Genomic DNA, 60,948 nt, shown 5'->3' with positions numbered 1-60,948 from the left:
GCGATAGATCATAGGCCGGACTCGATGATCTCGGAGGACTTTTCCAACCTAATTGATTCCGGGATTAGCCCCGGTACGACTGTAGACTGCACGGCTCCCCTCCCGCCCGAGGGAAGACGCGCCCAGCTCCGAGCCGAGTCGCAGACGGGCGGGAGGAGGAGCCGGCGCCGTCCCTGGCTCCGAGGCGCTGCGGGCGGGGGCGCTGAGGGGAGGTGGGGCCGCCGCCTCCCCGCCCGCTCGCTCGCCGCCATTTTGGCTGGTTCGCGTCGCTTCCGCCGCTGGAAGTAAACAGAGAGCGAGGCTAGGGAAGGAGCAGAGCAGCGACGCGGGCGGGACGGGACGGACCGGACCGGACGGTCGGGCGGCGGAGGCGGCGCTGGGGTCGGCTTTGGCGGAGAGAGCTGATGTGGCCGGAGCGGAGGCGCCAGCGCGGCCCGAGCCCCGGTTAATGCGAAGCGCAGCAGGGAGTCGCCAGGTGATGGGGCGGGAAGGGGCGAGCGGCGGCGCAGCGGCACCATCCGCGGGGTCCCAGGCCCCAGGAGCGGGCTCCGAGCAGCGGGGACCGCGGAGCTCGGGGCCTCCCGGGCTGTCGGAACCCCCTCCCCCGGGCCGGGGCTGGGCCGGAAGGAGCCGACCCTGAGGGGAGCCTTCCCCGGGAGTAGCGAGGGATCCTTAAATGCTAGTCCGCCGTGTTTGGGGGTCGCTGCCTCGCGGCTTTCCCGTGATAGCGGTAGTCAGTCGTGGAGCCCTCGCTGTGTCCAGCAGAACAGGCTGTTTGCGGCAGGGAGGGGTTGGGTTTGTGTGCGGGTCGCCCCCTCTTCCAGCCCGTGCTCCCCTTCAGCGCATTCCTGGTGTTCCATGAACAGTGGGGTTGAGGCACAGCGAGCTCGGTCGGACAGGCTCTTGGGAAAGCGTTATCAGTCGGGTGCAAACAGCTCCGCACAGTTTGTTTTGTTTGTTTTTGGCTGTGGGGTTTTTTTTTGTTGGTTTTATTTTTTTTTTAACTGCCGTTGTGTTCTGGCTGCACCTTACTCGGCAATAAAAACAATGTCAAGCACGTGCTTTGCTCCTCCTCCTCCTGCTCCGTGACTGAACTGTGTGATTAGGGTTGGACATGACTATTGCAAACAAGATAGCGTGGGTTGCGCCCAGGTGCGGAGTTCAGAAACGAGTCCTTATAATAGGTGGAGAAATTTCCTTGGAAGATTTTAAGGAGTCAGGCACGCCACCCGGGTTTTACCCATCTCTCTGCCTCGACAGAGTTGGGTATTTTTGTTGGTTTGGGTTTTTTTGGGTTTATTTTCCTTACTGACAAAATCTTAGCTGCTAAAGCAAAGTAGGTTATAGCAACAGTTTGAAAAACAGTGATATGTGTGTATCCTGAGTGTGCCAGAGAGAGTTAAAAGCAAGGTTGATGGTTCATGCATTTCTAAGAAGTGATAAGCAATCATTCCTTGAAAAGTAGGTTTTACTTATACAGTAATTTGCTAGTCTGGAATTTTGCATCCACATCATCCTTTTGAAAAGTTGGCCTTGGATTTCAAATGGTCAGATCTTTTAATTACTGGATACATAAAGCAAAGTGAATTGAACTTCTAATTGCATTGCCTTTTTCTTATGTTAAATGTCCAGAAAGGTTTAATCTCTTAAGCGGCCTTTTAAAAGTAGATATATTTTCAGATAGCTCTTTAAACTTCTGTGGCAAATACGCATTCTTTAAATTTCATACTTTTTATTGTTGGCATGTGAAGAGGTTGAAAAGCAGTTACATTTAAAAAAACCTATTCTGATACTTTAAGTTCTGAAATGAGAACCCAAAAATTAGATGAACAAATTTGTGAAAAATTAGATGACAAAACAGTCACTCAGTTCTTAAAATAATATTTTTTAGTCTTGAGCTTAAGCACTTTTTTCCTTTGGAAAAGAGGTTTGGAAAAAGTTTGGCAAGGAAATACGTTTGAATGTTTCAAAAATCTTGATCTCAATGTCTTTAATTACAAGATCAGTAACAGAAAAAGTTGTCTGGAATGTCCCCATCCCTTGCTTTAAGTCATGACATTTAGAACCTGTGACTTCTTATTTTCTTGGAAGAAGAAAACATCAGTATACCTCTAAGTAATGGCTGTGTTGTCTTTTTGTTTTTTAAGTTGGCTGTTTACAAAAATTTGGGATGCTATCCCACAACTTCCATGAGTGGGTTTTGGTCTGTAACCAGCACATATTAACTACTTAGAGCTCATCCCACTTATCTCAGAGGTGCACAGTGAGAGCTGTCAGTGACTGGTCTACTCCTATCAACACATTCCAGAGGCTTTTTTTCCAGAAGAAAAATTAATACAGTTTTGTCAGTGGCAGCTCCCTCCTCGTCTTCTCTGAAAGGGAGACAAAAAAGAGGGGAAAAAAAAACCACAAACCTTACCTTAATGCAGTGGTAAAAGTAGCCTACCTAACTGGAATGTTTATGCAGACTTACTACCTTGCTAGCAAAAGACCAGACAGGATCTCTGTAAAGGAGGACTCAGAGAGCCCAGTCTAACAGTACCTTCTGTAGCTTTTTTACAGATGGCTTTGGAAAGACTTGGACATCAAACAGGCAAGCCTGAATTTGCCAAGTTAATAGCTTGCCTGTGGTGAATGCTCCTTATAACCTAGTTGTTTGGAATTTCTGTTTTGCCTAATGCTTAAACTAATGTTGCATTTCAGACTAGCTTATTATAAATATTGTTCTTGCACTATGCTGAGTTATTATCTCTGACAGAAACACAACAGGCTTGCAGTGGATTTGCCAATTAATTCTTGATTAATTTTAAGTTGAATTCCATTTTCACGGTTGCAAACTCCAATTCCTTTATATTTTTGTTAGTTGCAGATGGTTCTGAGTCACTGTTCAGTTTTCTTCCTTTTCTTCACTGATGAAGTGGCTCAGCAGCAGAGCTCTGTTTCAGGCAGAAAGCTTGTTCCAGCACAGGAATTGTGTTCTGCATAGTCCCATAGACAGGAACTGAATCACGGAAAACAGTTCTTAGGAGCAAGTAGAGATTTTTTGCCCAGTACTGTTTTCATCCTCTGCTTGCCTCCAAGTGTGCTGGGAGTAAAAATAGGAGTTGAAAAAAGTCAAGACAAATTTTTTTCACCAGTCTTTCGTGACACTATGTTCAGGTTTGTCTGCATCATCTTATGAGTAGCTTTAGACCTTAAGTGATAGCTTGCTTCTGTCATGTGAGTAGCTAGGATTAAAGCCTTTTAAAGATAGGGAGGTGCTGCCTTTGAGAAAGTAATCTGTGATGCATTGGATTATGAACAGAATAATTTTTATGTGACATCTTGTTTCAGGAAGTACTTCCAGGACTTAGTTGCAGTACATAGCAGGGAAATGTAACTTTTCAGATCCCAGGAGGGATCTGGGCATATGATAATCCTGGACATGCAATTGTACTTGAATGTTAAACCAGGATGATTTTGCTGTGTATGAAGTCCTTGTTTATCTTCTAGAAATCAGGGAGGCTGGGGGTGCTTTATGTGTCAGGCTCACCCTGTCCCTGGATTCTCTCAGCTCTTTAGAGACTGGAATTGAGCACATTGTAGTTGAGTATGAGGCAGCAGAGCCCTTTAGGACATGATGTGCATCACACTGAGGCTTTTAAAAATAAATGATCAGATGCCAAGTTCACTTGTAAGATGGCATGTACCAAAGAACATATTTGGATTAAAACCCAGTGAGCCCTGGATGTATTTCAGATATATGTAGTGGTAAGGGTATTTTTCTCTCCAATAATGTAATATAAGGTAGAAGTTGTTTAAGTGATGTAATTATGGAAAGAGCATATACTACAACTTTTTGCTGCAGGCTTGCTGAATTTAATACAACTTTGAAGAGTTTTTTCTGGCCCTTCTCTAAATTTTTTTTGGTGGGTTGAAACTTCCAGACTGTTACTGAAAATCTTCTGGAAAAATGAAAGCACACCAATGGACTTGATGAAATATATTTTCAAGGATATTTAAAACAGATGCCTATTAAAGCAATGTATTTTAAATAAATAAATTTTAAAAGAAAATATTCCTCTTCTCTGAGAAAAAAATTATTTGGTCTGATACAACATCTGCAATATGCAGTGCTTGCAAGCATGTATACAGTAATTATTTTCTTCCTTGCCTGATTTTTATCTCCACAGTTTCAAGTGTAGTTCCTAATAAATAGGACTGGGCCAAGAATATTTATGTCCGTGTTCAAAAAAATTGTTTAGAAGATTATCCTTCCATTAGTAGAACAGTAGAGTAATAGTCAACAACACAGTAAAACAAATTAGGTTCAAAGTGTTCTCAAACACTCAAATGAAACACTAAAAGGAGAGTGACTGTTATAAATGGGTTGGCAATGTTAATGATTAAAGAAGTAATAGTAAAGATATCAGTTTAGATGATAATGTTATTTCTGGACTGCCATTTTGGTTTGTAACTTGGGATTTTTTTCCTTTATATATGGCAGAAAAAAAACCCCTGCCAAGGTGTTGATGCATAAAATACTCCTTTTCAACTCCATGCTTTCTATTAATACTGTTTTCAGCTCTTTTACATTTACAAAATAAATAATTTTTTTTTATTACTTCTGTAGAATGAAACGAGGAAGGAAATCTAATGAGGCCAACAGCAGTTCATCTGAAGACACAACTGAGAAGGAATCCAAGAGACACAAGATTGTAGAGAGGAAAACCACAGTTGTGCAGAGTCCTGACTGGGCAAACCTTCTCCAAGACATTATCCTGCAGGTGTTCCAGTACTTGCCACTTCTGGATCGTGCTCATGCATCCCAGGTCTGCAGGAGCTGGAACCAGGTGTTTCATATGCCTGATCTCTGGAGGTGCTTTGAGTTTGAGCTGAATCAACCAGCCACGTCAAACCTGAGGACTACACACCCCGAACTAATCAAGCAAATAATAAAGAGGCATTCCAATCACCTGCAGTATGTTAGCTTCAAGGTAGTGTATTTTATAGGCTTTTTTAAAGTGACTTTTATTCTAAAAGGAATAGGGCAGCTCTCAGTGTGGTAGGTGGCCTTGTTTTCAGGCTTAATATATGGAGGAAATGGATTCTCTAAATGAATGTGTAGACATGGAAGTTACCTCCCAATTAATTTGTTTTGGTATATTTTCAGGACCAAAACTTGGAATAACAGTATTGAACATACTTTTTCATTGTCTTATTTCTGTTAAGTGGGAATTTTTTTGGCTAGTGGTGTGGTTTGTGGTTTTTTGTTTGTTTTTCTGGGTCCTTTTTTGGTTCATTGTTTGGGGTTTTTTGTGAGCTTTTTGGTTGGTTTCAGCTTTTTTGGTTTTTTGAGGTTTTTTTGTAGCAGTTCAGCTGCTTAAAATTTTGCTTCATGAAGTGGACAGAAATAGTTCTGATCTGGCTGCGTGTGTGGGTTATTGCCTCGGAATTAAGTTCAGTCAGGATGCCTAAGTTGAGCCTTTCTCCATTTCACATCCTGTAGGTACTTGGCTCTAACATTCATGGTTAGAAAACATTTAATGCACAGAAAGTGGCTTCAGTACTGCTAGGCATCAACTAGCAGTTCTAGTATTAAATTGTATGGGATTGTCTGTACTCAGTACAACTGCATTTCAGGGACTGAAAAAGGAGGTGTGGTTTGCATAGGATGGTGCATGTATTCATGTTGTGGAATTATTTTCAGCACATGAAAACTTTTAATGTGGGCTTACATAGCAGTGTGTTTTGGAAGGCTGCTGTGAATCTCCTGGCTGCATATGCATCAGCTATGTGAGAAATTTGGAAAGGAAATGTGCTCTGCAGTAAGTTCAGCATACTTATTTCTGAGATCAGGCAGTTCTAATACTGGAATCATCAGCATGTGAGGAGCTGAGTCACCTCTGCCTGATGACATGTATTGCTACTGCTTGCTTGCAGTACCAGATACAAGCTGTTACCACATGGTTTGCAGGGCTTTTATCAGCGTCCAAATAAAGAAAACCTAGTGCTGTAGTGAAGATACTTCCCAGTGTTTTATCTCCTGTCTGTGTTGCTTTATGCCCAAGGAATTTTGGGTGCCCTTTGCTCATAGGGTGATCCATCATTTCTTTCATGTGTCACTTCAGTTGTCCTCAGTGCTGCAGAATACACAAGGAAGTGGCTGTAACACTCACCAGTCCTCTGTAAAGGCTGAAAACAAGAGGGGTGTTTTCTGTAGGCAAAGAAGGATGAGATTGTTGAAAATCAAGGTTTTTCAGCTTGTGTTTGAGCAAAAAATGAATACTCATTTTACTTAATCTGTTGCTGCCAAGGTAGAGTTAAATTTGATCCTATGATCAAGCTTTATACTGTTCTGTAGGTTTGTGAAGCTGTCATGGCTGCTGTACATAAGGGATTATTCAGAAAGCACATCTGAGTGTCAGGGGAAGTCCCCTGGAGACACTCTAAGTGATTTGGTTGGGCAGCAGGCTGACTAATGAAGGTTTTGGGATTTGTGTTAGTTTGCTTGGTTTGGTTCGGTTTTTTTTTTAGAGTATCCATTGCATCTGTTGTAGTTTTAACAGTGAAGGGCCAGTCACTTGTGTACATAGATAATGCACTTAGCTCTCCAGCAGCTCAGTTTTATTAACTGAGCCACTGTAAAAGGAAGTGGCTTTTGCACATGGTAAAGGATTTATAGAATTCCTGCATTTTGGTAAGGAGGAATGTAATGAGGAAGTGGAATAGGCTCTAGACCCTCCATTTGCTTGTTATTTCGTGTGGAATGAGTATCTTGGAACACACTGTTTAGCTAACCCCTCACCATGCTATATTTTACCAAAGTGTTTAGAAATGTAGTAAATTTATAGCAAATAGTCTCGGATTTTTGATTCATACTATTTTGGGGAATAAAGAATAACACTGATGTATTCACAAGGAGAGGGGTTTTTTTACATCACATTTCAGAAGGTAAAGTTAAAAAAAAAAAAGTTAAAGAGTGTATTTGCAGTGCATTCTGAACACAAAATTCATTTTGTTTTAAGGTGGACAGTAGCAAGGAATCTGCAGAAGCAGCTTGTGATATTTTATCACAGCTTGTGAATTGCTCTCTGAAAACACTTGGGCTAATTTCAACTGCCCGGCCAAGCTTCATGGATTTACCAAAGGTATTTTATTATGTATATTTTCTATTGCAAAGTATTGCAGTGTTTCATACAGTACTTCTGTAACTTTATGAAAAGTTCTATTGTAAGAATATGAATCTTGGATAAAGAAAGGTTTATTAGTGGTCTGGCCTGTCATAAAGGGAGGAGCTGACATGTACAGTGATGGATATATGAAGTTCCATTCAGACTCTGAATCATATGAGAGTGTAGGCCTGACCTTGTTCTTTCAAGTCCTCCTGTCTGTTGACCTCAATGTAGTGCTGAGCAGCGTGGTGCAGGTTAAGAGGCTAGACAGTTCAGGTCTGTGTAATTGTGTTGTGGGGTTTGTTTAGGAGACAATTACAATCAAATGAGTGGTAGAGTTTTATCCATGTGGACTTGCTATAGGGCTTACGCAATCTCTTCAGAAAGAAATAGGATCATGATTTGCAGGGCTTCACATCAGGCAGTCAAGCATTAACATCCTTTGTGAAGTGCACCGTATTTCTGAAATTTTCAGTCAAGATTTTTGCCTTGCATGTTTACCAAAAATCAGATCTTGTTAGAAAGCATTTAATCTGGATGACAAATCTCTTACTTGTGCTTCTAGAGAAGCATTCCTGCTAGTGAGGTGGAAGTGTACTATTGCTAAGGAGCGGGGAAGTGGTTGTGAAGGGCCAGATACAAGTAGACAATTAGCTAGAGCTCAGTGATGTCATGGCTGGTGGTGGCAGTAAGGACAAAGGAAAAATAGAGACGGCCTTGGGAAAGGAAGTACGCTGCAGGTGAGGTTAGATACAGAAAGGTTATCAATTATTATCTTTGCAGTGGTCACTGCCACATCATGTAGCTCTCTTGAATATGTATTTTTAATTCATAATTTTCAAGGAGGCTTTTCAGATATTTAACTAGTTTTGTTCTGATTTATTTTCCTTTTCTGATGTTTTTCGAGGTGTGATGATAAGAAAACCTGAATATAGTGAAAGCAATCCGCAGTGTGTTAAAAATACTTTGTCCTTTCAGTTCTATCTTACTGTTTTCTTTATTAATCTGAATGCTGCTTTAGATCTAGTAGTTTTCACTGGAGGGATATATTAGAGTCGTGTCCAGCTTGCTGAGTAATTACTTGTAATTGTTCATGCTATGTTCTTATTTAGCTTCAAGGCTTATAAAGCACAGGCTTCCTTTTTTTGTTCTCAATAAGTTCACATTTGGCTTTTAAAAAAATGAATTCAAAATAGCCAAAATTAGCTCTAAGGATTATTTGCCTTTTGGTGCTTACAACTTCAATAGTTTTGTCACTTGCATAAGGAACAACTAGTGAAACTAAAGAATTTAATTTGGCCGTGACTTGTGGGAAGCTGTTAGTGACCGGTCCATTAGATAAAAAGCAGACAAAGATGAATTAACTTGGAAAATGGTTAATACTTTGCTGTGGGTTTGGATTTTTTTGGGGTGGTGGTGGCTTTTATTTTTATCAAGCCTGCATAGGAAGTCTGAACTGCTTGGCATAATCTTCATCAGTGCTCTCTTGTTGTCAAGTGACCTGACATGTGGCAAATATTTCTAACTCATATTTAGAGTTGTGTTGCCTGTCTTTTCACTAAGTACGTTCTAGATGAGTAGAATCTTCTAAAGAATCATACTGCAGACTACAGATGTGACAATACTGAAAAGACCAGCTTTTACATGTTAGGATATTGCCTGTTTCCTGTTAGTTCTTCAAACTAGAAGGCTCAAGTTACCTTTTTAATAAGTGTGGTTAACTTTCTTTGCCCTTCTATTTAACAGCCTTCCTTTTCTAAATACAGAGAATAAAAACACAGTACTAACATTCTCATAATACAGAGTTGAAATAATATTAAAGCATCTTTTCTTCTGTACATAACACATATAAGCATACTGTCAGGGTAGTTGGAATGGTCCCTAAAGCCAAAGTGCGTAAAGATGCTGAGTTGAACTTCTTATTTCCATTTGCATGAACTTACTCTGAAAGTTTGTGTAAACGTGAAAGCAGTAAGTCCTACTCTAAATCTAATTGTGTGGCAGTTTTATCAAAAATCACAAATATATCACCTAAGAACAAACAAATATTGTTGCCAGGCCTTCTCTCATATAACTGTATTCAGAATATGTTCCTGCGGCTCAGAGTGAAACAGGTTTGAAATCCAAGCAGCACCTCAGTTTTTTAAAGATGTAGTGTGTAGAAAAAATACTTTTAAAAGTCTTCTATTTGCTCAGTCTGATAAGAAATCATGAAGATGAACTACTCACTTCATACCGCTAGTGGATTTTACAATCACTGCTCTATCTGCTCCTTACCCTGTGTTTCTCAAGTTCAGGTTCCCAGGGCTCTGTCTTTAATGATAAGTTTCAGTGGTTATGCAAAAATGCTGAGCACTTGCTCTACCTTATTTATGCTGTTTATTCAGTAATTAATAGATTTCCTGCTCTGTGGCTCTGTTTGAACCACTCCAGTTAGCTTTCCAAGAAATCTGTCCAAACCCTAAATACTCCGATGTGGGTGGTAGGCAGGCAGTACAGTCATTTTGCTTTGGATACAAACTCTCCTGACTATGTTTACATCTCACCAATGCAGCACAACTTGCCGTGAGGGAATTCCTCTTCTAGAAGATGCTTCTTTTAGAGTGTGACTTTTCTCGTCTGTTCAAAGGACATAAAAAACCAAAAACCCTCAAAATGAGGGCCTTAAGGCTTTCCCTTTGCCTGTAGTCTTTCTGTAGATTTAAATTTGTGCACTGGCTTTCCCAGGGTCAGGTTCGTGATTAACATCTAATGTTATGTGTTCTGATTTGCCCAGTTAACAAACAGATAGCAAAAAATGATTATACTTCCTCTACTAAAAATGTCAGTTTTAGTATAATTTCTTAATTATGCAATATCAAAAGAATGCTCTTTCAACAAATGCTGTCAGGAAGTAACACCTAGGACTGCTGTGCACAGTGTGAAACCATTGAGATTTTTACTTCACATACTACTCTTTCATTTAAACTTCCCTTTTTTTTTCAGTCTCACTTTATTTCTGCACTGACAGTGGTGTTTGTGAACTCCAAATCCCTCTCTTCACTTAAGATTGATGACACACCCGTAGATGATCCATCTCTCAAGGTTCTGGTGGCTAACAACAGCGACACGCTCAAACTGTTGAAAATGAGCAGCTGTCCTCATGTTTCTCCAGCTGGTAAGCTACTGTGGTTTTGGGGTTAGCCTCTTCGGGATTTTTTGATTGGTTGGTTGGTTGGTTGGTTGGTTGGGATTTTTTAATGCGTGCATTAAATTCTGTCTGAAACCAGTACACCTCTGAAAACAGAGGGGTGGGGTAAGAGGGAAGATGAGTATAGTATTATCAGCAACTGTCCCTGAATAAAGTACTTTCAGCTAGTGGTCAATCCATCTATCTTACCACTTCACAGTGACTACTGGGCTAATGATAAAATAGTCCATGTCTGTTGTGGGCAAATAGTTAATCTCATGTGGTATTAAATGAGAACTTATCAAATTGATTGTGCTCTATTTGTGCAATAACAGAGTATTCCAATATAATTAAGCTTTTTTGGAATACAAGTTTCTTTTCCATACTTTATGTGTGGGTTTTGACTGTTGCCATGACACGGATTAGGTAGATGCTTGTTTAGTAATTCTGAAAGAAAGTCATTACTGGAGAAAAACTTCAGACAGCATCAAAAAGGGGAGATGAGACTGAGCTGTGCAAAACTTCTACAGTCACCAAATGTACTTCTCTAACACTCTTAAGTGTGTCTGTAACAAGAATGAAGCCAGCTCATACATGAACAAAATAATTCAAGATTGTTGAAGTTCACAGAATTAACATTTCCGGTAGACTTACACAACACTCAGCAAGTTTAAGATTTATTTACAGACCATCAGCTTAATACAGTTTTCCACTGAGAAAGGGAAGAGGAATTGTAAATGAAATGGTGGCAACTTAGTATGATTCCTCTTCTGAGGATGAGTGGAAACTATAGAAACCATAACACCATAACTTTCTCCATGCAAATACATTGTAGCTGTAAATGCTAGATTTATTATCTGTCAAATTCACCAGCAGGATTCCTACAAGGGGAAAGCAGTACTGTTGCAGAGGGCGTGTTATTGTAGTGAAAACAAACAAAACAAACTTAATACCTTTTGTAAGTGTAGCTCTCAGACAAGGCCTTGTGTTTGGCTTTGTCTAAACAAGTCCTGAAAATGCAGGACTGGTGTTTTGCAGCAGCCTGGTCTAGCAAAGTGTTCACAGAATTAACTGCAGTATTGCTTCCTCCAAAGCTGTCTGGTCATAGATGGGGTTTGTTTAAATTTGCTTGAGGGACTGGCTTTTCCAGCCTAAAATTGTTTTTTGAGAATCCTTGTGTCTGAGAACAGGAAGAGCCATAACAGCTGTGTCTGTTAAGGGGAAAAGGCTTCAACAATAATTTGTAGTTAGGCAGAGACAGTAATTTCCTTGGACTTGAATCGAAGAGTAACCTGTCAGCTCTAGCAGACTTTGCTGGTTTGTGGATAGTCCTTGCTAGAAGGCTTCATTGGAACATCATACGCTTGATAATTTGGGAGGAGACATGGGTGTGTTCTGATGGATGTATCTTGCATGGTTGTAAATTGAAGGAACAATGGGTAAGAAATGGTCGTGCCTGTTAAAGGAGCACAAGTACTATTGTCCTTCATGGAGGATGAATAGAATGGGGTAAGATGCATTAGTAACAAAACCAGGAAGTGCTGAGCAAACAGTAGGGGAGTTTAATAGCCTGATTCAGCAATGGGTGTGCCTTGAGATGGAGAAAAAAGTGGATGCACTGGGTTTGCATGGCACTTGTTTTGTGGGGCAGTGAGGGGGCTACAGGAGTGGTTTCTGTGAAAACTGCTAGAAGCTTCCCCATGTCCAACAGAGCCAAGGCCAAGCCCATCAGTGACAATGGTAGTGCCTCTAGGATAACCTGTTTAAGAAGGGGGAAAAGGTACTGCAGGAGAGCAGCTGCAGCTGGAGACAGGAGTGAGAATACATAAGAGAAACAACTCTGCAGACACCAAGGTCAGTGAAGAAGGAGGGGCAGGAGCTGACCAGGTGCCAGAACTGAGATGCCCCTGCAGCCTGTGGTGCAAACCATGGTGAGGCAGCTGTGCCCCTGCAGCCCATGGAGGGCCATGGTGGAGCAGAGGTCCACCTGCAGCTGTTGGAACAGGTGGATGCCAGAAGGAGGCTGTGACCCTGTGGGAAGCCCATGCTGGAAGAGTCTCTTAGAAGCAAGTGTTGAGAGGAGCTCATGCTGGAGCGGGTTTGATGGCAGAACTTGACCCTTTGTGGAACACTGGAGTCTGTTCCTGAAGGACTGCATGGTATGGAAGAGACACACACTGGAGCAATTTGTGAAGAACTGCAGTCTGAGAAGGACTCCCACTGGAGAAGTTCATGGGGGACTGCTCCCATGTGAGGGACTCCGTGCTAGAGTTGGGAAAGAGAGTGAGGGGTGGTCTCCCCCTGAGGAGGAAGGAGTGGCAGAGACAATGTCTGAAGAACTGACTACAGCCCCCATTCCCTGTACCCCTGTGCTGCTGGGAGGGAAGGAGGTAGAGGAAATCATGAGGAAGTTAAGCCTGGAAAGAACAAAGGAGTGAGAGGAAGGTGAATTAAGATTCAGTTTTATTTCTCATTACCCTACTTTGATTCAATTGATGATATATTGATTTCCCCAAGTTGAGTCTGTCTTACCCATGATGGTAATTGGTGAGTGATCTCTCCCTGTCACCCTTATCTTCATTCTTGAGTTTTTAGCTGTATTCTCTCTCCCCTGCCCAGCTGGGGAGGGAAGTGATTGCACAGCTTTTGTGGGCACCTGGTGTCCAGGGAGGGACATCCTGCCAAGTGCAACAAAGAAAGAAGCTGGTATGTGAATAGTTGGCTTCAGGAGCAGGCCGGCTGCAAAAATGAGACTCCTGAAGGAAAATGTGACCTGGATTTTTTTTGTAATGGGGATATTATAATTAGCAGGCTGCTATAAATGTAGAAAAACTTTATGGAAACAAAAGGGCTATGAGTTACAAAGCTAATTACTTATAGATGCAATTAAACTGTCTTCAGATTGGAGGAGGGGGGAATGTTCATTACTAGGTCAGTTCTCAAGAAATTTTTTAGTGAAGGACAGAAAAGAATAATGAAAGTAGAGCAAGAGAGACTCTACTACTGCAGGGATAAAGGAAAAAGATTGATATAAAGCAGTGAATTGCTCTAAGTTACTGTACAAAGATAAAGAGGCACGTTTGAGTTTGGGCTGGAGAAACAAAGGCAGTGATGTATTTCTGATCTTTGTGAACTTATCTGAAGTTACTTCTCTTTGTTGTTCCCGCTCTGAAATACTAACTGTTGGAACAGAGGGAATGGAAAGTGTTCTGTAAAGGTGATATTTGTGCTGTGGCATGGGGTAGGAGGGCTGCTTCTCTTGGGGTGGGAGTTGGAAAGCAGAGCAGTGTCAGGTGTGCCTTCATTAGGAATATCAGGAGTTAGGGGATTTTTTTAATGCAACTCTGCAGTAAGATCAGAGAGCAGAACTGTTTACCTCTCAGTGACACAAAGGTGTAGGCAGTGCCTAGGGGTGTTCTGTGAAGTACATGGGCTCCAGGCAAGCACTGGAGTAGCTGTCTACACTGTATATATACATTGTCAGCTCTTTATATAGGATGCATAATTGCATTGACAGACCATGCATATCCAGTTCTAGACCCATAAAAATCACAGTAAGTTGTACCCCAGCTCTTCCCCTTTTGCATTGCACTGGTCCATAGTGTACCCTTAAAGTTAACAGAGATTTGTGGAAGGATGGCAGCCCGGACAACAAGCTTTGTTTAGATGAGAAAATGTATATGGATCTTGAAACTGCTTAAAATACTTTATATCTCAACAGACCTAGGTATTCTGAAGCAGCGAGTCTGAGTTTCCTTAGAGAGTGATCATAGTGACCCTTCTGATTCATGCAATGCTTTTGCAGTGATTTTAAAAAAGTGTTTTTATGTTCAATATAGGCTTCTCTTAAATTTAATAGCTGCACTTGAAAATAACTGCAGTTTTCTGAATTTCTTCCTATTGCTTCAGAACTACAGTGTATTTAGCTCAGGTTTTTCAGTTCCATGTTAAATGCTATGTTCTCATCCCTTCTCTTAATGGAAAGGCTGTATCCTACATTTCTTGCAGTTTTCTGGGTCACATGAAATGCAGAGGACTGAATGCTGTTCTTAGTGCTTTTCATTTTTTTCAGTACTGTTACCAGTATAATACCATCGCTTGTATCTACAAATAGTGTGAGTGGAAACCTTAGACTGACCCGGATTCTCTTTTTAATATTTTTGTCTTCTATGAGCTGCAGATTGTATTGAATCATTAATCTGAAAGTTGCTGGTTTAGAAATTACTGCTCCTAATTTCTACTGTTTTGCCTCTTTTTTGCTGTAGCTTTTCCAAATTTAAGCATTTATACTTTCCTAGAAAAAACAAATACTGACAGTAGCAGCCTCTCTGTTGAATTAAACATTGAATCTAACATTCATTTTACTTTTGCTTTACATTTGCTTTCTTCAGATGACAAATGTCATTCACAGTTGCTTTGTCAGCCACAGGGCACTCAGCAGTTCTTCCAGAGCTGGCTAAGGAAATACTTTTATCATGAGTAAGCACCTTTTACAAAAATGAGGTTGAGTATATGTGGTCTTACAACAGAACAGTCAGAATATGCTATTTATATATTTGTCACTTCTGTTTATGTGTTTGTTCACTTCTTTATGATTCCCAACAAAACAGAGATGTAGTCACATTGTGTGTGTCTGTCTCACATGTAGGTACAAAGAAGTCACAGGATCCTGCTTGTGAAAAACATTAATGTTCTGGTTGTCCAGTTTGATTTGGTCTCGGTTGCACATCTGAAATAGGTGCCCATAGCACCCCTCCTGCCACACATAAACAATTCCCTCATTTTATGTTCAGTCTTAGCTGTGTAACCCCTTGCATCGTGTTGTCTTCTCACAGGTATCCTTTGTGTGGCTGACCAGTGCCATGGCTTGCGTGAGCTGGCGCTGAACTACCACCTGCTGAGCGATGAGCTGCTGCTTGCTCTGTCTTCGGAGAAACACGTCAGGTTAGAACACTTGCGCATCGACGTGGTCAGTGAGAATCCCGGACAGACTCAGTTCCACACGATTCAGAAGAGCAGCTGGGACGCTTTCATCAAGCATTCTCCTAAAGTAAATTTAGTCATGTACTTTTTCTTGTATGAGGAGGAGTTTGACCCGTTCTTTCGTTACGAGATCCCCGTCACTCACCTGTACTTCGGACGGTCGGTCAGCAAGGACGTGCTCGGCCGCGTTGGGATGACGTGCCCGCGCTTGGTTGAACTGGTGGTGTGTGCCAATGGATTGCGGCCACTGGACGAGGAGCTGATCTGCATCGCCGAGCGGTGCAAGTACCTGTCGGCCGTGGGCCTCGGAGAATGTGAAGTCTCTTGCAGTGCCTTTGTGGAGTTCGTGAAGATGTGTGGCGGTCGCCTCTCTCAGCTCTCTATTATGGAGGAAGTTTTGATTCCTGATCAGAAATACAGCTTAGAGCAGATTCATTGGGAGGTCTCAAAGCATCTTGGTAGAGTCTGGTTCCCAGACATGATGCCCACTTGGTAAAGTCCTTAAAAGACTCCAGGGCGAATGGAGTAGCACCTTAAACCCAAGCTTACCATATTGCAATTTCCTGTATAAGCTTATTTAATAATATAGATTTTGCTGCAAGTTAATTAATGGTTTGATTAGAAAATTAATTTTTCTTTCAAAAATTGTTTTGGAACTTGAGAACCAAAAGAGTTCACAGTCCAGAACCTGTTTTCATCCAAACAAAATTCAGTTTTCTGTTTTATAGTCCTTGTCATTAAAGGTGACCTTAGATATTTTTGGAAATAAAAATTATTTAAAATATTGAAATGCACTTACAAAATACCAGTTTTAATATGGTGTTTTTCTTTGATTTAGATTAGTAGTATTGGACACAATCATATTTGATCTTAAAAAGCCAAGCAAAACCCCACCAAAATTGCATGTTTTGTTGCAGACTGTAGTATTCTAAATCCAGTCACCTCGATGGCAAGATGATGATTATGAGGAGTGTTTAGTGGCCTGTGAAATACACACGTTCTGTTAAGTCATAAAGGCAAGAGCAATACACAATAATAAATTTAGACAACTAAAGTAGTAAGTTTACCACCTTATTCAACAGATTATTATATCCATCTAAAATGTATTTAGAGCGCTAACAGCCGGTAGTGTGAGCTACCAAAAGCAGTGTGGGGTTTTTTCCATGCTCTATGCATTTTAATGTAGTTTGCTTATGGGATCTCAGATCTGCGTCTAAACCTGTTTTAAGGTATTTTATGTCTAGCTCAGGAAGCGAAAGCATTCTGGGGGAAAATGTAGATACATTGTATTTAAAACCACACTGGAGTTAATGAGCTTTTCTTGCACATTACCCGGTTTGGCAGCATACGGTGAGATGGAATAATGCATGGTTTGTGAAATGAACCCAGCAATGTTATTCTGATGACGTGGGTGTGAGCAGTGTGAGGTGAGAAAGGTAAAATTTGAATGTTGACCAAGAACCTTTTCACAAAACCTTAGACTTTTTGGCTGCTTTCAGTTTGACAGAAATGACATTGGAACAGTTGCTTAAGCTGTATAAACTAACTGTATACTGTAAATCTGTTTCAGAAATGTTTATGTATAAAGTGGATGTTTAATAGATGATAATTTTTGTATAACTTTAATTCAGCTACTTCTGTCATTTCATAATATTTAACAATTCAAAAGGAGTAGATTTGGTGAAGTAGAGCAATAGGCAAAAATTTGTTTCGAACATTTGATAAATCAGTTTTATTAAAGAAAGTTTTTAGTTTTTAAGTGGTGTAGGCAAGACACTGCCTGTGATCTGGATGTGGCTTGTGACTTAATTTCTTACTGCCAACAGTTATTTTCTCTTTGAGGTTGCTGATGGTAACACTGAAGTGTTGCCTGGACAGCTGCATGTTTGAGAGATGTGGTCAGCCCTCAGCAAGGCAGAGCTGCCCCCGCTGGCTGGGTTGAGCTTAGCTGGTGGCTGCTGCTCACTTGAGCTCTACAGCTCCTTCTTGTAGTAAGTAGATTTCCTTCATCTCTGATTTCAGTCATGTTTATCCGAATGTATAATTTAGTGTAATACACTTAAGAGTGTATTAAAGTTCATAACTATATTTTGAGCAAACAATGCTCAGCAGACTGGACATCTTTATAGGGGAGTTGTATGTTTCTGTAGAGCTTTGATTTAAAAATTGCATTTTATGAAATATGCGGTTTTTGTATTAGAATTTGTTAAATTAATGTAATACTATAATTTGCTTTTATTTGTACAAAAGGTGTCAATGTATTTAGTCCGTAAAAGTAAAAAGGCTCTGTGTCTTTTATAACCTGACTCTCAGAACTGCCTGTATGAGAAAGGCGGAATATCACTTGTAGTCTAGGGAACAGGATTTAGTTTTCACAATTCGTGTGAAATAATACCATTGGTAATGGAGCCAAAAGCTCTTTGGACCTTGACTGCAGGTGTCCCAATGCTGCAAGGTAAGTCACCAACATGTTGGTAGGGGAATAACTGAAAGGTGAGGCACACAACCTCAGTACCAGATCCCACTCCTGGAAGTCACACCTTGGAAACACAGCGTTCTGCTGCTCACAGAGAGGCCTCTGTCCGACCCCTGTGTGAGGAACATATTAGAAGCTGAAGGTGGCAGGGTTAGCTGTGGCAGAACTGCTTCCCCAGCAAGGTAGCTGGCTGGCTTTGAGAAGCCTGTGTTGTTGCATTGACTTCAAAAAGTCCTTACTGAATGCAACACCACATTATAGTGGTTATTAAGATGTTCAGCACAGGAAAACTGCTTAAAAGCAGTTGTCTCCCTCTTCCTTGGGAGGTCAGCAGTTTTTATACATCCTTCGTTCAAATAATTCAGCTATGACATAAACTTGCCAGGCAAGCCTACAGTGCTTTTTGAGCAAATTCTGTATATTTTCTTTTGCCTTCTAGATGTTGAAACAATTCAAATACATAAAAATCATGGCACAAGTAGTAAAGAGTACCACAGACTCACAAAGTTCACTAGAAACAGGAACGTGAGTGTCATAGATATATCATTTTCCCCGAGCTCACCTTTATTTCTTATCAGAAAAACAAAACTCAAGTGTTGGCTCAGTTGTCCAGTTTTGGGTAGGAGTGTTAATGTGTGCAGTGACAAATCTTACCTCTGAATCCAAGTAGTTACAAGTTAAGATATTGAAGGCAGCAGCTCTCCTGATCCAGGACATCTGGGGGTGGGTTTGTGAGGGGGAAGGCAGAGAGCATTGGTACAGTGACTTTCATTGCACGGTGCTTTGAGAAACAGGAGCAGCACACTCTGTTTGACCTTGATGGATGATCAGCCAGGATCTGCTTTGCTGGAGAACCCTCATGGAATGAAATGTGGCTTACAACCCCGAGCAGCCCACAAGTGTGGCAATGCAGCAGTTTTGTGCAAGACAACTGTGCAGACTACGAAATCATTGTAATACAGAATGATTGTATATTTTTGCCCTCAAGTGTAATGTGCATGAGAGCAGGGAGCAGAACGAAGCACAGTCTGAAGTGATGAGCAAGTCCTGTATTCAAAATGTGAGTAAATACGGAGTGACAGTGACATAATGTCAGGCTTATCTTTCAGCCTGTCAGTTTGGACAGTGCCCTGGTTCCTACTGCTGGGCAAGTGCTAATACCACCTGGCTGTGAGTGAGATGAGGTGAGATCCTACCTACTGGTGACTTTCAGGAGGAGGCCATCCTTAAGTGTTTCAGGTGAATAGGTGGTTTTTCAGTCACAAGCAAATCATCAGGTTCACAGAAGCTGTGACATCTAATGCTTCCTTTTTAAGTTTTAAAAGTTTCATTTTTTTTGGATGTATTCTCGGCTTGTCTAAACTTTGCAGAATTAGCCTATTCATAATCTCTCTGTTTTTTTTGGATCTAACTCTGTAGGCCTAACTCAAGGATTGTGGATTCTACCTACAAAACAGCACTGCACTCAACAACTTCAGCTCATTCCAGTGCAGTGATTCCAGTTTAGCTGCAACAACAGCACCTCCTTCAGGACTGCATTTTGTACTGGTGGAGTTTATTCCCACCCAGTTGTGCATTCAGTCTGAGCAACTAATTAACACACAAACCCCCACAGGAGAGAGAAGCAAAAAAAGTGAGAGCTCTCATAAATACTGGCCTCAGAGGGAACTCATGTATGTTATACAAAGGGCAACTGCTGCATTGACAATTGGTACTTTTAAACTGAGGCTAGTGTTCAAAGTGTGAAACAGACACATATGACTGCATAGAGGCATCCCCACATCACTGGCAGTGTGATCTATAAGCTTGGTTCGGTGATCCTATTTCCCCTTCAGAGCTTTAAACAGTGGTTTGTGATGTTCCTGGGAAGACAAAAGTGGGTTTAACAACATTGAGGGTTTCAGAGACATAAATGAGAATGTAACTTCTGTTGATGGGCTTGGTGTAGCCCCTTTGACTTCCCTAGAGCCTCCTGGATTACCTTCCTGGCGGTGCTGTGTGATGCTTGATTGCTGGGTGGGGTGAAACCATGACAGTGTCTTAATCGAAAGCTGAGCTCAGTCACAAGGGCCTGTGACTTTGGCTAAAAAGACTTAAGTCTTTCAGTCTGTGGTAAAAGATGAAGTTTCACCTAACAGTGGAGGCAGCAACTTAAAGAGAGGTGTGCTCATCCTCTCATTCTTCTCCCATTACCTCTCATGCTCATCCCATTACATGATAATGCAATTCAACTAATTAATTTTAGTGACTTTCTGAATACAAGGGTAATTTTCTGTCATTCTTATTGTTTGAATCCAAGCACTGTGTAACTCTGCTCTCTGACTGCAGCAGGCATTAGCTTGGCTCAAGCCAAATGAAACTGCAGAGTTGCGTTCCTGTGCTTCTACTTGGCCACAAGGCAGCAATAACCTCTGCAGGAGCACAATTCATCCCATAGCTACCTTAAAAAAAAAAATCCAAGCAAGCAGTGAACACTTTGAGATGATTTCATTGCTGCAGCTGTGCTTGTTCAGTGTGCAGGCACCTCAGTAGTTTCCAGAAAGCCAGCATTCCTCTGGCTTTGGTCCCTTGGCTTTAAAGGAAAGTAAGTAGTTACCAAAGTACTCTAAGCTGAGCCTGGAACAGGACTCAAGGACAGCACAACTAGCACAGCACCACTACTGCAAAAATCACGGCTAGCACTGTCATTACTTCTTTCATATTAAGATTTCTATGGGTTTTTTTTAAATTTGAAAGGAATATACACAAGATCTATGAAACTGACCCAACTGAAGTCTCAAGTAGACTTCAAGATAGTAGATTGGAGAGTAGAACACTGCAATTATGCATGAGTTGACATCAAGGTAGGCAGTTTGGCTTTTATCTGTGGCACAGAACACACATGAAACTGAAGAAGAGCCATCTTGTACACATGTATAGTGTTTACAGTGCAGCTGAAGGAAGCAAAGTGGTGAAAAAAACACGCCTGCCATCCTCCAGAATACCAGAGAATAGTTCACAGGCCACAGCCGAACAGACCAAAGAACTACAGGAACATCAGTGTAAGGCACATGTTGAAGGAACTGGACACATCTAGACACTCATGTTGAGCGAGTTAATCCTTGTAACTTGTGTCCCACCTCTGCTGGTGGCCAGGTGCCATCTGCTGCCACGTGGCCATGCATGTGAAGAGCAGCTGAGCCAAGAGCAGGCAGCTGCCTCCCCATTCCCCCTCTGGCACTGCAGAGCTCAGCCAGAGGAGCCACTGCAGTCTCCCCTCAGGAAGCAGGGGGCCATGCTTACACAGAAGCTGGCCAGGTCAGAGATGCTGAAGCGTTCATTAATGTGTTATACAAGTAGTAAGAAAAAAAATGCAGTCTTTCACCTGGTACAGCAAAGCCTGTCTGACACAATTTTTTACAGTCAGCAGTGAAACGTACAACCCGTTCACAACATCATTGTGCCCCAAAATCCTTAAGAATATTTTGCCATAAAGGCAAGTTTTGTTCTTCAGTAGGCAGTCATACACCAAAGGATGCTTTGCTTCCAACAGGCAAAGGGACCTCTTCATAAATTATTTTGAGATAAGGGGACTTCATAGGTAAAAACCAGTATTCCAAGTTGTAGAAGAGGTAAAACTGATGATTCAAGATAACACGATCAATTATTTTGAAAAGATCCACGAAAAACTCCCTGACACTCTGATGAGGTTTAAATGGATTGTAAAAGTCTCTTATAGCTGCTGCAAGTGTCTTGTTTCCTTGTGGTCCAAAAATAGATGTTTCATTCCCCAAATATATAGGTTCTCCACTGAATAAAATTATGCTTGTGTAGTTTGTTTGCATCTTCTTAAATACAGCTCCTAAGTCAGCTAGCTTCTGGTAGGTTCTCAGTATAAACTTGGAGCACTCATAAGAGTCAAACCACACTGTTGACTTTTTGTCAGGACTTGCTTGAACTGTCCAGGTCTCGTAGTAAATGCCAGTCTCATTGTCGTATTTTACCCATTGTGCCATTTCATTAAACATGGTTCCTGTAAGAGATGAAAGTATTGCAGAGATGAGGTAACAAATGCAGGATTCAAAATATTTTCCATCTCTTTAAAGGTTCACCTGCCTCCCCTGAAAAAGTTTACCTACACTACCTCACCATACACAGACGCAAGGCTTAGGTCAGAGGGGCAAGGGATAACCCACTGAATACACTACATTTACATGCAGGTTATTTAAACTGTAATTCCTTTTCCTGCTATTATGCCAGAACATTCAAACACCAGAGAACTGTGACACTTCCCATTTGGCATTATCCATGCAGATCAACAGGACAGAGGCAGTACAGTCTACAAGAGATGCTGGCAAAATGCTCACCAGCCCAACAGACATTTCTGCACTTCAAGTTTTAAGTAAATTCAAAAATTCAGAACAGAAATTTTCATGTTTCTTCACAAAAGAGACACAGACTGAGACACCCTGCTGATTTAGCAGCTCCACAGCTGGCAAAGCTGAATTGAGCGAAATTATGAATGGGGTGTAAGACCACTAAGATGGGATGCTTTTTGCCAGGTCTCTGAAGGGAGCAAGTTCAGCTCATTATGCTGTTCATCTGTGCTCGCATCCACTCACCCTCTATGACTAGAAATCTGACAGTTATTGTGAAATTCAGACAACTGAAAACTTTCAGAGATGCTACTGCCTTATTCATGGAAATGGAAAGCGAGAAAGGTGAGGAAGACTGTAACTATGCCTCCATGAGGCACCAGTGTAGCCTCACCTTTCTTGGGCATCAAGTAATCCACAGAGTAAGGAAGCATGACAAGTTCCCCAGCTGCATGAAAAATCCTAACTTGGTATTCGTACAAAAGAATTCAACTGTATCAGGCATCAAATACTTCAGTTACAAACTACAAACACAGGAAAGCAGCTCCACTTTACTTCCTTGTTTAAAGAACTGCCTAGAATTTCTTAGCAGCACTGGATAGATTATGCAGAGACTGAGGCCAGCAAAGCACTAAGGGTGGAACTGGGCACGCACAAAGCACCACATCACAAGAGCTGTAAGCTGACTCTCCACTGTGTCTTGCACACTGCACCAACTTCAGAAACTAAGAAGTTTTCATCACTCAAACTGTAACTCTCCAAGTCCTCAGTGAACTTTTTTTTGGAAGTCATTCACTCTATTGCTAGAGCAATCAATCAGATTTATTTGAATGACCTTTTTATTTTAGGACTGCAGTGATCAGTATACAGCAGGAAACTCTTCTGGTGATCACCTATGTATTTTGAAGTGTAAGGCCTAGGTTTGTTCTACAACATATAACAGAGACCTATTACTGGGGACATTTTCACAGTTTTTAGGACACATAATGAGGGGGACAGAAATAGAGATTAATATTTTTATATCTTTGAGATTGTTTCTAAATATGCCTTATTTGTTTGCTCAATAATGAACATGTTTTTCAACAGTTTTTCTATCTCAGCAGTCATCTGCCACTTCACAATAGAAGATTTTGTTTTGGTGAAGCCATACGAAAAGAGCCCATAATGACTCTGTTTAAGCTGTTTTGCTATTTTTACACTCAAGAGACTCAAGTGTTTTTGTACAGCAACACCAAATGACTCTCACTTAACAACTCTCCAGTGTGAAATGTTCAAAAGGCAGCAGCCTCATGCCACTTTCTGTATTCAATAGAGTGTTTGAAATTAGCACCATTGACTAATGCTGCTAATAACCTACAGAATATAAATTAAAAGATACTGCTTTACAGAAGACAAGGCTGACTCTATATTTTGTATTAACATTATCCATCTAAAAATCTACCTGTTATTGTGGTCACAAGAACTAAAGTTCCATTTGCCTTCCAGTGTGCATCATCTATTCCTTCATAAAAGCAGGCAGCTCCCTGGTTACACCAGAACGGTGCATCCATGCCAGGCCGCAGATGTGGAAATGTGCAGTTGCCAAGTTGGAAGAGCTCATACCACTCCATTGTGTAGTTTTTGCCTGTTAGAGAGCTCTTGAAACCCACAGCATCATGCATAATTTTCTGGAAAACAAAAAAAACAAAGAACCAAACCACCAAAACATTTATTTCATAACTTTAGCTTGACCTGAACAGAAGGTAAGATGCTCAGGAGCTGTTCTGTAACAGGGTGAGAAGACGGGAGGGAGTTTCTGTAACATCTTGGATTCAGTAACACTGAAGCACAACACACCAGATTGCATGACACACAGACTTCTATTCAGAGTATCATGCTGTCTCAGTGGTTGTCTATCCATCCATTGTAAATTCTGTCACTTGGAAGCAGACACTCAGTGGGAGCTCATAATCAAGACTCAAGCTGTCTTTTGAATCCTTAACTTCATGGGGGTATTAGAGAAATAAAGAGCAGAACCAAGTTACCAAAAATAGATCTTTCTAATAAATGCCATAAAACTAATTATATATATACTTCATTTAAAAGCTGTAGAGTAAAACATAAATCCAAACTTAGTTAACAACTGAGATAACAATATTTGAATCTATTTAATTTTTAACTCTTTGTGCTTGGTTTTGATTCACTAACATTTCTTTATTAATTAGGAATCACGGTTTGAAGATTAATTTTGCTACTGCTATAACTATAAATATTCCTAAAGCTGAGACTTCATGTTTGCATGATTCCATGAATGGAGACTTCAATTCCATACTCATCATAACACTCAAGAAAGAACTGCAAAAGCAACCAATTTCTCATGATCCACCATTCTGACCAGCTGGCTGTCTGCTCCTGACAGATACCAATGTCCAAGCAAATATGTGAGTTTTTAAGAAGAGAAAAATTAATACACTAAGCAACTATTTTACCTGATATAAGGTGACAAATAAAAGTATTTTCTTAATATAGGGATAGCACAGAAGAAAAGACATCCAAGACATAATGGTGTGTGTATACAAAGCACTTATTATGCAGCTACAGAGGGGAATGTGTTCAAACCCACCAACGATGCTGGTCATGCTCTTGTCTTTAGCTGAGCTGAATCCTGTACATTTTGTTTCAAACTTAGTGTTCTTTGAGTATCCTCTCTACAGATAGCCTAGCTCTAATTGTGTGGTCTAATATTCTTCCATACAAGCATATCCCTTAACTTAAGGGGATAACACCTTAACACCTGCTATTAAACTTAACACCTGCTATTAAATTCAGCTGAATTTGTCACTCTAACTTTGTTAAAAACGTCACCTTACCAAATGTCCTAGTAGGTCCCCGTACTTGAATTCCCATACTGGAGCCTGTAATCGATACACTTCAATGACATCCTCTTCTTTCATAAGAGGGATGGCAGAGCCAGTGGGACAGAAGGTGTAGCGAGCTTGGCAGTAAGGATCAGTTTTTGGACGGTAATCAAAGCGCCTGTGTTGAGAAAGAGAAGCACACAGAATGACACGCACAGCTTTGCAGCTGGGTAACTGTCACGGCTTCCTGAGGGGGACAGCTTACATGTCCAGCACCCCATGACACAGATTCTGTGACCCAGACACTGCAACACTTGGAGTACACAAGTTCATAAGGCTGCTGGGGTGCACAGAAACAGGACTTAAGGCTCACAAATGGAAGTCACGTTGTACTGATCGTGAAGGAGTGGAAATAATGTGGATTACAAAGGGTGACATACAAAGATCAGAGACACACAAATGCTGAGTAAAGCATAGTTTGAGATCTGCCTCAAAAACATTCTCCAGGCAATTTATTTACATGGGGATTGACCAATTTGTTCTTACTATTTTATAGTAAGAGGTCCCCAGATGCAGCTATTTTGACTCTACAACATTGCCAAGTTCAGAAAAATAATTAATTTGTCTACACTAATTTAGATAAAGAGTTCTAAGTACATAGCTGGGATCATTGTTTCTATTTCATTCCAGTTAAACTTCAAAAACTGAAGACCCAATCCACTTCCTTATCACACTATATTCAAACAGCAAAGACCATTTTTGACAAGTGGGGGGGGGCAGGTCTTGGTAGCAGGGTGGCTACAGGAGTGGCTTCTGTCAGAAGGTGCCAGAAGCTTGCTCCATGTCAGGCAAGGCCAATGCCAGCCAGCTTTAGGATGGATCCTGCACTGGGCAGGGCTGAGACAATCAGGAATGACAGCAACACTTCTGTGATAACAGATTTAAGAAGTAAAAAAAGTTACTGCACCAATGTAATCGTGGCCGGAGAAGAGCAGGGTTAGAATACGTACAAGACACAGCCCTGCAGACACCATGGTCAGTGAAGAAGGAGGAGCAGGAGCTGCTCCAAGAGCTGGAGCTGAGATTCCCCTGCAGCCTGTGGAACAAACCCACACTGGGGCAGGTGGATCCCTTAAAGGATGCTCTGACCCCACAGAGCAGGCTGCAGACCTATAGAGAGAGGAGCCCATGCTGCAGCAGGCTTCCTGGAAGGACTTGTGACCTTCTAGGGGACCCATGTTGGAGCACACTGTGCCTGAAGGATTGCATGGAAGAGTGACCCATGCTGGAGCAGTTAATGAAGAACTGTTGCCTGTGGGATGGACTCAGGCTGGAGAAGTTCATGGAAAACTGTCTCCTGGGGAAACAACCCCACGCTGGAGTAGGGGAAGGACTCCTCTCCCTGAGCAGTGGCAGAACAGCATCTGATGAAATGAGCCTGAACCCCACTCCGCATCTCCCTGCACCGCTAGGGGGAGGAGGCAGAACCTGCGAAGGAGAGAGGGGTGGAGCAAAGGTGTTTTTAAGATTTATTCTACTTCTTATTATTCTGCTCTGATTTTGTTAGCAATATATTCAATTAATACCCCAAAGCTGAGCATAATTTGCCTTGTGACGGTATCTGGTTAGTGATCTCTCCCTGTCCTTAACTTGTGATCCCTCAAAATACCTTGCTGTATTTTTCTTCCCCTGTCCACTTGTGGAAGGGAGCAAGGGAGTGACTTTGGTGGGCACCTGGCATCCAGCCAGGATCAACCCACTGCAAAAAGTCTTCCTGTTCCAAGTTCCTTTAGAGTCACTCCTGTATTTCACTTAAAACAGCACTCCTATATTCCTGATACCACAACAAACTGGCACACACAGCTTGTCCAGACCTTGTCTGGTTAGCTGGGGTGGGGCAGGGGGTAAAGAAAGGAAAAAGAAGGGAAAAACAATCCCAAAATGCTAACGAGTATATCTGAAAAAAACATACAGAAAACAAAAACTTAGGCCAACCACACATTCAAGTCCTATTTCTAGGTTACACACCTTACATTTTCAATAACCCCTTGCCCTTAATGTGACAAGAAGGTAACAAGCATGTTAAGAAACACTGAAACCCCACATTTCTGAGCATCTCACACTGAAAGGATTGTTCTCCAAATCTGACTATCCCAAGGTCCAGTCTTGTAACTCCAGAACTTGCTGGAAAATCCCAACAACTCATGACTGCAAGACCAGCTCCTTCAGGCATCACCTGACAGAAACGGAACAGCTGGGAATTGTGCAACAGCCTCTCAAAATTTCACGTGTGCATTATTAAGCTGCAGTTAAACATTGATAACTACTCCCTTTACAAACAGCAAACCCGCACAAAATGCACAATCAAGCATAGTGCTTCTTCTGAAGGGGCTCATTTCCTCGGCACGGCCAAATCTATCGCTATTTTCATGCCACAATGTGCAGGTGTGGCCCAACACCACCAGGAATTCTGGAGGTCAGGCAGCTCTGGAGCAGCGAACAGGATTTTGTACCGTATCAATTGTCACGAAGCATGACGTTAAGTTAAATTTAAAAAGTAAAAAAACTCGTATCCCGATTTCCCCACCACCACCTTTTCTGCGGGCATTAAGGAGCGTGTTTAACTGTGGGCAGTCATTCCCGGGGAACCCATCCCTCCCGTTGCTGAGACCAAGCGCAGCTCTCGGCCTGGCATGGCACTACGGCTCCCTCGGCGAGCCAAACACGCCAAACCCTTGTCAATGATCACCACCCCGAGATTAGAAAGGTGAAGCTTCCCACGGCCTCTCCAGGCTAATACACAGAGAAGCAGGAGCAGCGCGGCGCTGGTGGGCCGGCCGAGGCCCTCCTGCGGCACTCACCTGTAGGGCACCGGCCAGCGCCGCCGCGGCGAGCGGAGCTCCCCCGACACACGCGGCCCCCACGGCGCCAGCAGCAGCAGCAGTAGCAACAGCAGCGGCGGCAGCAGCCGGGAGCTGCGAGCGGCGCCCATGTCGGAGCCGGGCAGAAGCGGGGGAAGCGGCGGGGCCGGAGGAAGCCGGGCGGGAAGGGGCCGCCCCCGCGCCCGCCCACGGGGCCGGGGAGGCCGGCGGTGCCCGCCGAGGCCGGGCTCCTGGCCGGGCCTGACCGAGCGGGGGTGCTTTTCCTCCTCCTCCTCCCGAGGGAAACCAGCCGTGTGCAGAATCATCCCTGAGAAAAGTCACCCGGCCGAACTGCGACTGAGTTTTCTGGAGGTCCAAGGAACTACACGTCGTTACCGTTTAGCTGGAGCAGGGATCGTCTGCGTTTCACACATTGCTTTGGAGACGCGTCAAGGCTGGTGGAGGGTCTGGAGCACAAGTCCTGCGAGGAGCAGCTGAGGGAAGTGGGGGCGGTTCGCCTAAAAAAAAAAGGAGGCTCATGGGGAACCTTATCACTTTCTACAGCTCCCTGAAGTTGTAGGTCGGGGTCGGTCTCTTGTCTCAGATAATCAGTGACAAGATGAGAGGACATAATTTTAAGCAGCACTAGGGGAGATTTAGGAAGAATTTCTTGACAGAAGTGGTGATTGGATATTGGAATGGAGTGCCCAGAGAGGTGGTGGAGTTACTGTCCCTGAAGGTATTTGAGACGGGATGCAGCACTGAGGAGGCACTGAGTGCCATGGTGTAGTTGACATGGGGACTCAATCATAGGTTGGACTCGATGATGTCAGAGGTCTTTTCCAACCTAATTGATTCTGTGATTCTGTAAAAGGCACATCAAGTGCCCATCCTCACACCCAGAATCTACTGAGTGGGTGACCTCTGGGCCTGGCCCCAGGATGATGACTTGAGGCTTCACCAAATGGCAGAGAGGCTTTTGCTGTGATAAACCCTGTAACCCTGAGCCACTGCAGACTGCCCAGTAGTCTTGTCTGAAACTTTTCAGGTCTTCAAGATAAGTTTGTATATCCGTCACCCGTTTCAGAACACTTTTTAAAATTGTAACACTTACATTACAGGAATCATGTAGCAGTTTATTCTCTCATCTTTATGGTAACGGTGAGAGCCATCTTGCAGATGAACTAAGAGAAACTGTGAAGACAGGTTTGTCAGCAGGATCCCTGCAGAAAACACAGGTTCTTCCAGCTCAGTAGAGTTCAAAACTGGCTATTCTGGCATTAGAGTCCAGGAGGCTAAGTTTAGTAGTTGGCATCCAGATGAAAACACTGGTGTATGCTACTCACTGGGTAAATAATAACTGTCCTGTGGACTTTTGACCATCAGGAGACAGAAAAATATCCCTGCTCATTTCTTATGAGCCCCTAAAGAACAATCAGTTCTCTAGTCAGCACTGTGCTAGGCTATATATATTCAAAGAAAATTGCAGGTGAAAAACCCTGCATCCTTCATAAAAATGCAGGATAGGCTGCTGAGTATCAGTTTCAGAAATGCTGAGAGATCTTCGTAAAATGCAATGGAGCTGATCCCTGGCGTGGCATTTGTGTGCAGAGTCCTAAGGAGGAGACATGGGATGTATTCTTTCCCTTTTAGTTCACTAAAGCAATGCCCTAAGGGACTAAGCTGGGAGTGGATCAAGGAAGAAAGTTTCGTTTGCTGAAATTCCTCAGTTTTCCCTGATAAAATGGAGCAGTTCCCTGAAACCCGGCATGAGGCTGAGGGACTAGGTGGAATCACTGAAACAGCATCAGGGCCGAGCAGTACCGCAGGCCTCTTACCAAATTCCACTTTTTTTCTTTGGCTTTCAAAGCAATTTGGAAGCCGATTTTCATTACCCAATTATATCCCTAGGCGCAAAACAAACCCACCAAACAAAACCCAGCTCACAGGCACCCCCTGAGGCTCTGCGAGGCCCTTTGGGACCAGCGACAGGGCCCACGCCTTCTGCAGCACACCGAGGGTCACCGTGCGGCACCCGCCCGTCACAACCCCGCCGCGGGGCGCAGGCCAGGCCAGCCGGGAGGCCGAAAATACGTCTGAGCCCCTTTTGTTTACAACTAGAGACACATGCCCTTTGCTTTCCAGACTTCCTCATTTATTTCCCGCCCCGTCCGCCCGTACGCTGGCGAAAGATGGAGACGGCGGCGGAGCCTGGCGGCGCAGGCGCGGTAGGAGGAGGAGGAGCAGCAGGGACTGGGACAGTGGTGGCAGGCCTGGGCCCGCACCTCTTTGCCGGGCCTGAGGGTCGGCTGCCATGGGCAAGCGGGTGGCGCTGGTACTCGCCGGCTGTGGCGTCTTTGATGGCAGCGAGATTCACGAGGCGTCGGCGGCGCTGGTGCACCTGAGCCGCGGCGGCGCGGAGGTAGCGGGAGGTGTGGGTGTGTGTGTGTATGTATATGTATGTGTCTGTGTGTCTGTCTGTCTCTGTGTGTGTGCGTGCGGCCCGGTGTGCGACACAGCAGCCGAGCCGAGAGTCCCCCTCTCCGTGGGACCGGAGTCCCTCCCGGTTTGCGGTGCTCCCTGCGCCGCCACTGCACCCTACGAAGCCCGTTCAGCCGTAACCTCTGTATGCTGTCCCCCCGCCCCGTTTTATTCATCCCCCTCTGTGAAAAACGCCAGTCACTTGTTTTGAAAACTTTAAAAGTTTAATAATAATAAAATGGTTATAAAAATGGCAATATAATTAGAGTAATAATAATTTGGACAGTTTAGATTAGGACAATATGAGACTATAAAAACAAACAGTTACGGACGTCCGGGTACCTATTTTTCTGGGAAAAATAAGCCCGAAAAAGGACACCCGTTAACAGAGGATTAACCCTTAAAAACAATAGCCTATTGCATATTCATACACTTCATACATGATGCATAAATTCCATTCAAACGAAGGATTCTGTCTGGTCAGTGTCAGTTTCTTCTTAATCCTAAAGGCGTCTTCATGGCTGAATGAGGCGGGAAGAAGTTAATTTCTTCTGATAAGGGAGCAATAAATCCTTTTCCTTTGAAAGATTTAGGTGTCTTGTGGCTGCTATCTCAGTGCGAGTCCTTTCTTGGAAAAAAGTATCTTACATAGCATAGTTTCTATTTTAACATTATGTTATAACCTAAAACTATATTTAACACACTAATTAAGAAATTAACACAGCATAACTTTTTAACATAACACAGATGGTATTCATTTTAATATTTGCGAAAAGCCAATCATAAAATACGCATTTTTCACACCCTTCAAAGACCTGCCTGGCACTCTGACAGGAGTTCAGGTTGCACAGGCAGCTGGACACAAAACTGAAAAGGGGTCTCGTTAATACAACTAAGCTGTTATACTAAGAGTCATGCCTGCAGGTCAGAAACAGCCCTGCCCAGGTGAGGACTGTTCCCCTGAGCCTGTGTAGAAGTTAACTGGGGATACAAAACTTGTATGGCAATGACCAGCCAACTGGAACAGAGGAGCTGCACCTGGAGAGTTCTCTGAATTTCCCTGTACAGGCAGTGGCACAAAAGCTCCAGTGGGTGTGCTTGATTTGTGGAATACCACCAAACACCCAGGTTTGCATGACTGAAATAAATAATCTATGTCTCTCTGGAGTGTGTAGTTATTTGCTTGTCACACACCAGGAAATGAATCTAATTTTTGGGGCAATAGTGCCAGACTCTTTAGTGGTGCCCAGTGACTGGATGAGGAGCAATGGCCATAAACTAAAACACAAGGAGTTTCATCTCAACATGAGGAGGAACTTCTTTACGTTGAGGGTGACAGAGCATGGGAACAGGCTGCCCAGGGAGGTTGTGCAGTCTCCATCTGTGGAAATATCCAAAACCCACCTGGATGCATTCTTGTGTAGCCTTTTCTAGGTAACCCTGCCTGGTCAGGGGGGTTGGACTGGATGACCTCCAGAAGTCCCTTCCAGCCCTTACAATTCTGTGATCCTGTGAAGCCAGGAGCAAGGAGAAGCTGAAGACCTGTCCCTTCTCCTCTGGCCACGGGGAGCTGAGGATGGGTTAGAATTCTTTATCTTCCTTCTGATTTCTTTTGCAGCCCTCACTGGGGTTCACCTGCTTGTTTTCTGCTCATTCTTTCTGGGCTCTCTTCGGTAAGCTGGGACTTGTCAGAGAAGCCTGGGCCAGGATGTAGTGGTGTACTTTGGTCCCATCTGTGGCTTCAAATGGCAGAAGCTGGTCACTGTCTGTGTGTAGCCACACTCAGGTGTCTGATGGTAACAACAGCACCCTCATATTTAGCACAAAATTGTCATCTCTGAGAAGTTTGCAAAGGAGGCTTCAAAACAGACGGAGTGGTACAGCCCTTGTGGTATGCCTGTCGCAGAGCTTTATGTTCTGATGCACTGTCCTCCTTTTGTGTCTAACCAAAATCTGTTCTCCTGTATTTTGGTCTTCCTTTCTGCTGCTGGTGTTTTAGGACAGCTGGTAACTCCAGTATTTGCTCTGGAAATGCTAATAAAATTAGCATCTTTAACTTTTTTTATGTCAAACTTTTTTAGCACTTTCATCCCGTAACAGTTAAGAGCAACCTTTCTTCAAAGTCAGCTGCATGTTCACTTGGGCTGCTGGTATAAATTGTGGTGTCCTGTTTGTCCTTGGGCTTATCTGCCATAGCAAAATCGGTAAGCTTGATGTTGGCATAAGAATACTCTCCTGTCAAAATGCTGTAGGAATAGGTTGGGAAGAATGCCTGTGTTTATCTATCCTAATATATCATATGTTGCATTAGATATTTAATGTGCTAGATTCATCCTGTGGAATATGCTTAACTTAGATAAGAGGCTTCAGGGGCAAAACCTGTTTTCATTAAATGATCTTTATTGTGACAAATACATATTAATTTTGTTTATATTCACAAAATTGCTTCATCTCTCTTCCTAGGTGAAGATATTTGCCCCCAATATTGAGCAGAGGGATGTAGTCAATCACCTTAAAGGAAGTCCAGCAGAAGAGAAGAGAAATGTGTTAGTTGAAAGTGCCAGGTTGGCAAGGGGAAACATTCAGGATTTGGCTGAACTGAAAGCTAGTGAATTTGATGCTGTCATTTTCCCTGGTAGGTATCAAAAAATACTGTGTTGTAAGGCCGACAAGGATCATTGAGTTCAACTCTTAAGTGAATGGCCCACACAGGGGTTAAGCCCACATTAGGACCATGCTCTGACCAGCTGAGCTCATCTTTCAAAAGAAAACTGTGATTTTTTAACTCAGTATATTTATTGATTCATAGTTCACTAAGTTAAAATGCCAGAGTGTTCTTTTGGTATTAAGTTATGCATCCCACCATTCCTTCTTACTGAATGTTGTGAAAACTTCACTACTTACGTGTGGACAAGAGCCCTGACCAGAGTGCAAAAATAAGGTCATAACTCAGTTACATGGCAGTGCCTTGATTTCAGGGCCTCTGAAAGTGTTGGCAGAATAGCAGGTTTCCAAATAGATGATGTTCCATGTCAGATGGGAGTACATTCTGTTTTAATCATGTATCCACTCAGCTGCTGATCAAGTTGTACTAAATAGGATTATGGATAATTTTTCATTTAGAGACCACAAAATTTCATTCCAGACAGAGGTAATTGTAAGCATTTTTAGAAATGAGGAAGCTGGAGCGTCACGAGGAAATCATTACTTGCTGAAGATCTGTTTCCAGAATATTCATAGTGCTGTTAAATACTGCCTTCATGATTGGGCCTCAGTGTTAATTTTGAAGTTTTCACACTGTTGTAAGGCCAGCAGAGGGAGTGTGTGTATAACACAGAGAAACAATTCTGCCTGCACTGTGAGTAGTTGATGTCAGGGCTGATCAGGAGCGAGTAGAGGCTCACAGATGTTTTCCACATTAATTTCATGCTGTTATAACCCAGGCTCGAGGGGATTGCTGTAATAACTGTTAGAGGGAAATAAACCCTATTTAGTTTGAAAATTAAAATCTTACCTCAGAGATTTCAGATAACACTTGAAAGTGAGCAAACTGGGAAAGGAAAAATATTAAAATGCAAAGCTTCTTGATGTTGTCTGTTGAAGTACTTGTGGAAATTTCCTTATGCTTATTGGAGAAAAGTTGATGCTGTGCACATTCCCTGTGGAATAACTTTACTTTGATTATTCTGATGGTTATAAATCCAGCAGACAAAGGAGCTGTAAAATACAATCTGCTTATACAATTAAATGAAGATTAAATGTACCTAAAGAATTGTTAAAACTAATTTATATAAAGACAGATCAGCACTATTTTTAATAGGAAATTATATTATCATTTACAATTTTTTTTGTCTTAGAATACCATATGTTATAATGTCCATTTTATCCATAGTGTTTTTTTATTGTATTAATGGCTTTTTTTAAAGTTGAAAAGTAGTTCTAGGGAAGAAGAAAAACTCTTCTGTAATTGCTTAAGCATTAAAGTAAAACTTCAGAGTTAATTACTGTAGAGGGTCAAATCACTGTTTGCATTACTCCCATGAATTCCATACTTGTGGTTTTAACTAGTAGTTGTCTTCTAGTCCCTCTTCCTTATTGAGTGCACAACAGATGGTACAGCTGTTCTAGTGACTAGCAGAGGAATGTGAGGTTTCCTCTTTGTCTATTTGTTACTTTTTGAAACAAGGTTAAGCTTTCTGGCCTATATATAACCTACACAGTATAAAAAACGTGCGCAGTTAAAATTTTAACATTGTAAACCCATTATTTACAGGTTACAGTGACATTGTAAGGCTTTCAGTACAGTCACTTAACAGTCCCACTGATACCAAGATTATGTTGTAAAAAAGAGCTTCTGTTTGGTGTGTGCTATTACCAAATTTAATGCTTTTAGCAGTGCCTTATATTTGAGCTTTTTGGTTTTGGTTTGATTTTTTTCTTAGGTGGTTTTGGTGTAGCAAAGAATCTGTGTTCCTGGGCTGTAGATGGCAAGAACTGTACTGTCAATGAGCACGTGAACTCCACACTCCAGGCCTTCCACAGTGCTAAAAAGCCCATTGGTTTGTGCTGCATATCACCAGTTCTGGCAGCCAAAGTCTTTCCTGGTTGTGAGGTTACGGTCGGTCAGGATAAAAACGTAGATGGAAGGTAAGAAGGAAATGGATGGAGAGGATTTTCCTTAAGAATTAAGATTAGGAAATGGACAGGCTTCTATGCAAAAGTTTGGTAGCAGTAAACCTAGGGGAACTTAGTTACTTTTAAGAAAAATTAGTGACAGTTTTCACTATAATAATAGTAGTAGGTACAGAACTCTCAGGGCAGACAGAGTGAATCCATGAGTTCGGGTGACTTGTGATGCTACAACCAGATATATACTCATCTGTGATATCATAGAATTGTTTAGGTTGGAAAAGTCCTTTAGGATGGGTGAGTCCAACTGCTAACTCAGGGATTTTAAATAAAAGTTTTTCTTGTGGTAGTAGTTTGGGGCCACTTTAGGGCGGGGAGATGAGAACAGGACCTGGCAGAAATCAGTACTGCTTCAAGAACTATCAACTCCCAATAAAACTTCTGAATTAAATTTATCAGCAGCTGTAGTGGGGGATTCTGTTCAGAACAGATTGCAATCTGTTCCTTCTTTATCAGAAAGGGAAAAAAAAAATCAAAATCTCTAGAGATCCCAGAGGAACACCTTACATGGAGGTGTTGGAGAAGGTTGCAAGTTCAGTGGCTTCTCTCAAGCTTTTAAAGATCAGTTATGGCTGCACTAGGTATCATCTTCCAAACTTATGGAAAGATTGTTAAAAACTATTGTACCTTTTGACATATTGTGGCTCCATATTTCAGACCTTGTTTTCAAAGGTATTAGATCACTTGATGTGTCTGTAGGGGATAAGAAAATCAGATAGTAGCAGCCTCCAACTCCCTTGTCATCATCAGTTAAAGACTCACGTAGATATTATTGTAGTTCTCTCATTCAAGTTATGTGTGCAGAATTTTATGGCTGTATCATTACTTTATGTTAATTAAAGTATTTTTATTGACAGATTTCCTGATGCTGAAACGGCATCTGCTATAGCAGAGCTTGGATGTAAGCACATTTGCAAAAATGTAAATGAATCCCACGTGGATAAAGCCAATAAAATAGTTACTACCTGTGCTTTCATGTGCAAAGCTCCTCTGCATGAAATCTTTGATGGAATTGGAACAATGGTACAAGAAGTCCTGAAGCTTGCCTGACTAGAAGTATACAGACTTCTCCAAGGAAATCAGTGTAGCTAAGCATAAACATTTAGCTTCCTTAGATTGAATTAATAAAATAATGCAACTGCTAAACTTCACTTATTTGGTGTGATAGGGGTGTTTTTTAATGTTTAATACATCAGATGGTCACTGCTGAATTTAACCTATTTATTTCTTTTCTAAAATAGAAACCATATATTGAAGGTGATGGGGGGAGTTCCTTTCCTTCGTGGGTGGTTTTTTTTTTTTTGTTGTTGTTTTTTTTTGGGTTTTTTTTTTTTTAATGAATCCGAATGTATTCAGTCTTAAAATTACTGAATGGGTAATGGGGTTTTATCACATCATTAATGGTTATCAGTAATTCATATCTGCTGTTACCCAGCTGCAATTACAAGTGAAGTAGCTGTAAATGAGTCTGTTTACCATCAGTATAGGTGAATAATTCAATTCTGATTTCTAATCAGAGGGGAAAAATAAAAGAATGTGGTTATTTGGGTTCTTTTTTCCCCTTGCAAGTCTTTAAGCAAGTATTACTAAGGGACTTCCGAAATTTTTGCAGAGCCCCTAGGTAAGGCAACTTTATAAACCAAGATGCAGCACAAATGAATGCATTGCATGTGGAAAATGCACCAGTTTTTTGCTAATAAATGAAGTAACTTCAGATTTCTTTAGTAAAATTAATTAGATTTATTTTGTATTTTTTTTTTGCATACATTGTTTATTGCCCTGAGGAAGACAATTTTTTATGTATTAAAAACCATGCTTAGATCTTATAAATGTGAACAAAGGGTTGGCAGCTTCCCTTAGAAGCTCACTCTGGCAAGGCTTTGTACTCCTGGAGGAACAAGAATTTCCCAGAATTCATGATCTGGGTTCACTGTGGACACTGAGCTGTCTCTGGTAAGAAGTGCTCTGGTGCTCACAGGTCTCTGTCATTCCTGCCCAGTGTAGTGTAGCCCACACTCTGCTGGGACTGAAGCAACCTACACTGACATCTCCTGCTCTGTGTCTCATGTAACTGAGGCAGGAATAAAACAGGAGCAGACCTGTACCACAGAGGAGCCAACAGGTGGAACTGGGCAATAATGCCTTTCTGATGAGGAGTGTGCAGCTGTCCCTCATGCTCAGTACTCTGTGATCAGGTTGGGCCCAGGCCTTTGCTGCCTCAGTGCAAGAGCAATGGCTACAGTGACACCTGACATGCTGCAAGTATCGAGTGCTACCCCTCCCTACATCTGCTGTGTTTATTTTAGCGCAAATGTCAACGCTCAGAGGTAACAGTTTCCCTCTTCAAGGAAGTTGTAGAGATAAATCTACAGAAATAATTATGAAAAGGTTTTCATTCTCTGTACTTCTGACTATGATGATTTTCAAGGACACAGCACATCCATACTCTTCCAGAATTCAGGTTTCCTGTATGGAGTTACTTAGGAGAAGCAGAACACAGATTTTTGGCAGAGGAGCAGGGAGATTTTTGTGCCGTGAGCAAGCAGTGAGTCCTCTGCCTCTAGAAGTACAAAGATAGCTGGGGTCGGCTGTGTCAACAGAGGATCTTCTGTTCAGCCTGGCTAAGCTGGGCACATAAACACCAAATTATTTTCCTAGTCAAAACCTGCAATATTGGACTGAATATGGTTCTTGTGTTACAGGAATGTTATTTAAAAATGCTTGAGTCACTGAGGAAGAGTTTGTCCTGAATTTTGCTTTGGCTTTGTGAAGAGCACGTAGCTGTTGGCTGGAACACTCAAAGGAAGCGCAGCTTCTCTGGAAGCACTCTAGCAGACTGTCCTGATAGAAATGTACTTAATACAGAACAGTCCTCTACTTTTTCCAGGTTGTACACGGTCTCTATAATGCCTTTTATGGCTTCTGCAGGCAGGATGCTGAGCGCATTGGATTGAAACTTTTTCTCCAAGTCTTCCTTTTTCAGAGGTTTCCTCCAGTGCCCGTAGAAGGTAGTGCAGCGGTCGCTGATGGTGCTGCCGTCCCGAAGCGTGGCGCTCACTTCACAGTAAAGGCTGTCAAAGCTGGGCGTGTTGTCAGGAGGGTGCTCCAGCTGTGTTTTGCAGAGGAGCTCCCGCAAGGCCGGCCGGTGAACTTTCTCACTGGCGAAGGACTGGACTGACATGCTGCCATCCAGCAAAGCCGAGCACGCAACAAACTGGAAGGAGTGCCGTGCTTCATGCTCTGAGGCTGGGCTGGGTCTGTTCACGTATTTGACTTCAGGGACTTTGAGAATGACTTTCTCAATTTTATCAAGGGGGAGCAAGCTCTCACTGCCCTCCATGAGCTTCCTCCTAACTGAAGATGCTGCATCAGCCACCCAGTGTGTTGCAAGATGAGCAGGAAAGCGTTTGATGGCCACATCTTGCTGGTCCAAGAGCCAGGGGTAGGACTGCAAGGTTGGCAGAGTCTCTGGGTTGTAATCTGTATAAAAGGCACCCATCCCTGACTCCATGTCTAAGATCTGTTTGTTTCCTTGAAGGCCCTGTAAAGCTAAGCACGCTGCTTCCAGTCCATGTTTGGCAGCATTCCCAACGTGGAGGGGCTTTATTTGGGTTGCTGCATTAGCCAGAGGGGCACCTGCATAGGAGGCAGCAATAGCCAAGGCATTTTTACATTCCAGCTGGTCAAGAGCTAGCAGTTTAGCACAAGCTGCTGCACTCCCCATCGTACCAACAACAGCCGGTGGGTGAAACCTGAGAAAACAAAAGTATCTTCATTACCAGATTTCAAAAATTCACCCAAATTCACTATCTACAAAAGCTTTTCATTCACTGTTATGGGAAATGGATTGGACCATAAAGAAACATACATTCAGCATTCTCGTGTGGGCCTGAGAGTTGTCACTTTTCCCCAGGAAAAAGTAGAACTGGAATAGTGCTGCTTGCAGTAAGTCCTTCCCAGAAAGCAACTGAAACTTTAGTGCTGCTTATAGTTTAAAGCAAATTTAGAGTCAAATATAAAGTTATATTTAGTATTTATTATTATTTAAATTTATATATTATTATAAATCTATAAACATTCAAAGTAGGGAGATCATTGCCTCATTGTGAATTAGTCAATGCTTAAAAAAAAAAAAATCTATTCGTTACAGAGTTAGGAATCAAATGTATTTATGTGTAAGATAAGCCTTCCCAAAATTTCCAGACAAACAGTTTAGGAATATGAATAACTGTGCCACCTGTATGTTAACTGACATCTAAATATGTATATTAGCACTGATTAAAAACCACCTCCACTCCACTTTCTACTTTAAAATTTCTGTGTACCTTCTTGGAATATTCCTGGCTTCTCTGGAGAAATGCAGCAACCTGCCTTGCACTTCTATTCCCACATTGAAAGCTAAGAGCAGATCAAGACCCGAGATTTTTTTCTTCTGAGGGAAGGCCTCTGAGAGTGCAATCAATGCAGGGAGCACAGCCCCAGATGGGTGTGTGGCTGGATGCCAGGTGTCATCAAAGTCCATTGAGTGCACCTAAAGGAAAGAGGAGCATTGGTATATTAGAAATAAACTCTGACTTTGCAAGGTTGCCTCAGTCAAATGAAACTAGTGTAACTCATATGAAAAAGAACCAAAGAACTAGGTCTTCCTTAGAAAGCAAAAATTTCAAAAGTCTTTTAAAGAGCTTTACTCCCCACATGGCTGTCTGAGAAGTGGCAATGCAGCAGAGATCTTTCCTCAAAAGAGAATAATTCTAATTCAACTTGTACCAGCCTGAAACCAGTATGACAGTGTTTCTTTTTTTCTGCAGTTGGCTTTTGCTGCTTTCATTAGACTGGTATAATTAAAGCAGCTGTTCTAGGTCCACTGTGTGAACAGTGAATTTTCTCTTCCCCCAAAACATAATGAAATATAAACACAATGAAATTACATCACTAGTGCTGCAACTGATGCTGCCATTAGGACTGGCATCATAAAACTGTAGCAGTTAAATACTGGTAAATGGAATTTATATCATCAGAGCTACTTCTCTGCTGCAACCATCCACTGTCAACAAGCACGAGCCTGCAAATGTACAGGAGGCTTTAGCCTGAATTTTCAGCACATTGACACAAGACCTGTCACACAAGAAAACAGGTTCCCTGGAGCTGCTGGGAGTAGGAGAAAGCTACAGTCTGAATGTGGAATGAGCTGCTTGGCTCAACAGAGTATCTCAAGTGGTGCCTTCTCTTTCTCATGCCCAGAGCCCAGCTGCTCAGGAAGGTTTTAGGTGTTCCCAGCATGGCACATGGCTGCTGATCTGGCAGCAGATCGTCCCCAAAAGTGCAGTCAGTGTCTGTAAAGCATTGCTTATCACACACATTCCTTCCTCCTGCAAAGTTTTGAGAACCCCCAAAGTCCTCTCGCATCAGGGACAGCATTTTTTTTTATAGTTGCATAGTAAAACACCTCAAAAACATGAACTTTCACATCTCTTCACCCATGTCTTAACTTCAGAGCAAAATGGGAAGGTGGTCAGGCCCTAACAGTCAGGTTTTGCCCTGTTATATGTGACTGTGCATTTTTGAGGACTGTTTCTAAACAGATAGAAGAAAATACAGTGTCTGCCTTGAAAGCCTTTGATGCCATCTGGGAAGATGGCCTGCAGTGCAGGATAAGGAAAGTTGTGGCCAATACCCTGTAACCTGTGTTTCTGGTGTCTTCAGTAAGTGCTTAAATTGACCTGTGACCAAGATATAAACTGATCATATATATGCTAACAGCCAGATCTGAGTATCACAAGGGCTGCTAGGAGCTGAGTGGTACCAGATCTCATTTCCAAGGTAATTTTCTCTACATTGGAAATGAGCTGTTAAATTTGACCTCTGATATTGTTGTCACACTAATTTAAATAGGCTTAATATTACTATTTCCTTGGTTGGTCACCTTTCCTAGTTTTGCATAATTGCCAAATTTGTCTACCCCACCTCTTGTGCATCTTTCAATTTCAAACGGTTTCAGCCTCAATCTGACTTTAGACAAATGTCTGGGGAGTCAGTTATTGCTTTAATGACAAAGTGCATGTTCAAAATACATTGCTGGCTTTTGGAAACTGTGACTGAAGATTAAGTTGCCTTGTGATATTATGTCTGGATGTATCTATATGTGCATCCGTGTTTTTCTGTAACTGTACTTTGCCAGTTGGCACAAAATTCGGATCCCAGTGCAATAAGCTAGAACTAGAGAGTGCATTTTTGAGCAGCTACAGCAAGGTTGTAGCCTTCCTACAAGGTTGCCAGATTGTAAGCTGTAGAGTTCTGACACTTGACAACAGCCGCAGGTCCCATATTAAATGTAAGGGATGCTGTTGAGTTGGATCATACATATATTATACCTTAAGTTCAGACTCACTGGAAGGGAGTTGAAGCACATTAGGAGAATAGTCTAGAAAAGTTTTGTAGCAGGCTTCAGAATAAGCTATGATTTTTGGGACATTCTGTTCTCTATAGAGCAAGAATGGCATCAATTGGTATGATTTCAGAGCAAATAAAAGAGCATCCCTTACAGCCACTCCATTCACAAAAGCTGCATACAGAGGAGGCAGTCGGAAATCCAAGTGGCCCCAGATGGTACTGGATAAATCTGAGCTGTAGATCTGAAACAAATTGACATAAATTAATTCTAAGTCATGAACCTAAGGATAAATGTGCCTTGTATCTCTGATGTAACTGAGAACAGACCATGTCCTCTGGGGACCTAACTGCTCCCTTTTATGAGAAAAGTATTGTTCTTTCGGAAAGTCTGAAAAGGAAGTCAGTTTCCTGTTGGCTTATGTCCTATTCCACCCAAACGGAGCTGGGGGCAGACCATCACCACCCACCTGGCCACTCAATACCTTCACACCACCTCTGGCCACTGTGCCCCTTCTCACCACCCATTGACAGAATCACAGAATCACCTGGGTTGGAAAGAACCTCAGAGATCATCAAGCCCAACCTAAATGATGATGGGACTGTCATATCTTGTTGGGGAAGATGTCTCATTAAAGGGTTTTGTTTTCTGTGTTTTAGTAAGAGCCTGAGTAAACGATAGATGGACCCCTGGTGCTGCAAACTGAATAAAAGTGCATAAACAACCCTGGTTTGGAAAGGGGAATTCCCTGTGGGAAGGGACTAACTGGCACACAGAGCTCTGGAGCACAAGTCCACTCAGGAGGTCTGAATCATAAAACAGTGGGCTGAACTCCTCATTGTTGCACTCCTGTGCTGGGAAGGCTTGTTTTCAGGGTCAATTACTCTGCTAGTCTGAGGAGAGCAAGGCTGGAGGAGAAGCATGGCTAATGCACCTCAGACAATTATGTTTTATGGACTGCAAGTAACCCACTGCTAATTCCCCGTCTCTTTTACAGTTCCTTGATTTGAAAGGCTGGTGATAAGTGATGCTTACTTTGTTGATGTTTTTAATAAGATATCATAGATGAAAGAAAGGAAGGGGTTCTTAGTTGACTGTGTTTGTAGAGGGGGATCTTAACATACAGACTGATACAGAGACTTTTGCCCATCCAGAGTGAAAAGTAATTTAAGCACTGAAGTTTCACTGTCTCCAGTGGGAAGAACACAATTTCTCTCTTTCCATCCGTGAAATAATTTCACCATGGCAAAATTTCCTTTTCATTGCCCAAGTTTTCCCTTGCTTTCTTAAAGCTAAACCTTAGGGTGTACTATGAATGCCAGGCAGCTTACCTTGCTGTATTGTGCCACTTTGTGGCAGACCTCAGTGCTGGTACCCAGAAGCCCCACTCCAAGAGTATCCAGAATCATTCGCTTACTTCTCTGAATTACTTGATCTGTCAACTGATTTGCATTCAAACCATGAATCACCTTGGCAAAATTTCCTGTAACTGTCTGGGAAGGGAAAAAATAAAGAAGAAGAAGTAGATATTTCTCTATATTTATAGTAAACACTATTTTCTTTCCTCTTTTTTTTATCCTTTCAGTTTTTGGGCTACTGTCTAGCACACTGGCCATTTCTGCCCCTGCTTACATGAATTGCATCAGCAAAGCCAAGGTTTGAATTCTTCCTCTTTTTATTCCCAGAAATGTCATTGTGTTATTTATATTTTACTTAAGCTTTCATCATTATCCTTTTCTGTTTGGTATTTCTTCTGCTTTCTCCCTGTGCCCTTGAGAGTATGCACTGCAGGTGCTATAACTATGCAAGATTATTATCTCTATCTCATCCCCATCTCATCTCCATCTCTAATGACTATTCACACACACACATCCCCCAAACAGAAGTAAAAACATCTGTCTTTCCCATGGCACCTACTTGTTGGTATTGAAATCAGTGGGAGAGTAGCATTTCAAGCCAGTGCACCCACTACCACACAAGGCAGCAAGATTTAATCTCCCTGACTGGCAGCCTTACTATCCCAAATCTTGCTGAGTTTGGAGCTCAGAAGGAGGCAGGAGTTGGCAGCCCTACCTTGCACATACTGCTCATAGCTCCCACTGAATTCACTCTCAGCTGGAGTCCCATCTTTTCTCCAAGACAAGATCTTGCCTCTTTGAAAAGCAGTGGCTCCTTGTTCCTGGATCTTGCTGGTCTGGGAATTATATGTATTTATTTTCCTCTCCTGTTGAGCAATGACCCATTATGCAAATTCAACCTGCTTCTTGGCTGTGAGCTGCTGGTAGTATCTGTATCAGAAAATGATCTAAAACTTCCCTTCCTGGACCATTAGAAATGTCCCAGTTCCTGGACCATTAGAAATAACGTGTAGAGGTACCCATTATTTACAACCTAAAAAAGAAACAACAGTTTCTTTTTTATACTGGCAGTAGTGAATATTTATCTTCTCTCTCTTTGGAAATTATCTCCTTTTGTTTCCTCTCTTCATTGCCCTTCCTTTACTCCCCTGCACATATCCCCAGAGAGTGTTGGTATTGCGTTTTGGCCTTCATTGAGCTGAAGTAAACAAGCCAAACTCTGCTGCTCTCTCCTCTACAACATGGACTCACCCCTACCATGCCCGTATATTTTCATTGCGCTGTTCACTCTGCATTCCTCTTTCTCTAGCAATGGTGACCAGAATTGTACCCACCATTACAAACAAGCTCTCACTCACACTTGCAGTAAAGCATTAAGATTATCTCAAGGAAGCACTACAAGCAGTTACAAGCAGGTGAACCCCACATCCCATGGTGTGATGCTCACCAACTGCAACATTTGGAGTGAGAGTACGAAAGCTTAAATAGAGAATCACATCTTACAGTGCAAGGAAACAAGACAGTACCTTTGCCCACATCCTGCAGGGGTGATGCACGTCCCAGAGAGATGCAGCAAATGAGTGGTGGACAGTGAGTAGGGGAACTCACTCACTCTCTCACTATTTATATGTGTCTGTCTGAGGAGGGGGAAGGAATATTAGGCCTTTCCACTCATGCATCTTGTCCTGCCCATTTCCTCTTCTGCCTGTGATGTTCTATTTTGCTTCACTTTCAACTTTCCTCTGACTAATTGCACTATAAACCTCTGGGACACATGTGATAGGACGTAGCCAGTCATCTTTACATGTCGTGTAAATTAATACATGTAATACTTCATTTCCAGATAGAAGCTGATTCATCTGGTAGCATGGAGAGCTGTGTGGAACCACAGTAATACATGGCTGGAAAAGTCCAGTACTAGACTAGAGGATGGCAAAGGCTGTTTTAAGCTTAAGCAACCTGTTGTTTATTTGTTTTGTTTTGTTTCTTCTTTTGCTATATGTCTCCTCTCTAACACATACAATTCAGACTTGGGAGATGTGTGCCATAATAATTTCAGGCCATAAATTGGATTAAGGCAGTTCTTGGCACTTAGCAGTGTTTTAACAGCATGAATCACTGTGTGTTAGCAATAGATAGTGAGTGAGAAATCCCTGCCTATCCCATCAGGAAGGGAGCAGACCCTACAGGAGCATGACTAGGGGCCACTGAATGATTCTGAAGTAAATAAGTAACCATGTCTGAAGTATGGAAATCACCTAGGTTAGGGAACAAAGCATCAAATCTCAGAATTGCAGCCTTGCACTTACATGATAAGTGCTGCCTAAAACAGTCTAGGAACTTCAGCCCTTTACTGAGAATAGCTCCAAATAATTTTGTAAAGCCTTATCTAACTCCTGAGTGCTTCCAGGCAGATAACAACATGGGTCTAGAGGTGAAGCTAAACATCAATTTGAGTGGTTCTAACCACTACTGAAAGGTCCTATTTCAGGCTGTGTCCTTCCCCCTCTCCTGTTCCCTGGGCTAGTCCTGATGCTGAGCAGACCCATTTCTGAGCTGGTCCAGCCTGTCTCAAGAGCTAGCTCTGTGATTCTCAGCAGTCAGGCATAACTGAGTTTCATTCCCTTGGAAATGCAAAATTAAATCTTGCAGCACAAGCAGAGGGAGGGAGGGGTAGGGCTAGCAGTAGTCTGTGAAATTTTGGGAGAGCACGGTAACATGAGAGAAAGAGGGAATCAGCTGTTCCCCAGCAAGCTCTAAGCAAGACATTTGCCTATTTTTCCCATGCTTTTAGCCAGTTCTGCTTTTGGGTGCATAACTTGATGCTGAACATTGCACTGGTTAACAAAGGGCCTTAATAAATGACAGAAGCAGGGAGGAGTCAGTTCATGGATGCAGCCAAAGAGTCTGAGGCCGAGGACTCCTAAAACCCAGCCCTACAAACAAACAATATTTTATACAGGCTAACCTTTATCATGTGAAGGTTCTATTTAAACTTTTGTCCTGTCTTTCTTTTAAATATGAGCAGCATATTTTTTTAAAAAATATGTTCAGCATGGCTACTAAACCTATTCCCACACATTTCTCTACGAGTGTGACAGTTTCCTCACCCATGTAGGTATAACATGAATCTACATAAAACATCCCAGCACATGTCCTAGGTCCTGAGATTGTTTTGCCTAATCCTGATCCCATAGGGACAGAATGTGTATCTGTGCTTCTTCCTTGCCCTCCTTATTTCCACACTGAGGAAAACCTCAGAGGTAGCCTGAAGAATTATCTTTGGTGCTGATAAAATCCAACTGATATGTTGGGATTGCTCAGGTTGACAAGGTTGGCAGTGGTTAGAAAGGTTAATAGAAGTTAATGCTGTTGGGCTGATAAAGGGAAAGATTTTGTTGACTTTCACCTCTGTTCTTTCAGCTCATCCTTCTCTCAGAAAATTGGAAGAAAACATCTAAATTTCAGAACCATACAATCACAGACTGGCTGCAGTTGGAAGGGAGTTCCAGACCCCTAACAAGGCCACCCAAAGCTGGCTATGTTCAGTTAGGTTTTGAGTATCTCTGAGGACAGAGACTCCACAGCCACCCTGGGTAACCACAAAATATATTAAATATTAAATAAAAGATATTCAAAACCCTTAAGTTCACCCTCTTTCCCAAAACCTTTGGGATATAATTTATATTCTGTTTCTCATTCCCTTCTCCTTCTCAAGTGAGACTGCCTTAATCCCATGATGAGACTCCAAAGTGAATTTGGATGGGACCCAGAACTTGTGATGTGCCTCGCAGTGTGCTGTGCAGTCACATGCTGCTGGCTGATCTCAGATACATGGTCACTTCCTTCTGTCATCTTGATTGCAGGATGCACTGTCCCATGCATAATAACATTAGTAATATTTATGGACTGAACTGAGATACTACGAGAAAGTGACTTTTTGTTTAAAAAATAATGAAATGAAACAGTTCCTTTGCTTGGGAAGCCAATTTCCAAACTGTGGGCTGCAGACCTCAGGCTCAGGTGTACACTGTAGACTGAGGGAAAAGAAAGCAATATGATTATCACTGCAGGGGGAAGAGGCATCTATACAAAGTCCTGTACCTCCACAGCAGAATTCCTAGGGGTCTAAACAGAAGAGGGTTGGAAATCAGTGACTGAGAATTTGGTACAGCCTGTGCACCCTGACAAAGGGAGTCTGCTGCTTTCCTCTTCTTTGACACAATACTTATGGTTCAGCAATTTGGGCAGACAATTTGTTAACTAGCAAGTGTGGTGGAAAGACAAAATGTGTTCATCCAAATGCCATTTGCAGCATTGCACGCAGCTACAGTAATGAGCTGTGTTGATTACAGAACAAGGCTTTAGAAAACCAGTGCCCCACAGAGTCTATTTTCTCCTGCTGACATCACATTTTTAAGCTGCTTTTTTCCTTCTTTTTCCTCCAGTTATTTTAGGCTAAACTCTGCCCACACCTGCAAACTGTATGTTTGCTACTGAAAGCAATTTTGGCCCTAACCTTATGCTCCTTTTGTTCTAAGGAAATATTAAAAATTATGACAAAATACAGAGCCCAGGCTTCCTTTTTTCCAAGCCAGCTTTTAAGAAGTCACTTTGTTCGTGGCCTGTGCTTAGACGAGAAAACAGGAGACAGGTGCCAGTGTGTTGTGTTTACAGAGACTCTGCTGTTGCTGACCCTCTGAAAACAAGTTACAAGTTCAGAAGTTGCTCCTTTTCCCTCTACTGGGAAATTTAATTACAGTGAAAAGGTGAGAATCTTAGACAGCAATAACACACAGCAAATGCCATAGGCAATGACTGCACCATGACATGTATCGTCCTGGAAATTTCCAGCCTACAGTAGTTCTCTTATGCACTTACTTGCACAACTAGTGGCAGTGGCAGTGAAATCTCTGAGAAGTCATCACCCTTGTTTGTTTTTTTCAAAGTTCCTGTAGCAAATCTGGGAAGTTCCCAGCCATGTTGTGGTAAAGGTTGCTAGGAGTCAATGTGCTGGTCAGTGCATTACATTACAATGCCCTTGCCTTCCTAAATTAGCAGTGCTATTCCTAAAGGCAAGACCTCAAGGTTCATTTTAACTTGTAATGTAGATGCTGGTTTGCTTAAATGAGCTGTTAGATAGAAGTGCTGGCACCAGACATGCCTGGGATATTCCCTTAGGATCACATTCAAGACACATCATTTATGGAGTAGTGTGAAGAGATCTGGTCTATAACAATATGAGAAGACACTGCAGCTCCATGACATTCCTGTTGAACCAATTTAGCTCTCACTAGTGCTACAAGCTTTACCTGTTTTACTGGTGCCAGCACTTAGTTTTACCCTGTCTTCTGCAGCACCCTCAGGCTCTGCTGCAACACTGTGGATCACATGGAGTCCTTCAGTGGAAGGACTGGGAAATGAGTGTGGGGGTGCCTTGGGGGGTCTTTGATAGTTTATGACACCTTCTAAGATAGGACAGCTGCATCTCATGTAGCTGAGCCAGTTATGCCCCATCAGAAGGGATAAATACCTTCAGGCCTATGTGTGAATGTGACCTTCCTCAAGGTGGGGGGATTTACATCTAAGTCAGAAGTGCAAGGGAGGACAATTGATGTGAGAAAAAACACCATCCCCCCTCTGCAGGGCATGCTTCTTATGGACCTTCTATCTTATCTGGCTCAAACCCCAGAATGTCTGGTGGTGGCTGTTCTCCCCCCCTGTCTAATTTGGATCAGAGGTTTTGCCACCACATACCCCAAAACTCATCTCCTCCCCTTGGTGGGTGCAGTCCCTGCCCCTGCACAGCACTCTGCTGCCTCTGCAAATGGCCAGATATTGGAGCCATTAACCATTAATGTCTCTCCCAATGATCTCCAGTATGAATAATAGCAGTGGGTGTGGGACATCACATAGGTTTTGTGTACCTCCAGTTTCCATAACTACTTTTTGGTTTTGGCAGCCTGTAGCACACGCTGCTCTCTTAATCAGAGAGCATGATGTCTATATTATGTGACCAAGATGCAGCCAGATGTCATTACATGACTTGTGCTATTTGGGGAGGCGATAAAACTTGACTAGCATAAATTCAGAGTTTGATGAGCAGAAACCAAACTAAGTGAGAGCACATGTGAGGGATGTGGCAATTGTAATTAAATTACCAGCAGAGCTCCAGTGGTGCAAACGAGGCATTACCCCCTGTGCTAGGCTGTGCATCATACTCAGAAAGGCACCAAGCCTTGATGCTCCTGATCACTTCAGAGCAAGGCCAGATGTCAGGACATAATGGGCCCCAGCAAGGCTGTGGTGGTGGTCCAGTGGGGAGATACAGTATCAATACCTAGTATACAACAAGCTTAACCATTAAGGGACAAAAGAGCTTCTCTGCATCTATACTAGTTCTCAGGGATTTGGAATCCCTAAGAGATTATCCAAGATTCATAACAAACTTTTGTATGCACTGAAAGGGCTAAAATAACACCTATAGAATATACAGCAAAACCAAAATGAAAAATAAAGCAACATTCTTCAAACAGAAACAGGTTTTGGGACAAAATAAAAAATTCACCTAATTTTTTGGGAGCCCATAATTTACCTGGCAGCAGCTGCAGAAGGCTTGAGATGGGTGCTGGAAGATGCTGTGTGAGTTAACAGAACTGTTCCTCCACCTTTCAGACCAGATGCTTTCTCTCTTGATCTCAGCTTTGTCCCTCCCAAACATGGCCCCTCCTGGAAAGATTTAAACTATGAGTCATGTTACAAAATCCACACACAGAGTTGCTAAAGGAGTGCCCATTCTTCAAGCTCTTGCCATGAGTTAATTTCCACTCCTCCCTCCTAGCTGGTGGACAGGACCCCCTGTTCGGACACCATGCCTTCACTGAGATCCCCAAGGCAGCCTGGGTATCCCATGAGTGACAAGTCTGTCCCTGCTCTTTTGGAGTACTCCAACAACTGCAAAAAAAAAAAAAAAGCTTTTTCCTCATATGTGGTTGTACCCAGCTAGATTATGCATTTTCCACCCTGATATACTTCCCAAAGTGCCAAGAAATATTGCAAAACAGCCTGAAATTATGCTTTAAAATGCAGCAGTCTCTGATTTATGGTGCAATTATAAAACATGTCATGGTAGTTATTAGCTCTGAGATGGAGTATCACATATTTCAGACTGTAAAACATACTGAGGAATTTCTAGCTGTGATTGTGTATTCACCTCTAAAGAGGAAATGGGCTTAATTACACCAACATTTATAAAAGGGAGAAATAACAGCAAAAATGGAAGAAAGGTTAAATTTGAACACAAGAGCTGTGAATACATAAAACATTTATATTATTGCACTTGTAATTGAGCATCTAAGCAGAAGCTAATGATTTGATTTAAATTGGTCCTTTTCACATAAGTAGCATTTGAAGAATTTTGGGTTTTAGAATTTATAATGACACTATTTTTTCCCTATGATTACTCATCTTCAGCATAGTAGATTCAACCAGATGTAGGAAGAATTAAAAATCAAGAAAAATAACTACTTTCACAAAATGATAGGAATGATCAACCATGTTGATGCTTCAGTCTTGGCAGGGTTTAAAACTATTCGCCTAAAAATGAAACCTACTGTCAGATGTAGAGGACAGCATTTTATTTACTTTCCCCCCCCCCCCCCCTGCAATGGCTGGAAGATGTCCCTCCTTGTATGGCCTTGAATTATTGCTGGAGCCCTAGGGTTGGCTGTAAGGGAAATAACGGGATGCCCGAGTCTTGCATTTATTTATTGAGAAAGGTCATATTCAGTGAGAATAGATGGTGGTACTGGTACCACCAGCTCACACAGCTTATCCTCCTGACTTTGGTAACTTATTTGCATGGCACAATGGCATCACTATGAGTTTGGGGTTTATATAATATGGATATAAATCATCCTTATTTCTCCTTTCCACAATCAGAAGATTTTTCTATTTCTGCAATCTGGCTATTTCCATTCTTTATCAAATTGGGCAGTTTTGAAGCCTGTTTAGAAGTCTGTGTTTGCTTTGGGCATTTATTTTCCTTTTTCTTTCCTTGATTTGGTATGATATTTTTATTATTTATAACTCAAAGAGAGCTGGCTGGGGGAGTCAAAAAGACAGGAGGTACATTTTTTCCCCCCATTGAATTAAATGAGTCTCAAATGAAGGAGCAGTGAAATGTTATGGCCCATCGTGGGCTGCCAGCACAATTGCAATGGGGTGTGAATCACCCTGCCACCAGCCATCCACAGGGTAGAGCCAATGCAATTCTGTTTCACCACAAAAGAAAAGCAGGAAGCTGCCTTTGGCAGCAACTTGTAGGAGATAGCTTGGTGCCCATGTTGCCTGTGAAAGAAAAAATAAATCTGAGTGGCTTTTAGCCCAATCCACCCATTGCTGCTTTGTGCTTCTGTTGTGTTCAGCTCCTGCTGCCAAAGGAAGGGTTCCTAAGGAGGAAGAGAATGACTGATGCAGAGAAGTAGATTTTCCCCACAGCTTCCTGCTGTCTCACCCTACTACCCTTGGCAAAAGGACTTTTCCCCACCTGTGCAGCCCAGCCAAACCCTGCACTGCCTTTTTTCTTCCTGTGTTAGCAAGGGCCAGGCATATTTCCCCATGCATCTCTGCTCTGTGCGGATTTGGGAAGCCTCTCCAGTCAAGGTCAATTAGTGAAGATGGATGGAGACAGTGAAGGAAGAAAGAAAAGAGGATATATGACTCTGTGGGAATAAAACATGACATGTCTCACAAGGACGCTGGAAAAGCATATTTTTGGGGGGCAGGGAAAGGAGGGGAAGAAAGGAAGGGAAGGAAGATACCCCCAGCCCTTAGATATTCCCATTCACTTAGGTCCCCTGATTCCTCATAGGTCTTCTCTTCCCAAGCCCCAGAAACTTTCCTGTGTTCCAACAAATCAGGTATGTGGTGAGCTTGCTCCTTGAGTGCAGGTGAACAAAACTGGTAGGTCTCTGTCCACCCTCAGCATGCTGCGCTGTTTATTGCTTTCCCTTCCCTTCCCTTCCCTTCCCTTCCCTTCCCTTCCCTTCCCTTCCCTTCCCTTCCCTTCCCTTCCCTTCCCTTCCCTTCCCTTCCCTTCCCTTCCCTTCCCTTCCCTTCCTTCCCTTCCCTTCCCTTCCCTTCCCTTCCCTTCCCTTCCCTTCCCTTCCCTTCCTTCCCTTCCCTTCCCTTCCTTCCTTCCCTTCCCTTCCCTTCCCTTCCCTTCCCTTCCCTTCCCTTCCCTTCCCTTCCCTTCCCTTCCCTTCCCTTCCCTTCCCTTCCCTTCCCTTCCCTTCCCTTCCCTTCCCAGCATCCTGAGAAATTCCTGTAAGGCTATGGAAAGATGGACTTCAAAAGCTCACTGAGGTCTCACCAGAGGGTGGGCAGCACATGAAGGTGAGTGGGATTCCTTCCTCCATGTCACTACACCACAAAGAAGCCTGGAGGGGAGAGAACTTGCCCAAAAGTCCCACATCATCTCTGAGCCTGCAGGGCAGTGTATCCAGTCTGCCCATGGGCTTTGGTCACTCCTGTGCTCTGAGAACCACACAAGAGCCTTCACAGGAAGGCCAGGAAAGCCTGGCACTCCTCAGCTTCAGATCAGGCATTTTGGAATGTTTCTGTACAATCTGGCTCATCTCAGACCAGACCTGATTACAAATGATGGAGCAGCACACAGGTTACCAGAGCCTGGGGTGGGATACAAGTCAGCGATGGAACCATCACTGATGCACCTTCTTTACAGTGTGGGTTTCATCCACAGCACACTCTAGCACAAACTCCAGCCTCACAGTTGTTAACAATTGGTGAGATTTATAAGGCTGCATATATTTGGGGCTTCTACTGCTTTAACTTTGCTGTTGCTGTATCCTCAGGCTTCCCATTTTCCCAGTGATAACAGTGAGAAACTGTTAGAGCAAAAACTTAAATTCTCAGTTGATGACATGGCTTCAGGTGGTGATGGCTTTAAAAGAAAAAAAAATGCTTCAAGTGTCTAGATCATGTGTTGAGAGAAATATATGAATGTAAATCAGGAGTTAATCTATACTGGGAAATATACATTATTTATAAAAATCTAAATGTATAAATATCTAAAAGAATACAGAAAATCTTAACATCTTATTCCTTTAGAGTGCCACGAAATTATACTTGCATGAAGCCATTAACCCCAAAAGAGTTCTGATTACAGGAAAGGCTGAGAATCTGTCATATGCCTACTCTCAATGTAGGTCAGTGTACACACAGAGCAAAACGGAAGGAAACTTGAGGAAAATTATCTACCCCATCTAGAGAAACTCTTGGTTAAGGTTCTTCTGGAATTTAGATGCTGTTTTAAGTTAAAATAGAACATGATAAGATGGCCACATGAGCAGTGACCACATAGGGAAAGGTGCAGATGGGAATGACTGCACTGAATTTGAGAAACTGGAATTTCTTAAATTGAAAAAGCTTGGAAGAGGGTGACACACTTGTGTTTATCCATCCATCTTGTAAGAACAATTATTACACAGGCAGGCCAAATCATGGTAACAGCACGCACAAATTAGGGCAGAAGAGCATGTGAGGAACAGCTGATCTCTTTTATGCCTCTGATGGCCTGCTCACTCATAACTGAATCAAACATTTTAAATATTCTTTGGATTGAGAAATACATTAAATATACCATTCATGAAAAACATTCAGATAAATTGGAAATTATTCAGAGAAGGCTAAGAACAGTAACAGCCTTGGAAAGCACGGTCTGTGAAAGAGGTGTGAGGAGTTTATTTATCCTAGAAAAGGGAAGCTATTCCATTTCACATCACAGCTAAGCCAGTCCGACCACTGGCACTTCCCTGATGCCCTCCATAGGGCTTAATCCAGTAAACTAAATGGCCAGGAAACAAATTTTATTATTTATTTGAATGCTTCTCCACTTTATCCTCTGAACTGGTTCATCACAATCACATGAGGATTGGCTGAATGGGGAAAAATGTAGGATGGTTCATCTTGCAGCATCTGACCTTCAGCTCGGCCTAGCTTTAATGTGGAAGTGTACTTCTGTACGCAATACAAAAATACAATCTGCACACTTTAGAAGTAGAGAGTGTTGAGCAACTTTGCTCTATCTCCTGAGAAAGAAAGAAAAGGAATCTGTTAAATATTTATCAGATTCTTGACTGATGTGATAAAACCCCTTTATAACAGGAAGGGTATTGAAATATTATACATAAGAATTTTGTGGAATTTCCTTTATTGGAATCATTACCAATGTATTACCCCAATCTGCCAGGACTGGTTCAAGGTTTCTTTTTCTGCCTTGGGGCAGATGTGGATTTTGAAAATGATCTGTTGAGATTCATTCTATCCCTCCTTTTTTCTGACTTCACCCAATTTGTCAAGTTCACCCATCCTGCCTGAGTTAGCTCTGAGCTCAATAGTACTTGGAAAAATTGCTTTAACAAGAACAGTGCCAGATTCTAATATTGCTTTTTGTTGAAGACAGAGCAGAATTTGTGAATATGCTGTTCATGGACTCATTACCAGACACTCCGCTCATGGCCTGTTTTACATTCTTGAAAACTTCCTATGCTGGCATAGCTGGTCTCTAAATACACCATGAAAATAAGCCCATAAGAACAAGTCACATATCAGAGGTCATTTCCAGGTTAAAGGTTTGTACTGCAAATGGAGTTACAGCACTTGCAAGTAGCTGCTGAAGCACAGTGGAAATCCAATTGCAAATAGGGGAAGCAGGGTCACCAGCAGGGAAATGTGCATGCTGAGATATACAATTTCATTAATATATCAGAAGAAAAGTAAAGCAAACAGCAAAGCTTTGCTGAAATATTACTGGTGTTCACAATTAAAATACACTAGTGCAGAAATGGGAAATTGGAGATCAAAGGAGGAAGAGAGGTGCTGTATTAGGGACCTTTTTTCCTTTGGAAATCTTTTCCAGAAATGACAGGCTGCAACATCAAAACACACAGATTTGGAAAATACTGAAATGCACTTAACCTTCTGTCTCCTCAGAGTCAGTAAATGTCATTATTAATGATGTTCTCTAATGAAGTGTTTTGTGGACAAAATAAACACTGCAGCTTTCTTGTACAAAATTCTCTACTCACTTTACTGCAAGTAAGTTCTGGGAAAATTCTTGTAGGTAGGACAAAAAAAGAAAAAGTGGAGGCATTATTAAAGAAAATTTAACAATCACTTTAATTAAGAAAACCTTTTTATTTAAAGAACTAGACAAAACTAGCTCAAATGCAGGAAGTCTGTGGATTCACCTAGACTTTCTGGGGGAGGGATCAAGCTAAGAAAAATGCTTTTCCAAGTATCTTTTCAAGACTTTGGAAGTCTTGTCAAACAGAGAGGATCAATACTAATGTAGGGAGAGCACATTAACCCTTCAAAGCCATCTGAGCACAGGAGTTCCTGTGTAACTGCTCCCACCCTGCCAAGCTGGGCAGCCTCACTTGGGAACCACCCCTGTGGGACATTGAGCTGCCATCCACGGTTCCAGGAGCAGGCAGCTTTCTTCTTTGACAAGCCCTGCAGCCTTTGAAGCCGGGATCTGCTTGTTCTATTCTAAAGGGACTGATTAAAGAGGGAGAGGAAGCTTCAAAAGACCTCACTGCCTCTGTGAGCTAACTAGTTAGAAGGCTGCACTGACAACCTCCTATGACATGTACCATAGTTTATTTTTTAACTTGTTCCTCATTCTGCCCTTTAACATTAACATCTTCTTTCCATTTGTATGTGAGAACACTGAAGCTTGCAGAAACATCATAAAATGAGCGGTTCCTCTACTTCAGATGGGACTCTCCCATATTTTTCCCCACTGAGCTTTATGGATTTTTTGTTTGGAAGTTTTGTTGTGATCCTGATTCAGCAGTGTGATACATGGCTGTGAGTACTAAAGGAATAATTCAGTGGGAAGGGCGGTAACTGACACATGGAATAGGAAAGGACAAAATATGGTTAACAGTTGGACTCAATAATAATCTCAGTAACTATTCTGTGATTCTCTGAAAATACTAACAAAATTCTGAAGATGGGTCTGTAATTCCTCCAGACCTTTGTATGTGTCTGTTCATTTAATTTAATTTCACTCATGTAATGCTGATCTGTGCTAATACTGTCAGATGCATCCCATTTCAGTCCAAAGCAGGACAATGGACAAATTATCTCACCTTTCTCAGTCCTGGCAGTGAACATTGGGTCAGCATATTCTGCTTATTTCCTTTTCCCACTTCTGTCTGCCCTTGTCTTTCTCAGCTGATTCACCAAATTATCCAAGCCCTTACTGAAAAAAACATTTCACAAGACACCCATACTAATGGGAATAAATTTTAGAGATTCTCTCAGAGGGGAACTTTCAAATGTCTCCACTTTGACTGATATGTCTTTTCAGAGAGGCCAAGGGTTTTCTTTAATTTGCTGACACTGCATCAAATAACTCAGATGTCCCATTTGAGCAATTCAGATTAAAAACAAAACCAGATCCATATTTATGTAATAAAGAAGCTGACAGAAATGCTTTGGTGATTAGGCAGACATCTAGTTTAACATGTCTTGAAACTGTTGACCTCAGTGATTCTCACCTCATCCTTTCAAAGAAAAATTCTTTACTTCATTTATTTCCTCAGTTTATATTTATGCTTTTTATCTTGCTTCCTGTGACCTAACTCATATTTTATCTGAATTCTCTTGAGATAGCAGAGACCACAAAAGACATTTCTTGTTTTCGTTTGTTCTGCTTTTGTCTTGATTGTCAAAAATCTGGTGGGAAACAAAGGAGAATTTAAAAAAGGAAGGATAATGCCACTTGATCACACTAATCCATGAAGGCCTGGTCTTGTGGCTCCCTCTCATCAAGCATTTGCAACAAGCCATTCCTTTCCCCATCACTTTCCAACAAGCTAAGGCAGCAGCTGTCACTCTGTCCCTGCTCCTCCTCCAGTCCTGCCCCGCTCCCTGCAGGTAGCAGATGTCCTGTTTGGTATGTTTGTGCTGATGAACAGCAGAGCATGAGGGTGTGAGCACTGGTTTTAGACCCCTGGTTATCCACATTGCCTAAACTTTAATTCTGTGGTTTGGGTCATGGACCACTTCAGTTCTCTGTCTGCAAGACAGCCTGCTCCTGAGCCATCAGCAGACTCACGCGACCTCGGAGCCATGGCCTGCAAGCAGAGTTTGCAGACAAGGAAAAACTATTGTAAATCAGGACAGCCCCAACGTCTGGGAGGAATGATGAGGAGGAGTGCATTGATATCAGAGGGCTAATTAATTACTTTATTATACTATATTACTCTATACTATATTACACTGAGTCTGCACAAGCACCCAAGTCAAGTGAACTGCACAGAATCTCGTGACTGTCAGCCAACAGTCCCAACACACACACCTGGATTCAATTGGTCAGTGAATCAAAACAGTCACACCAGAATCCAATCAAGCAAATTCCTTCAGGTAAATAATCTTCCTTAAAGCATTCCACTTGTTCCAAAACACAGGAGCAGTAAATGAGATAAGAATTGGTTTTTTCTTTCTCTGAGGTTCAGAGAATGCGAACCCCAGAAATATCTTTGGGAAGTTGTGCCTTGCTTTTCTCTGTGAAGAGTTATGTGGCCACAGAAGGAAAAGGCAGGGCTAGGCATCCCATCTACTGCCTTCCTGACCAGCCCTTAGGTATGTGGTGAAGCCTCATTGCAGGAGCAGTGTTTGCCCCTGTCACTGACACTGCTACTGAATTTACTGCTGAGAACCTCTAGGGATGGGTGGCAACTGTGCCTGCCAGAAGCTGCTGCTAACAAAAGCAGGAAAGATGTACAGTTCCATTGTTTTTAGGCAAATAAATCTTGGGTTAAAATTAAAAGCACAGAAAGGTCACTTGGACTCCTTACTACAGACATTTACTCCTTGCTACATAAACTGGAGCAAATGCTATATGCGTGACTTGGAGGAATTTCATGTGCAGAAAGAAGGCTACAGTCTGGAGGGTAAGTTCACTCCACCCTGATGAGGCCAGTTGGCACTGCCCATAGGCAGAAGTACCTTTATTTGCAGGAAACTGAACTATTAAACACTCTTGATCGAAATGGCTTCTTCCAGCTGTGCTGCTGCAGTGCTTAAAAACAGAGAGCAGAGACAGCGCTGCCACCTGCTGCTCCTAGGGACGTGGCTCTCATGCTCACCAAGGCCATTAAAGCTTTAGTGTAGAGTCCCAGAATATTCTGAGCTGGAAGGGACCTACAAATGTAATTGAGTCCAATTCTTAAAGCTTGGATGCTAAAAGTTGGTATGTACTGGTAAAAATACATTAACTATAAAATTAAATGGTAAAAAAAAAATTAAAGTTTATAGCTAAAAATTGTTTACCATAAAATTAAATACCAACTGTGATCTTTGCAAAGCATCAGGTAATAACATAAGCTACCACTATGGTCCTGTCACAGTTCTAAAAAGAAAGCAAGCTGCCTTGCCACCCTGTTTTGCAGTTTAGTCACACGCTTTGATGCTGTTGTCTTTGGCTTGTTCAGTGTAGAGAGTTTGGTTAGAAATTTACTGAAACTGCAGGCAATTAACCTCTCACCAGGTTAAAGAAACACTATTTTAAGGTCATATTGAAAACCATCACAACATTTTTCATGCTAAAATGGTAATTATTGGTAAAAAATAGTAGCTACTACAATTGCTACAAAATTTTGTGGAAATGGGGCACAGATGTTTGTGGCTGGCAAGAGCTGGGGCTTCTGCAAATTAATTCAGTCACAACAGACCTGACTAGTGAAGGATATCTAAGGGTTACTATAAAGTCGGTGCTAATGAAACTATACTGGAATTTTAACAGCTAGGGCTGTGACCCTGAAGCTTTTGATGGCACTTTAATAAAGAATTAGATCAGAATCTGTGATTTAACTACTGAGTTGCAAAAGCTGCCAGAAACTGACAAAGGGTGATGATTTTTTCTTACAACAATGCCTATGTAAATTTTAAAGTAACTGTACTATTTCAGAAATTCAATTTCAGATCTTCCCCCAGAAAGCATTTAGATGAAATACAGAAGTGCATCTGGAAAGACATGCATGCTGTGCAGCCAGTCACGCATCCTGGCAAAAGCTGCAGGGAACTGCAGCCACCAAGTTGAGAGAGGCCAACATTTCAACTTCTATATTTACATTTGCAATGTTGATTTCACTGGGAGAGAGTTGCTTCCTGGCTTTTGGAACACCGCTTTCTTTGTGCTAGATTCCAAAGAAAACTGCTTTTCATATTAAAAACAGTGCTTGGAACACGGTGTGGCATTAACACCTGCTCATGCTTTGTCTTGCAATGCTTTGAATCAGGATTATCCTTGCTTATCAAGTCAAGCTGTCAGCTGCTTCGCTATGGAGGTGCATGAGCACCTCTCTGTAAGCCCATTCTTCTTCCCTCTTAGAGTCCTTGCTCATGAATCATTCAAATCCCTCAACCTGAACCCTGCTTCGCTGCTGCCTTCAGTAATTTTTATTTGTGCCTGGAAAATCTTTGGGATGTCAAAAAAGAACTGACTGAAACAAATGCATTCCAATGTATCTCTTTCCCCCTGCAGTGCAAATTCAGGCAGGTTAGCTTCTAGCCCTGGGAGCTTGAACAAGAGGGGAGCAAAGGAATATTTCCCCAGCCAGACATGATTCTCAAGTGTGAGAAGAGGACTAATACAGCCTTACCTCCTGGGCAGCCAGGTGCCTGGCATTTCCCAGCTGAGGTGTATTTAACTGGATCCTCATTTGGATGCATCAGGCTAGGAGGTCTGTGAGTGAAAGCACTGTGAACATACTCAGAGTCCTTTCTAAGGAAAACTACTATGAATCTTAACACAAACATTGGACCGGATATTCCCAGACTAGTTAGAATGCACAACACACAAAATACTACTACTACTTCAAATAGTCAAGAAATCATTGAACTAGGAGTTATATATATATATAGCTAGTACAAAGTTCAAACTAAGTAAAGATGGAAAGTAGAAGTTAAGAAAAAAAAAAGGGGGTAAATTTGTACATATTCTCTTAGTCACACTGTGTTAGCAGACAAAACATGTTCAGGCTCCATGTGCATTTAGCAGTATATTGTTTCTCACTCTGACACAGCGACTTGAAAAACCATAAGCATAACTACAGTCTTCCTAGCTTAGGTGATAGATGTTTGTGCTTCAGGGGTAGAGATTAATGCATTAAATTAGTTATGCTTTCCTGGGCAGCAATTTGCCAGAAGAAGTGTGGATGGATTTGCGATTTGCATAACAAGGTTTGAAATACTCACAGCTGAGGAAAACAGAACAGAATATTTCAGTTGGATGGGACCTACAATGATCACCTAGTCCAAGATTTAGGCAAACAGCTCCAATTAATATAAGTTGTGTGGCTAAGACCACTAATAAGCTTTGTGTCTTCAACCAAGAATCTTTAGAATGTCATGAAATTTTCTTATACAAACTCGTATTTTGTGCTCTGAGTAAGCTGAATGCTATATAGAAGGGGAATTGCTTGAATTCTACAAGAACACTCAAAATAAGGTATGGTGAATGGAACAAACCAGGTATTAGCTTAATCTGGTGTGGTCTGTAAGGTTTAAATGTCCAATAAGCTTACTGACAATACCTAGCAGAGATTAGTAAACAAAATTTTATTCTTCACAGAGAAAGAGCAATATCAGAAAAAACATTTTTGCTCAATGCATTGGGGAAAAGAAAAGGTTTATGTAGAAGAATAAATTACATGAAGCGGGGAGAAACTACTTGGGCAGATGTTACAGTCAGTTTTACAGCATCTCAGTCACTATAGCATGTATAGATGAGGTTACCTTGATGTTTCCTAACCTGCATATCAAATCCATACCGCTGGAATGTACCCAGCTCACTTCTGAAGAGCTCCTGTGGGGAGTATGATTACTCATACTAAATGTAGTTTAAAATATTTTTCCTCTCTATAGCTACCAGAAGAGCCTCTCCATTCCATCCACTCCATCCTACTCTTGAGCCCTGTTCTGGATGCATGACATGTAGCTAACTTGGCACTGTTGAGAATGTGCCCTCTTGTACCTGCAAAGAAGCCAACCCTTGGGGTCATAGGTAAGCACCTTCTCTGCCTTCACAAACATTTTCTTTCTACTGTAAAACAAAAAAGCCCCGAGCAGGTGTGTTGAGTATACTCACTGGGGATGATGGA

The 60,948-nt window shown here is 42.1% G+C and overlaps 4 protein-coding genes across 6 annotated transcripts; 2 read left to right on the top strand and 2 right to left on the bottom strand.

Moving 5' to 3' along the window:
• Positions 1–207: 207 nt before the first annotated feature.
• FBXL3 (F-box and leucine rich repeat protein 3) lies at positions 208–16,932 on the top strand. 2 transcript variants are annotated; one of them, XM_009085287.4, is made up of 5 exons: positions 209–475; positions 4,613–4,976; positions 7,008–7,130; positions 10,140–10,311; positions 15,159–16,932. In XM_009085287.4, the coding sequence occupies exons 2-5, from the start codon at positions 4,614–4,616 to the stop codon at positions 15,800–15,802; spliced, it is 1,302 nt and encodes a 433-aa protein (XP_009083535.1). In that variant the 5' UTR covers positions 209–475; position 4,613; the 3' UTR covers positions 15,803–16,932. The 2 variants fall into 2 exon arrangements, with proteins under 2 accessions (XP_018764286.1, XP_009083535.1); XM_018908741.3 differs by lacking the exon at positions 7,008–7,130 and having other exon boundaries at positions 208–475.
• A 3,682-nt stretch (positions 16,933–20,614) lies between these two features.
• On the bottom strand, positions 20,615–27,996 carry CLN5 (CLN5 intracellular trafficking protein). Its single transcript, XM_030234336.2, has 4 exons — positions 27,836–27,996; positions 24,987–25,152; positions 23,579–23,804; positions 20,615–21,794 (listed from the first exon to the last, which is right to left on the bottom strand). The coding sequence occupies exons 1-4, from the start codon at positions 27,964–27,966 to the stop codon at positions 21,283–21,285; spliced, it is 1,035 nt and encodes a 344-aa protein (XP_030090196.1). The 5' UTR covers positions 27,967–27,996; the 3' UTR covers positions 20,615–21,282.
• A 2,055-nt stretch (positions 27,997–30,051) lies between these two features.
• On the top strand, positions 30,052–36,156 carry LOC103812268 (glutamine amidotransferase-like class 1 domain-containing protein 3, mitochondrial). Its single transcript, XM_009085285.4, has 4 exons — positions 30,052–30,257; positions 32,780–32,951; positions 34,759–34,963; positions 35,863–36,156. The coding sequence occupies exons 1-4, from the start codon at positions 30,150–30,152 to the stop codon at positions 36,053–36,055; spliced, it is 678 nt and encodes a 225-aa protein (XP_009083533.1). The 5' UTR covers positions 30,052–30,149; the 3' UTR covers positions 36,056–36,156.
• A 565-nt stretch (positions 36,157–36,721) lies between these two features.
• On the bottom strand, positions 36,722–44,433 carry ACOD1 (aconitate decarboxylase 1). Of its 2 annotated transcripts, XM_050976962.1 has the most exons (6): positions 44,278–44,433; positions 43,467–43,587; positions 42,725–42,886; positions 41,548–41,637; positions 39,331–39,536; positions 36,722–38,757 (listed from the first exon to the last, which is right to left on the bottom strand). In XM_050976962.1, exons 2-6 carry the CDS (start codon positions 43,518–43,520, stop codon positions 37,803–37,805), a joined length of 1,467 nt encoding a protein of 488 aa, XP_050832919.1. In that variant the 5' UTR covers positions 43,521–43,587; positions 44,278–44,433; the 3' UTR covers positions 36,722–37,802. The 2 variants fall into 2 exon arrangements, with proteins under 2 accessions (XP_050832919.1, XP_018764285.2); XM_018908740.3 differs by lacking the exon at positions 43,467–43,587 and having other exon boundaries at positions 44,278–44,432.
• Positions 44,434–60,948: the final 16,515 nt, after the last annotated feature.

The sequence above is a fragment of the Serinus canaria genome, chromosome 1 (assembly GCF_022539315.1).
Source record: "Serinus canaria isolate serCan28SL12 chromosome 1, serCan2020, whole genome shotgun sequence".
In the NCBI taxonomy this organism is placed as follows: Eukaryota; Metazoa; Chordata; class Aves; order Passeriformes; family Fringillidae; genus Serinus; species Serinus canaria.
The sequence above is the reverse complement of the archived record's forward strand: the minus strand, read 5'-3'. Positions and strand labels throughout refer to the sequence as shown.

Excerpts from the sequence above, each read along its gene's own strand:
- FBXL3 (XM_009085287.4), top strand. The coding sequence starts at position 4,614 with ATGAAACGAGGAAGGAAATCTAATGAGGCCAACAGCAGTTCATCTGAA. Across the intron at positions 7,131-10,139 it reads GCTTCATGGATTTACCAAAG|TCTCACTTTATTTCTGCACT; the intron begins GTATTTTATTAT and ends TTTTTTTTTCAG. Across the intron at positions 10,312-15,158 it reads TCCTCATGTTTCTCCAGCTG|GTATCCTTTGTGTGGCTGAC; the intron begins GTAAGCTACTGT and ends GTCTTCTCACAG.
- CLN5 (XM_030234336.2), bottom strand. The coding sequence starts at position 27,966 with ATGGGCGCCGCTCGCAGCTCCCGGCTGCTGCCGCCGCTGCTGTTGCTA. Across the intron at positions 25,153-27,835 it reads CGCTGGCCGGTGCCCTACAG|GCGCTTTGATTACCGTCCAA; the intron begins GTGAGTGCCGCA and ends TTCTCAACACAG. Across the intron at positions 23,805-24,986 it reads GGGACCTACTAGGACATTTG|AAAATTATGCATGATGCTGT; the intron begins GTAAGGTGACGT and ends TTTGTTTTCCAG.
- ACOD1 (XM_050976962.1), bottom strand. The coding sequence starts at position 43,520 with ATGGGACTCCAGCTGAGAGTGAATTCAGTGGGAGCTATGAGCAGTATG. Across the intron at positions 42,887-43,466 it reads CTATGAGCAGTATGTGCAAG|ACAGTTACAGGAAATTTTGC; the intron begins GTAGGGCTGCCA and ends TTCCCTTCCCAG. Across the intron at positions 38,758-39,330 it reads GCCAGGAATATTCCAAGAAG|GTTTCACCCACCGGCTGTTG; the intron begins GTACACAGAAAT and ends TTGTTTTCTCAG.
- LOC103812268 (XM_009085285.4), top strand. The coding sequence starts at position 30,150 with ATGGGCAAGCGGGTGGCGCTGGTACTCGCCGGCTGTGGCGTCTTTGAT. Across the intron at positions 30,258-32,779 it reads TGAGCCGCGGCGGCGCGGAG|GTGAAGATATTTGCCCCCAA; the intron begins GTAGCGGGAGGT and ends CTCTCTTCCTAG. Across the intron at positions 32,952-34,758 it reads TGATGCTGTCATTTTCCCTG|GTGGTTTTGGTGTAGCAAAG; the intron begins GTAGGTATCAAA and ends TTTTTTTCTTAG.